Source organism: Bufo bufo, chromosome 1 (genome assembly GCF_905171765.1).
Source record: "Bufo bufo chromosome 1, aBufBuf1.1, whole genome shotgun sequence".
Taxonomy (NCBI): domain Eukaryota; kingdom Metazoa; phylum Chordata; class Amphibia; order Anura; family Bufonidae; genus Bufo; species Bufo bufo.
Genome location: NC_053389.1, coordinates 37,490,723 through 37,562,811, shown reverse-complemented (window position 1 = coordinate 37,562,811; position 72,089 = coordinate 37,490,723). Strand labels below are relative to the sequence as shown.

Genomic DNA, 72,089 nt, shown 5'->3' with positions numbered 1-72,089 from the left:
GTGATAGGGACATAAATTTCAAAAAATCTTCTTTAATTGATGCGCGCCTCCTTTCATTCAATGCTTAAACTTTAACAACTTGTCCTACATTTGCGCTTCAATAATTTGTCCCACTTTTCCGCTCGATCATATTTAATTTCAAAAAATTTACCTCCCTTGGATGTGGTCACTCTTTCTCATGCTCCCTCTCCGGCGTGGAACCCTGATTCGCTGATAACTGTGATCAACATGGTAGGCTCAGAAAAGAACTTTGAAAGCTGATAGAGAAGATATCCAAATGGATCGTGGACATCACGGTGAAATGTGATCAGGCAGAAGTTATCTAGAGTCAACAAAGCGGCAGCAGGGCCTCTCCTGTCTAACGTTTCCAAATGCTAAATACCCCAGTGGCATTCCCTATTTTTTATTAATCATTCCAATAACAGGGCATCTTAAGAGTCCTGTATTGGTATTTATCGTCACTACCTCCCCGAGTCGGGAGTGGGTAATTGCCGCGCTCCCCCTGCTTTCCTTCGATTCTTCCGTTTTAATAACTTCTCCCACATTTCCGCTCAATCACAATTAAATTTCATGCATTGATCTCCCTTGGATGTGCTATCCCTTTCTCATGCTCCCTCTCAGGCGTGGAACCCTGATTCGCCGATAACCGTGATCACCATGGTAGGCGCAGAAAAGAACATCGAAAGTTGATAGAGCAGATATCAAATTGGATCGTGAACATCATGGGGAAATGCGACATGGTGGGGCAGTATGTGCGCACACGCCTACACGAACTGACTGATGGTTCTGCCCCCTGCAACTTCTGGGTCTCCAAATTGGGCACATGGCCTGAGCTTGCCCTTTACCCCTTGGAGGTACTGTTCTGCCCTGCAGCTAGTGTATTGTCTGAACGTTTGTTTAGCACGGCTGGAGGGGGTTATCACAGGTTATATTTCCCAATGTTTTGTGGTGTACCCTAATTTAAAAAATAAAATTTAAAACCAAAAAGCAGTGTAGGCTACCTCCTCCACCGCCACTTCCACCTACACCACTACATCCACTGCCTCCTCAACCTCATACTCCATATGGACCTCGTCCTCCTAGATCAAGATTATTTTTTTTTTATTTTTACGTATTTTATGTTATTTGAAGTCATTTCCCTATCCACATTTGTTTGCAGAGCACTTGCTATGCTATTAACCACATTTTGCTGGCATTTGCAGCCCTCTAGCCCTTTCCATGACATTTTTAGAGCCATTTTAGTGCCCAAAAGTTTGGGTCCCCATTGACTTCAATGGGGTTTGGGTTCGGAGTCAAGTTCGGGTCCCGAACTTGAACTTTTTTTTTAAGTTTGGCCGAACCCGTCGAACCTGAACATCCAGGTGTCCGCTCAACTCTAGTCCTGAACCCTCAAATGAAACAAAGTGTGTCCATATGATATCTGGCTACAGGACTATGTTGGAGTTATCTGGAGTATCTCCTCCACCAACCTATCTCCAGCACAGACTTGCAATCTACAGAAAGGACTATCCTTCTGCCCAACACCAAGCTTGAACACATTTACCCTGGAACAAGAACTCCAGAGGTTTTACCGTACTTGGAGACTAAAAATACATTTTAGTGAAATGGAACCAAGAACAGTTACTACCACTGATCCCCCAAGCGCATTATCTTTAGAATCACTAGACCTCAGGAACAAGAGCTCATTCATACCTCTACATAATAAACACCCAGTATAAACATTGATCTCCTTTGCCCAAAATACTATACATGAGATTTTAAAAGATAATACACAAGGCCACTACAAACATTCCAACAACCTAACAGCAGAAGAAAAGATGGCCCTAGATTCCCTACAAGCACAAAACGACATCATCATTAAACCGTCCGATAAGGGTGGTGCCCTGGTCGTAATGGACAAAACAAAATACATGAGCGAGATCAGGAGACAATTAAGTGATGACATAACATATGAGGTCCTGCGTCAGGATCCAACAAGACAAGTCCAAGAACTGATATCCGATATCCTCACTACATATACCAGTCTAGAAGTAATTGATTCCAAAACAGCCACATTTCTGACTAAATAAAATCCCATCACACCGGTATTTTACACTCTACCCAAGATCCACAAAAATCTGCAAGAACCCCCAGGACGCCCCATTGTGGCCTACACTGATTCAGTTTTTTCCCCATTGGCCATTTACCTTGAAAAGATCCTCACTCCACTGATTTCTCAATCCACAGTATAAGACAGTTTTACTCAAAGGGGACACAAGAATGAATCAAAAACAGCAGCGTCCGGACTCACAGCAAGGAATGTAAACTACAAAAATCAGCATGGTGGAACACATTCGTAGACAAGGACTACCACCATCAACATCAAGAAAAACATACAAACAGATAACAAAAAGACATAACATGGACATACACAGGGAACAAAAGGTGTAACAAATAGTACAGGGGTGTCAAATGTTGCCTAGCCTAGCCATTCTGACCCCTCAGCAGCTGGTGATGCCGCAGAGAGGTAACGCCTTTGGTCACGCTGACTAGACCCGAAAGCCCAATTTGTTACCTGGCTAATACTACGGTTGGACACATTGCAATTGCTTGCACAAGGTCAATTCCTTGCAATGTGTCCTTTGTTCCCACACCTGAAGCACCTGACCTGGCTTCCTGTCCTTTGTGTTTTGCTCTTACCTGTTTTGCAGTGCTTCACTATATGACCTAAGCCAGCATCTGATGTTTGCCCTGCATGGCTTAGGTCCATCTACACTGTCATCGTGCTCCCATCTCCTGAATTGTTCCATCCTCAGGGACGCACTCTTCACAACAGTTCTTTTTCCCAAAGTCAGGGAAAAATCTCTGTTAGTCTGGACAGGCCTGGTCTGATGATTTGACCGGTCACAGACTACTCTCCCCCCTTTTTGCCCTGGACAGGGCAAAGTTTTGGGAGATTCCGACCCTGACTTTACGGAAAAAGAAAGGGCCGGCACCAAATTGGTGATGACCTGTTGCATGCCAGACATTAGCTGGGACCTTACAGCAACCTCAGCCTTCAATTTGGCTACCGTCGCGTCAGTAAAGGCTGTCCGCTCCTTGAAGGCCTTGACCTCTGTATAAGACTGAGTCAATTTAGCCTAAATTTTCTCCTTTTGCTTCTGCAGCTCTACTAACTGTGACTCTATCCTAGCCACCTGCGCATCTCGGTCAACAGTAGACTGTAGTCTGCCAGCTGTGCCCGAAATGCCAAAACCTGGTTCGAATTACTGGCACAGCTTTGGCAGTGAATGGTCGGAGGAATTGTCTCCGTTGACCGAGACACCAGCGCAACTTCCTTTGGGGTTAAAACGTACTATGTTTAGCTAGGTGGTGTAGTGTGGAGAAGTCCATACTTACGTTTTGATGAGAGGCCATCTTCCTTGGTGCTGTCCTTTGTTGTCCCTTGTGTGCTGCGTGGAGGAGGTCCTTTAATATCCGGAACGCCTTCTCCCGTCCAGCTGGACTTCTTCTGATCAGCTCCAACAGTGAGGGTTCTCTCTTCAGTGACGTATGTGACGACTTCTCTCCAGTGTTCAGTGGGCGTGCAAGGCAATCAGAAAATTGTTACTACACAAAAAAAAAAAAATCAAAAGATTTTAGGTTCTCTGCTGTAGAAATTGCCTTGTGTTTGGTTCCGATAAAAAAAAAAAACGCTCTACCTGTACGAAATTTCAGGCTCTGGATGCTCAGAATCCACTGACCACGTCCCTCCCGCCTGACTAGTTCACAGCGTAAGCGATTTTCTTCACCAAAACTAAACACAGATACAAATTCCTAGCAGTGGGCCTGGCTCGACAATGTTAAGGGAAATATTAATTATTGACATTTAGGGTAATCTCAATAATTAATAATTATAAATAGGCGTGAGTTGTCTAGTGATGACTCCGCCTATTTATACCAAAAATGAAACTCTCTCTCTGTGAATCCCGACCCACCTCCCAGAAGACCACCAGAAGAAGGACGCAGGCAGCGCTCAGGGTGCTCCCCCCCCCTCTTGGAAGTAGGAGAGCGCAACCAGCGCTCAGGAACGCCGACCAGAGGAAGAGCGCAGGCAGCACTCGCAGGCTGCGCTGCATTAGAGGCCGGATCCCCACCAGCCCCAGAGGAGAGGAGAGCAGGAAGGGAAGACCGAGCAGCCGAGCTGCTGCATGGAAGAAGGGAGGAGGAGGGAGGCAGAGATCAAACAGCCCCACGTGCTGAGTCCTGCAATAACCCTGGGTGGCTAAGTAGCCCTGCCCATTAACCCCTTCTGCCCATATCCTTAATCCCTGCTGCCTCAGCCCTGTACCAGCCCCAGCTTTCCACAGGATCCCGCTGAGGTTGTCTTGAATGTGGGTAGTGGATCAGGGATATTAACCTCTGCATTGCCCTGTCTCCCACTGCCCTGAACGCCTTCATTCCTCACCCTGTACCCTATTCCTGCCCTGCAGAGCATTAACCCCTGCAATCCCTGCACCCCTGATCTCCTGCATTCCCTGTGTGCAGCCCCAGGATTAACCCCTGCTGTAACCCCTGAGATCCCTGTGTTAACCCACCAACCCTGGGTTAGCCCTTTCCATCCTGTAACCCTTGTATTGATTGTTTTTACCCTTTCCTGGGTTACCCTTGCCCTGCCATTACCCCTAACCCCTGCCTCCCACCACGCATTGACCCTTACCCCTTCACTGTTCCCTGCAGCCGTAACCCCTTTGCATGGTGGTTATTGTGCTCCCTTAGGGACAGTGTGTAGATAGGTTGGGTGGGTTGTTAAGTAACGCGTATGTAAGTAAGTGTGGAATTGTATAGATAGTGTGTGGGGTGGAATTGGGAATTGAATTGTGTAGTTAGGTTTGTATTGTGTTTATTGTAGTGATATTACTGTATTGTGGTGTGTGCGTCTATATGTATATACATTTATAACCATTGATCTATAAATATACACTTACCTAAAGAATTATTAGGAACACCTGTTCTATTTCTCATTAATGCAATTATCTAGTCAACCAATCACATGGCAGTTGCTTCAATGCATTTAGGGGGGTGGTCCTGGTCAAGACAATCTCCTGAACTCCAAACTGAATGTCAGAATGGGAATGAAAGGTGATTTAAGCAATTTTGAGCGTGGCATGGTTGTTGGTGCCAGACGGGCCGGTCTGAGTATTTCACAATCTGCTCAGTTACTGGGATTTTCACGCACAACCATTTCTAGGGTTTACAAAGAATGGTGTGAAAAGGGAAAAACATCCAGTATGCGGCAGTCCTGTGGGCAAAAATGCCTTGTGGATGCTAGAGGTCAGAGGAGAATGGGCCGACTGATTCAAGCTGATAGAAGAGTAACGTTGACTGAAATAACCACTCGTTACAACCGAGGTATGCAGCAAAGCATTTGTGAAGCCACAACACGCACAACCTTGAGGCGGATGGGCTACAACAGCAGAAGACCCCACCGGGTACCACTCATCTCCACTACAAATAGGAAAAAGAGGCTACAATTTGCACGAGCTCACCAAAATTGGACTGTTGAAGACTGGAAAAATGTTGCCTGGTCTGATGAGTCTCGATTTCTGTTGAGACATTCAAATGGTAGAGTCCGAATTTGGCGAAAACAGAATGAGAACATGTATCCATCCTCTGATGGCTGCTTCCAGCAGGATAATGCACCATGTCACAAAGCTCGAATCATTTCAAATTGGTTTCTTGAACATAACAATGAGTTCACTGTACTAAAATGGCCCCAGAGTCACCAGATCTCAACCCAATAGAGCATCTTTGGGATGTGGTGGAACGGGAGCTTCGTGCCCTGGATGTGCATCCCTCAAATCTCCATCAACTGCAAGATGCTATCCTATTAATATGGGCCAACATTTCTAAAGAATGCTATCAGCACCTTGTTGAATCAATGCCACGTAGAATTAAGGCAGTTCTGAAGGCAAAAGGGGGTTCAACGCCGTATTAGTATGGTGTTCCTAATAATTCTTTAGGTGAGTGTATATATAGCGTAATAGACTGTATTTGTATTGTGTAATAAATATTTCTTTATTCATAACTTACAGTGTATAGTGTTTTTAGTGACCGCCGTAGTATAATGGTAGTAAGTCGCACGTAGTTTAGTTCAGTGTAGTGTATAGGCAAAAGAGGTAGATAGTAACATAGTAACATAGTAACATAGTACATAAGGCCGAAAAAAGACATTTGTCCATCCAGTTCGGCCTGTTATCCTGCAAGTTGGTTAGTCAATTAGCTAATTAGCTAGAGAATTAATAGAGTGTATTCTTATTTTAGGTATAAATAGGCGGAGTCATCATTAGACGGCTCACGCCTATTTATGAATATTAATTATTGAGATTACCCTAAATGTCAATAATTTATATTTCCCATAACACATACTTTAAAAAAGAAAGCGCTTTTTGCAAGGCCTTATTCAAGACTATATCACAATACCTCTCAGGACTCATGCACACAAAGGTGTCCATTTTGGGGATCCACAAAATACGAATTCGGTCTGTGTGCATTCTGCATTTTGTTGCGGACAGTTGACTTCAGCACTTTGCGGACAAGTGTAGGCCATGTCCTATCCAGTGATGGCCAGTTTACAGTGTTCGCCAGCGAACACATGCGGGCTGCCATCTTTAGTAAGGTAGACTCACCCGTCCGGAAATGCAGAGGTAAGCCCTTACCTGTGTGCGAGCCGGTCTGAAAATCAAATGCAGTCACCGGGAGCAGGCAGTTCCGAGAACAGCCCGATGAAGGCCCCTGGCGGCTGTTCTCGGAACTGCGTTTGATTTCAGACCGGCTCCCGGCACAGGTAAGGGCTTACCTGTGCATCGCCGGACGGGTGAGTCTAACCTTACTAAAGATGGCAGCCTGCATGTGTTCGCTGGCTGGATCATGTGACGGACCATGTGATGAACCTAGTGACATCATCAAAGGTCCTATTCCTCACAGAACAAGACAGAAGAGAAGCCGGGCTGCACGAACAAGTGGATTAAGGTGAGTTAAATAATAATTATTATTATTTTTAACCCCTCCAGCCCTATTGTACTATGCATTCTGTATTCAGAATGCTATTATTTTCCCTTATAACCATGTTATAAGCAACCGTGCGTGAAAATCGCACAGCATCCGCACTTACTTGCGGATGCTTGCGATTTTCACGCAACCCAATTCATTTCTATGGGGCCTGCGTTACGTGAAAAACGCACAAAGAGGAGCATGCTGCGATTTTCACGCAACGCACAAGTGATGCGTGAAAATCACCGCTCATGTGCCCAGCCCCATAGAAATGAATGGGTCCGGATTCAGTGCGGGTGCAATGCGTTCACCTCACGCATTGTACCCGCGCGGAAATCTCGCCCGTGTGAAAGGGGTCTAAGTGTTTCGTCAGTGGACTAGTGTAATTTATGTAAGTGCGCCTTTTTAAAATCTAAATTTGATTAGTTTATATGCACAAAACTCTGCAAGCTCTCGGCTGGCGCATATAGCTGCGATTAGTCGGATCTTTCGCGACTCTGTTGAAGTTAAAAAGTCACAAAATGAATAGACTTGACTTTCAGTTCAATTTGCAACTTTTCTGGGGAGAATGTGACTTTTTAAACCATTAGATCAGTGACTTTCAAAAGCCACACCAGAAATAAATAACACAGAGAAAATACAACACACCTTAAAACAGCATAAGGGCTCATGCACACGGCCGTTGTGCGGCCGTTCCGTGCATTGGGAACCACAATTTGCAACGTCCGTGCGGTGGCCGGGACGGATCGAGACCCATTCACCTTGAATGGGTCCGTGATCCATCCGCACTGTAAAAAAATAGAACATGTTCTATCGTTTTGCGGTGCGGAGGCACGGACAGAAACACTACGGAGGCACTCCGTAGTGCTTCCGTGGGCTTCCGATCCATGCTTCCGTTCCGCACCGCATCTACCGGATTGCGGACCCATTCAAGTGAGCCAGTGCAATGTGCCGGTGCCAGTGCAATGTGGACCCGCTTTATGATGGCCGCAAAACAGCCACGGCCGGGCAACGTCCGTGTGCATGAGGCCTAAAAAGAATGGCAAAAAAACTGATTTATCAAATCAAATAGAAACACATGATAAATAGGAGAAACTGAAACTTTCAACTCCCAGAAAAACAAGTGCCAAAATAGGTGTAAAATTGTACTAGCATGATATACGTGCCCCAATGTTTTTGATGGCCTATCTGAGGTGGCATGATGTAGCCAACAAAGTTGTAATTCTCGAGATTGCTTTTCTACAGGGGACAGTTAAAAATGTTTCTCCAGTCCCAATTAACTTGATATCCAAAAAGGTAATCTCCTCTATTTTAATGCTCATTCATACAAATGTAAGGACTCCGTGCCCGTAAAGCACTCCGCTCCACTGCTGCACATGCGGACCCATTGACTTGAATGGGTCCGCGATCTGCAAGATACAACAAAAGATATGAAATGTCCTATCTGTTGCGGTGCGGAAGCGCAGACCTGAAAGCCCACTGAAGAGCTTAATAGTGTTTCCGTGGGCTTCCGATCCGTGCCTCCGCTCCGCAAAAGATAGGACATGTCATATGCTTGGCCGTATTTTGCGAATATTTCACTATACTGGATTCACTTTTTATATCTTTAGGTCTTCTGCATTTATAAATTCAGCATGTTGAAGATTTTTGTGGGGGGGTTTTCTGGAAAAAAAAGTGACATCTGGTAGCAAAAAATGCGCCATTGTTAAAAAAAATGATGTAGGCCCTGATTCATCAAGACCGGCATCTGCTTCACCGGTCTTGATGGGGCCTGTGCTACTGGAGGAGCCATGTAACTTATGACAAGCCACAGGCCTGATCATAAATACGTGACTTCTTTAGCAGTCTGTGAACCAGAATGAATTGTACGGCTCCTTGGTGTCACACGTAATGGGGAGGGGAAACAACAGAATACACACAGAAGGTAAAAGACAAAGAACTAGGCCTCAAGGCAAGGTAGAGGGGACTGGACACCTCCTAAGAAACTCCTAAACCTGGCCCTGACTCCTGTCAGTATGTATAGACCCTGAAGGTGGGAAGATACATACACCGTAACCTAAAACCCTAGGAGCCCTGAAATGCCCTAAGGTAGTGACAGGGAATGAGACAACTGGTTCCTTCCTAGGTGAATGAACCAGCGTCTCCCTGAGGCCTAGTAACAACTAGCACAAGGGAAAAACCGAATACAAAGAGCAGTACAACCTATCTTATAGAAAATGGATGAGCAGGAACACAGGAAGGTCCACACACCATCTCTTCCAAATCCAAGCAGAGAATATCAACCACATGGATTGAAGTGTGAGACGAAACTAAATAGGGAATGCAGTAATGACCACCAGCTGCACCTGACAAGAGGTGTGGTCATTACCAAACAACAACACTGAGAATCAAGAGACTGTCAGTTACCCCACGTGCAGCCAGTCTACCAGATCTTCTAACCTCTGACACGGGAGGTACCGTGACACTTGGACCTTCCGTAGATGTCAGTCATTATTTACACCCATTTCTGGTGTAAATAACGATAACCACCTCATTCCACCCCAGAAAAGCCACAATGGCTTTGAAAAGTTGCAAATCTGGTGGATTTTTGTGACTTTTCTACGTTAAAAATAGAGGTAGGGAGAATATTGAATCCCCCCTCCCCCCCTCCGATGTGTGGTAGCAATCTAATCAGTTTAACCACTTAAGGACCACAGGTTTATACCTCCCTAAAGACCAGGCCCTTTTTTACAAATCGGCACTCCACAACTTTAGCGGTTTATTGCTCGGTCATGCAACTTACCACCCAAATGAATTTTACCTCCTTTTCTTCTCACTAATAGAGCTTTCATTTGGTGGTATTTCATTGCTGCTGACATTTTTACTTTTTTTGTTATTAATCGAAATTTAACGATTTTTTTGCAAAAAAATGACATTTTTCACTTTCAGTTGTAAAATTTTGCAAAAAAAAACGAGATCCATATATAAATTTTGCTCTAAATTTATTGTTCTACATGTCTTTGATAAAAAAAAAATGTTTGGGTAAAAAAAAAATGGTTTGGGTAAAAGTTATAGCGTTTACAACTATGGTACAAAAATGTGAATTTCCGCTTTTTGAAGCAGCTCTGACTTTCTGAGCACCTGTCATGTTTCCTGAGGTTCTACAATGCCCAGACAGTACAAACACCCCACAAATGACCCCATTTCGGAAAGTAGACACCCTAAGGTATTCGCTGATGGGCATAGTGAGTTCATAGAACTTTTTATTTTTTGTCACAAGTTAGCGGAAAATGATGATTTTTTTTTTGATTTTTTTTTCTTACAAAGTCTCATATTCCACTAACTTCTGACAAAAAATAAAAGCTTCCATGAACTCACTATGCCCATCAGCAAATACCTTGGGATGTCTTCTTTCCAAAATGGGGTCACTTGTGGGGTAGTTATACTGCCCTGGCATTCTAGGGGCCCAAATGTGTGGTAAGGAGTTTGAAATCAAATTCTGTAAAAAATGGCTGGTGAAATCCGAAAGGTGCACTTTGGAATGTGGGCCCCTTTGCCCACCTAGGCTGCAAAAAAGTGTCACACATGTGGTATCTCCGTATTCAGGAGAAGTTGGGGAATGTGTTTTGGGGTGTCATTTTACATATACCCATGCTGGGTGAGAGAAATATCTTGGCAAAAGACAACTTTGTATAAAAAAATGGTAAAAGTTGTCTTTTGCCAAGATATTTCTCTCACCCAGCATGGGAATATGTAAAATGACACCCCAAAACACATTCCCCAACTTCTCCTGAATACGGAGATACCACATGTGTGACACTTTTTTGCAGCCTAGTAGGGCAAAGGGGCCCATATTCCAAAGAGCACCTTTCGGATTTCAATGGTCATTTTTTACAGAATTTGATTTCAAACTCCTTACCACACATTTGGGCCCCTAGAATGCCAGGGCAGTATAACTACCCCACAAGTGACCCCATTTTGGAAAGAAGACACCCCAAGGTATTCGCTGATGGGCATAGTGAGTTCATGGAAGTTTTTATTTTTTGTCACAAGTTAGTGGAATATGAGACTTTGTAAGAAAAAAAAAATAAAAAAAAAATCATCATTTTCCACTAACTTGTGACAAAAAATAAAAACTTCCATGAACTCACTATGCCCATCAGCGAATACCTTGGGATGTCTTCTTTCCAAAATGGGGTCACTTGTGGGGTAGTTATACTGCGCTGGCATTTTCCAGGGGCCCTAATGTGTGGTAAGTAGGTAAATGACCTGTGAAATCCTAAAGGTGCTCTTTGGAATATGGGCCCCTTTGCCCACCTAGGCTGCAAAAAAGTGTCACACATGTGGTATCACCGTATTCAGGAGAAGTTGGGGAATGTGTTTTGGGGTGTCATTTTACATATACCCATGCTGGGTGAGAAAAATATCTTGGCAAAAGACAACTTTTCCCATTTTTTTATACAAAGTTGGCATTTGACCAAGATATTTCTCTCACCCAGCATGGGTATATGTAAAATGACACCCCAAAACACATTCCCCAACTTCTCCTGAGTACGGCGATACCAGATGTGTGACACTTTTTTTGCAGCCTAGATGCGCAAAGGTGCCCAAATTCCTTTTAGGAGGGCATTTTTAGACATTTGGATACCAGACTTCTTCTCACGCTTTGGGGCCCCTAGAATGCCAGGGCAGTATAAATACCCCACATGTGACCCCATTTTGGAAAGAAGACACCCCAAGGTATTCAATGAGGGGCATGGCGAGTTCATAGAATTTTTTTTTTTTTGGCACAAGTTAGCGGAAATTGATATTTTTTATTTTTTTCTCACAAAGTCTCCCTTTCCGCTAACTTGGGACAAAAATTTCAATCTTTCATGGACTCAATATGCCCCTCACGGAATACCTGGGGGTGTCTTCTTTCCGAAATGGGGTCACATGTGGGGTATTTATACTGCCCTGGCATTCTAGGGGCCCTAAAGCGTGAGAAGAAGTCTGGAATATAAATGTCTAAAAAATTTTACGCATTTGGATTCCGTGAGGGGTATGGTGAGTTCATGTGAGATTTAATTTTTTGACACAAGTTAGTGGAATATGAGACTTTGTAAGAAAAAATATATATATATTTCCGCTAACTTGGGCCAAAAAAATGTCTGAATGGAGCCTGACAGGGGGGGTGATCAATGACAGGGGGGGTGATCAATGACAGGGGGGGTGATCAATGACAGGGGGGTGATCAGGGAGTCTATATGTGGTGATCACCCCCCTGTCATTGATCACCCCCCTATAAGGCTCCATTCAGATGTCCGTATGTGTTTTGCGGATCCGATCCATCTATCAGTGGATCCGTAAAAATCATGCGGACGTCTGAATGGAGCTTTACAGGGGTGTGATCAATGACAGGGGGGTAATCAATGACAGGGGGGTGATCAGGGAGTCTATATGGGGTGATCACCACAGTCATTGATCACGCACCTGTAAGGCTCCATTCAGACGTCCGTTTGCGTTTTGCGGATCCGATCCATCTATCAGTGGATCCGTAAAAATCATGCGGACGTCTGAATGGAACTTTACAGGGGTGTGATCAATGACAGGGGGGTAATCAATGACAGGGGGGTGATCAGGGAGTCTATATGGGGTGATCACCACAGTCATTGATCATGCCCCTGTAAGGCTCCATTCAGACGTCCGTGTGCGTTTTGCGGATCCGATCCATCTATCAGTGGATCCGTAAAAATCATGCGGACGTCTGAATGGAGCTTTACAGCGGTGTGATCAATGACAGGGGGGTAATCAATGACAGGGGGGTGATCAGGGAGTCTATATGGGGTGATCACCACAGTCATTGATCACGCCCCTGTAAGGCTCCATTCAGACGTCCGTGTGCGTTTTGCGGATCCGATCCATCTATCAGTGGATCCGTAAAAATCATGCGGACGTCTGAATGGAACTTTACAGGGGTGTGATCAATGACAGGGGGGTGATCAGGGAGTCTATATGGGGTGATCACCACAGTCATTGATCACGCCCCTGTAAGGCTCCATTCAGACGTCCGTGTGCGTTTTGCGGATCCGATCCATCTATCAGTGGATCCGTAAAAATCATGCGGACGTCTGAATGGAGCTTTACAGCGGTGTGATCAATGACAGGGGGGTAATCAATGACAGGGGGGTGATCAGGGAGTCTATATGGGGTGATCAGGGGTGATCAGGGGCTAATAAGGGGTTAATAAGTGACGGGGGGGGGTGTAGTGTAGTGTAGTGGTGCTTGGTGCTACTTTGCTGAGCTACCTGTCTCCTCTGGTGGTCGATCCAAACAAAGTGGACCACCAGAGGACCAGGTAGCAGGTATATTAGACGCTGTTATCAAAACAGCGTCTGATATACCTTTCAGGGGTTAAAAAAAACACATCTCCAGCCTGCCAGCGAACGATCGCCGCTGGCAGGCTGGAGATCAACTCTCTTACCTTCCGTTCCTGTGAGCGCGCACGCCTGTGTGCGCGCGTTCACAGGAAATCTCGGCTCACGCGAGATGACGCCTATTGGCGTTAGCGTAGCCTGGGGGAGCCGCCGCAATGACGCCTTTCGGCGTTACAGTTGCGGCAAGAGGTTAATGACTTACAACATGACACATGTACTCTACAGGGAGGAGGGTACATGGAGTGGAGCACATATTCTGCATTAGAGCTGTAAACACAAAACAGGAAAACATTTTTCTAAGTTGTTTAATGTTCAATTTTTAGATGCATTAGAGCAATACATAAAATCGGAGTTGCTAGCCTGATTTTTTTTTTATGCTGTTATAGATAAATGTTTTTTGTTATATCAATTCTTATTTCCCTCCATTTGCAGGCAAAAACAATCAAGATGGCGTCAGCAGCATGGGATGAGTAAGTATATATGTTACAACTTGAGCTGTAGTTTGTTTTGAGCTTCCATAGTCAGATAGGAGGCTCAAAAAATGGTGCCTCCCATAAAATCAAGTTGTTGGGTCCCCTGTGATCTTCCAGGATCAGTGGGCTGTACATATCATTAACAGACTTTCAATCAGAGAAAAACTGAGAAGGTTCCCATGGCCAGGAAGAGACCATAGTATTTCCTGCCATGGCCCAGCAACATCTGAGATCGCCCTAAGACTCCAGTTTACTGACAGCAAACAGAAACTTCAAAAATATAGAACAATTAGAAATTTTCTGAATTATTACGGTTCATGTACTTAAAATTTAAAAAATATTCAGTTCTTCATCATCCTTTGAATGTTGCTTATTGGTGAAGATCTCGTGGTTGGAGGTCTCACAGTCCAGGCTGTGTAGAAACTGTGTATGAAACTTCTCCAAGCCTCAAGCTCTTGCTTTGTGCATTCAGAATTACAAGGTTCCTGGACTGAATATGATGGGAATATGATAAGAGGCAGAACAAGGTTTGGTGAAGATAAGTACACAGACTGTAACATGAGTACCAACTACTCTATCTTCACCAAAGCTGTGTCTTGAGAATGTGTCCTAAAAAAGGCAGCAGATTTGTATGTCTTGGCTACAGTTAATGTACCTGAAATGGTTGCAGTCATGCAGCTGCTATGTGGCCTGTGGGATGGGAAGGACTTGCCCAACCACCATCCTGCTCCTGCCTGTCTATATTGTTTTCAAATGTGTGCTGTTCCTCCTTGTCTGGCCCACTGCCATCTGTAAGTGACTCAATCAAAAACAGCCCTGCTCTTCACAGCTAGCCTGAAAATCATGACGGAGGTATTGGTTACCTTCCGCCCGACCCCTCTAATACTCAACTGCCCCTCATCTGACCCCCTCCCCACCGATACATTCCCAACCCAGTGTTCAATACTCCCTTCAACCTTAATAAAACTCGGACACAAAGCTGGAATGAATCGGCCACAGCAGCCATTTTATTAACATACAATATACATAAAAAACCATAAACTCTTTACAATGATAATTCCTTCCAGGGGGAGGTCCTTGAAGCCCCAAATAACTGAAATTACCCCACCAGGGTGAGCCATCTTGCCTCCAGCCGAGGGCCCACCAGCTCAGAAGCACCACTGACTGGCCCCTTTTAATTCCGCCACAACTGGGAGTCCAGCCCCAACCATGGAGCCCTCCTATCATCCTCACCTGTGAATATAACCAACTTTAAGGACCTCCCCCCACCACCGACGCACAGACTTGACCCCTTAAGTCTGCACGTCCCTCCATAATTTCAAAGCCGTATCGATACCTTCCTGTAACGCGAGACTCCACATATCCAAACCCACTGCATTTAAATGCACACAATCAGACCTCCAAAAAACAACAACACCCTTCTCAAGCTCCATGTGCCTCACCGCCACCGCCCCATTCCTGGCCATAAAGCGACCCATTGCCCGGTTCACCTTAACTCTCGCCCTATTCACTCCCTCCACTGATCTGGCACCCCTTCAAACCATCCTCAGGACTATATCTGACCATACTGTCACTAACTTTGGAAGCAAAGCCCATAACCTCAACAGATCAAACTTAACGTCCCGAAGTAGTTCCCGAAACGGCCGTGCTGCCAAATCGTTGCCGCCCACATGCAGTACTAACACATCAGGTGCCCTATCCTGCCTAACAAACCAGTGTACTTCTGACAACACCCCTGCCCATACCATGCCCCTGCGACCTAGCCACCTTACCACCACTGCCGAGCGTGAAAAGCCTAATTGCTGACCGTTCAGCCGAACCGCTGCCCAGACAGCCCCCCAAAAGACATATGAATGTCCAAGGATCCACACAAGGAATGGTACCACACCTGTAACGAGAAACAAAACCAAAGCAAAGAACAATACTGCTGTCAAAAACCACTACTCCTGCAAAACCCCCCCATTCCCCAACTTCTTCATATTACAATCGATTTAAGCGGACAGAAGACCTAAAACGAATAGACTCCCAACGCCCAATGTGCTTTATAACCTCATCACTCAAACCCCACCGAGCCGCCTCCATCACCGCTCTAATCCTAAACTAATGACTTGAATACCCTGCCTGACCCAGCCCTAACTGATTTAAACATTTTGATAAAACGGCAGTAAACTGAAAGCGGGATAGAAAAGACCCATCATTATGCACTAACAACGGTAAAACCCCCCTCCTCATTTCGGCCCCATATTCCCATATACATTGCACTGGACATATTGCACAGCCCGGAATGTCAAACAGTACTACACTACTGTCACTACCAGAGCTTTGGGACGTTCTCACAGCTCTGTTTCTCCACCCCTGTGATGATGTCACTACTAGAGCTGGGAGGAGTTCTCACTACTCTGTTTACTTTTGGTTTCTTTCACCACAGCTGTTCTTCATGTGTTTGATTTCCCTCTCTTTATATCACCCCTCCTCCTATGATAGGATGTGGATTATAGTTCTCACTTCAGTTGTAGCTCTTGCTTTAGTTTCTTCACTTGTAGCTATCAGTTCACTGGACCTGTGTTCTGCTGCAGCTAGCACTCCGGATATTGCCAGCCTGTCCTTGGATCCGTCTTCTCTGCGGCTGCAACACCCTCAGCTAAGTGTGCAGACATTGTTGTGTACCTGATTATTTTCTGACTGGATCTGAGGTGGCCACGGTTCCCTCCATATACTGAGTAGGGCACTGGTGGCCGTGCCCCTTCCACTATTGTAGGGGTTACAGTGGTCATTAGTCTTAGGCACGTGGGCATGCCTCGTTCCGCCATTTGGATCCGGGCATGTGCTTTAGCAGAATAGGGAGAGCGTTGAGGGTCGGACAGGGGTCACCCTTTATCCTCCCTAGTTCTGGGTCCAGTCAGTAGCTCTGTACTGTGTATTACTATTGTTGCTCACATACAGCCGTGACATTACAATCCACCAAAACCGTCCTTTTTTGACATGGATCCGCTTTCTGACCTGGTTGACCGCATGCAGGGTCTTTCTTTGGAAGTAGCGGATCTCCGTCAATCTATGACCCAGCTTCAAGCATTGGGCCCTGCTCCGGCTCATGGAGTCTGTTGCGAGCCAAAGGTCTCACTTCCGGAGACGTTCTCCGGGGGCAGTGAGAATTTTGTTCGTTTCAGAGAGGCATGCAAACTCCATTTTTGCTTGTGTTCTCACTCTTCTGGTAATCAGGAGCAGAGGGTGAGGATTGTCATTTCCCTGCTCAGGGGTAATGCTCAGACTTGGGCTTTTTCGCTGCCATCAGGGGATCCCTCCCTTCGATCCGTGGAGGGATTTTTTGTGGCCCTGGGGCAGATTTATGATGACCCGGATCGTGTTGCTCTGGCCGAATCTAACCTACGTGTTTTATGCCAGAACAAACGGTCTGCGGAGCTTTATTGTTCTGAATTTCGGAGATGGGCAGCTGATTCGGGTTGGAATGATGCTGCACTCCGGAGTCAGTTCTGTCATGGTCTCTCGGAGAGATTAAAAGATGCGTTTGCTTTCCATGAGAGACCAACGTCCTTAGAGTCTGCCATGTCATTGGCGGTACGCCTTGACAGGCGTCTAAGAGAAAGAAACGAGACCTCTCTGTCCAACCATTGTCAGTCTAGGGGCAGTGGTGCGGACTCATTCTGTGTGCAGGGGCCTCATCCTGTCTCGCTCCCCTCTGAGGAGGAGCCCATGCAGCTAGCTCGACTTGCCCCTGATAAAAGAGGATTTAGTCCTCAGAGTATGGTCTGTTTTTGTTGTGGGGGCATTGGTCATTTGGCAAATGTTTGTCCGTCTAGGAGATTCTTGAACCGTACTAAGAGCGATAATAAGAGAAAAATCTCAAAAGGTAAATCATCAGGTTCTACTTCATCTGCTACTTTGGGCAAAGTTGATGTAGGATTTGATGCTTTTCCTCTGACCTGCAGTTCCCGTTTTCTCCTCTCTGCCAGGGTGGCGCTAGAGAGCAAAATCATTTCTTGTGAGATTTTTGTCGATAGTGGAGCGGCCGTCAATCTTATTGACACTCAATTTGTAGCCATGCATGGTTTTCAGGTTTGCACATTAGATAAAGATATACCTGTTTTTGCTATTGACTCTGCTCCACTCTCACAGAGATCTCTGAAGGGCATTGTTCACAATATCCGGCTAGCTGTAGGTGACACTCATGTGGAGGATATATCTTGTTTTGTCCTTAACGGATTGCCGTCTCCTCTAGTTTTGGGGTTACCCTGGCTCACTAGACATAACCCCACTATTGATTGGCAAGGAAGGCAAATAAATGAGTGGAGTGATTTTTGTAGAGAGAATTGTCTCACAGCGACTTTTGCAGAGGTGTCTACTAAAACGGTGCCATCTTTTCTCTCTGATTTCTCGGACGTGTTTTCCGAGAGCGGTGTTCAGGAGCTACCTCCTCACCGGGAGTTTGACTGTCCCATTAACCTCATTCCCGGCGCCAAGCTGCCAAAAGCACGCCTCTACAATCTCTCACAACCGGAAAGAATCGCTATGCGAACTTACATCTCCGAGAGTCTCGAAAAGGGGCATATTCGTCCCTCAAAGTCACCTGTGGCCGCGGGTTTTTTTTTTGTTAAAAAGAAAATGGCTCTCTGAGACCTTGCCTAGATTTTAGGGAGCTGAACCGTATCACGATTCGCGATCCCTATCCCCTTCCTCTGATCCCGGACCTCTTCAATCAAATTGTTGGGGCCAAGGTGTTTTCCAAATTGGATTTGAGAGGCGCGTACAACCTGGTCAGGGTCAGAGAGGGGGATGAATGGAAAACGGCCTTTAATACCCCTGACGGGCATTTCGAGAATCTCGTTATGCCTTTCGGCCTGATGAATGCTCCGGCCGTCTTTCAGCATTTTGTTAATAGTATTTTCTATCATTTAATGGGGAAATTTGTATTGGTGTATCTTGATGATATTTTGATTTTTTCCCCTGATGTTCAGACCCATCAGGATCACCTTTTTCAGGTTCTGCAGATTCTGCGGGAAAATAAATTGTACGCCAAGCTGGAGAAATGTCTTTTTATGGTATCGGAGATTCAATTTCTGGGTTTTCTCCTCTCTGCTTCTGGTTTTCGCATGGATCCCGAGAAGGTCCGTGCTGTACTTGAGTGGGAGCTTCCTGAGAATCAGAAGGCATTGATGCGCTTTCTGGGTTTTGCGAACTATTACAGAAAGTTCATTTTGAATTATTCCTCTGTTGTCAAACCCCTCACTGACATGACAAAAAAGGGGGCGGATTTTTCCTCTTGGTCGGAGGAGGCGCTTACAGCCTTTTCTAAGATTAAAGAGAATTTTGCGTCTGCTCCCGTCTTGGTGCATCCCGATGTTTCCTTACCTTTTATTGTTGAGGTGGATGCTTCCGAGGTGGGTGTGGGTGCGGTTTTGTCCCAGGGCCCTTCCCCTGCCAAGTGGCGACCCTGTGCCTTTTTCTCGAAGAAACTCTCCCCGGCAGAGAGAAACTATGATGTGGGAGATAGGGAGTTGTTGGCCATCAAGTTGGCTTTCGAGGAATGGCGCCATTGGTTGGAGGGGGCCAGGCACCCTATCACCGTTTTTACCGACCATAAGAATCTGGCATACTTGGAGTCGGCCAGGCGTATGAATCCGAGACAGGCCAGATGGTCTCTGTTCTTCTCCAGATTCAATTTTGTTGTTACATTCCGACCTGGGATAAAAAATGTGAAGGCTGATGCTCTCTCTCGCTGTTTTCCGGGAGGAGGAAACTCCGAGGACCCGGGTCCCATTTTGGCGGAGGGGGTAGTTGTTTCTGCTCTATATTCCGATTTGGAGGCCGAGGTCCAGGCTGCCCAGACTGAGACACCTGCCCGTTGTCCTTCTGGGAAGTTGTTCGTGCCTCCTGAGCTACGTCACAAACTCTTTAAGGAGCACCATGATACGGTTCTTGCTGGTCACCCCGGGAGTAGAGCCACGATAGATCTCATTGCTCGGAGATTTTGGTGGCCGGCTCTTCGCAAGTCGGTGGAGGGTTTTGTGGCTGCTTGTGAGACGTGCGCTCGTGCTAAGGTCCCTCGTTCAGGGCCTTCAGGTTCCCTTCTCCCGTTACCCATTCCTTCCCGTCCTTGGACACACCTGTCCATGGACTTTATCACGGATCTTCCTCGTTCCTCGGGGAAGTCGGTGATCCTGGTGGTGGTGGACCGTTTTAGCAAGATGGCTCATTTCGTACCTTTCCCTGGTTTACCCAATGCTAAAACGTTGGCGCAAGCTTTTGTCGACCATATTGTTAAATTGCACGGCATTCCCTCTGATATTGTTTCCGATAGAGGCACGCAGTTTGTGTCCAGGTTCTGGAAGGCTTTCTGTTCTCGCCTGGGGGTTCGGCTGTCCTTCTCTTCTGCTTTTCATCCGCAGTCGAATGGTCAGACTGAGCGCCTCAATCAGAATCTGGAGACATATTTGCGCTGTTTTGTGGCAGAGAACCAGGAGGATTGGTGTTCATTTCTCCCTCTTGCTGAGTTTGCTCTGAACAACCGTCGTCAGGAATCTTCTGATAAGTCACCATTCTTTGGTGCATATGGGTTCCATCCGCAGTTTGGGACATTCTCGGGAGGGGCTCTTTCTGGTTTACCTGAGGAGGAGAGATTTTCCTCGTCTTTGTCTACCATTTGGCAAAAGATTCAGAGTAATCTTAAAAAGATGAGTGAGAAGTATAAGCGTGTGGCTGATAAGAGACGTGTGCCTGGTCCGGACCTGAATGTGGGTGATCTAGTGTGGTTGTCTACTAGAAACATTAAGTTGAAGGTTCCCTCCTGGAAATTGGGTCCCAAGTTTATTGGGCCTTATAAAATCTTGTCAGTCATCAATCCTGTTGCCTTCCGTCTTGATCTTCCACGGGTTTGGAAGATACATAATGTATTTCACAGATCTCTCTTAAAACCATATGTCCAGCCCACGGTACCCTCCTCTTTGCCTCCTCCTCCGATTTTGGTTGATGGCAATCTGGAGTTTGAGGTTTCCAGAATTGTGGACTCTCGCATTGTCCGCGGTTCTCTTCAGTACCTCGTTCATTGGAAGGGTTATGGTCCTGAGGAGAGGATGTGGGTTCCGGTGTCGGACATTAAAGCCACTCGCCTCATCAGGGCATTTCATAGGGCTCATCCTGAGAAGGTGGGTCCTGGGTGTCCGGAGTCCACCCGTAGAGGGGGGGGGTACTGTCACTACCAGAGCTTTGGGACGTTCTCACAGCTCTGTTTCTCCACCCCTGTGATGATGTCACTACTAGAGCTGGGAGGAGTTCTCACTACTCTGTTTACTTTTGGTTTCTTTCACCTCAGCTGTTCTTCATGTGTTTGATTTCCCTCTCTTTATATCACCCCTCCTCCTATGATAGGATGTGGATTATAGTTCTCACTTCAGTTGTAGCTCTTGCTTTAGTTTCTTCACTTGTAGCTATCAGTTCACTGGACCTGTGTTCTGCTGCAGCTAGCACTCCGTATATATTGCCAGCCTGTCCTTGGATCCGTCTTCTCTGCGGCTGCAACACCCTCAGCTAAGTGTGCAGACATTGTTGTGTTCCTGTTTGTTTCTGACTGGATCTGAGGTGGCCACGGTTCCCTCCATATACTGAGTAGGGCACTGGTGGCCGTGCCCCTTCCACTATTGTAGGGGTTACAGTGGTCATTAGTCTTAGGCACGTGGGCATGCCTCGTTCCGCCATTTGGATCCGGGCATGTGCTTTAGCAGAATAGGGAGAGCGTTGAGGGTCGGACAGGGGTCACCCTTTATCCTCCCTAGTTCTGGGTCCAGTCAGTAGCTCTGTACTGTGTATTACTATTGTTGCTCACATACAGCCGTGACAACTACGCCCTCTTTCCTCTACATCCGTCTTTGAACGGCGTATGATGCATTCCACCGTATCGTGGAACAAATCCAAGTCTTCCCTGAGCAACCCTCCTACCCGACTAACTGTCGGACAGACCAACTACCCCAAGCGTAACGCCCCAAAAAACACCAAAGAAAACGCTAGTCTAAATAAACGCTCTTCCCGGGCTGAACTACAAACCCCCTTTAACTGTTCTCCTAATCCCAAAAGCAAAGCAAAAGACACCAGCCTCCTACTATCTTCCACCACCCTTAACCAACGCCACCATTTTAATACCCGCATGACCAAAAAGGACTTTGTAAAGTCTGTCAACTTGAACCCAAAAGCCAACCCTACTATGTAACTATTCATTTTTGCCACCGACCAACCCTCCTCTCTACAATGACCCACAAACAACAACAGCAGAACTTCCAACTCTTCGTTCCCAACACCCAACCTATTACACCAGTCCTCCCAATACTGCCACGCTTTTAAATATGTCGCCCACGTAGCGGGCGCCTATAATGCCTGAATGAGCCCCGCTACGGTCCCTCCAGAAGATCCCACAGACAACTCGGGCACTCCCTCCCAAACTCTTCTGCCTCTGAGGCCAGCTGCCGGAAACGATCCCACTGTCAACGAGAGAGAGCATCAGCAACACAGTTGTCGACCCCCGGCACATGCACCGCCACCACACAAGTATTAAGCAATAGACACTCCAATACCAGCCGCTGTAGCAGCCGCACCACTAATGGCGACGAGGCCGACAACCCATTTATCACCTGAACCACTCCCAAATTATCACAGTGGAAGCTAACCTTTTTATCCCGAAAAACTTTTCCCCACAACATAACTGCCACCACTATGGGAAAAAGCTCCAACAATGCTAAATTTTTAACCCAGCCCTTTTCAACCCAACTATCTGGCCATCCCTCAGCGCACCATTGACCCCCGCAGTAAACTCCAAAACCACAACCCCCCGCCGCATCCGAAAAATAACACAAAATCAAAAGGGTTCACCACCTCACCCATAAATAGCGAGCGACCGTTATAATTCTCCAAAAAGGATCTCCAAACCTTCAAGTCCGCTCTCAATTCCTTACCCAAACAAATGTAGTGGTGTGGTGCAACTACACCCGCCGTCGCCCCCGCTAACCGTCTGCTAAAAACCCTCCCCATGGGCATAATCCGGCACGCAAAATTGAGTTTTCCCAGAAGTGACTGAAGCTCACGCAATTTTATCTTTTTTAATCGACTCGCCCTCGCTACTTCTCCCTTTAAATCCACCAACTTATCCATAGGCAGTCTACATTCCATCCTAATTGTGTCAATCACTATTCCCGAAAAACTCAATTCAGTGACCGACCCCATTGTCTTTTTCGCTGCCAATGGAACCCCAAACGACCCAAACAACGTACCCAATGTGTGCAACAACAGTACACACACCCTAGACTCCGGGGGCCCAATACAAAGAAAATCGTCCAAGTAGTGAATGATAGATTCACAACCTGACAAATCCACCACCGCCCATTCCAAAAATGAGCTAAACGCTTCAAAGTACACGAATGACAGGGAACAGCCCATTGGCAAACACTGATCTACAAAAAATCCCCCGTTCCCAAAACACCCCAACAAATGCAAACAATCCGGATGCACTGGCAATAACCTAAACGCCGCCTCGATATCGGTCTTTGCTAGCAACGCCCCTTTTCCAAACTTTTTAACCCATGCAACTGCCGCGTCAAATGACGTTTAGACCACCAAACACAAGGCCGGGTCAATATCGTCATTGACCGACGATCCCCTTGGAAAAGACAGATGATGAATAAGTCTAAACTTATCTCCTTTTTTGGAACCACCCCCAGCGGTGACACCCGCAAATTCACTAATGGCAGTTCCAAAAACAGACCCGCCATCCTACCTAGCATAGCCTCTTTTTTACATTTTTCTGCCACTACCTCCGGATGTTCCCTAGCCGACCTCAAATTCCTTTTCAACAACACCGCCTCCCCTGGAACGAACAGAATTTTAAAACCCAATAAAAACCCTTCCTATAACAAAACCACCTCCTCTTTATTCGGGTATCTATCTAGAAACGGCTCCATCCTTTCCAGACGGACCAGCGTCACCCCCTTTGCTATTGATGTCCCCCCTCTTTGTCTATTTCCCCTGAAGCATCGCGCCACCCCATGGGACCCCCCACATATTGAGCATTTGTGCTTAAATTTACACTTAGCTCCGAATTTACAGCCCTCGTCATTGAACAAGAAACACAATCCCTTCGCGGACGCTGCCGCGACATTGTATTGACCCCCACCTCCCGATTCCCCCCGAAAGGACTGACACGACCAAATAGGCGCAGTCACCTTCAACCACAAAGCTATATCTTTGTGATCCCATCTCATTTCTGGACGCACCGCCTTCCGCTGCCTGAACTGTTCATCGTAACGCAGCCACGCTATCCCCCCGTACACCCGATACGCCTCGCTGATTGTATACAAGTAGCAAAACAGCGCCAAACAGTACTCTAGCGCCTTCTTCCCTATCACGCTTGCTAATATCGCAAAAGCCTGCAACCAATTCGGGAAAGTTTGCGGTATTAAACGATATCTCCTCTTCTCCTCCTCTTTCTTACCATCTTCCCTCCGCACCCTATCCAGATTAAACTTATCCAACGGGAGCAAAGAAAAAATTTCAACGTATTCCCCCTTCCAAATTCGCTCCCTTACCTCCTGCTTTAAATGTGCCCCCAATGGGCCCTCAAAGCATACATATACCTCCCCTCTAGCTTTGTCATCTAACCGCACCGTTTCTTCATCCGCCGCGCCACCATCCTGCATTTGCACAGACGCCACACTACTCCCTATTCGTATCCTGCCTCCCCCACCATACCGGACCCTCTAGGGGCCCCCGTCACCCCCCATGCCTGCAACAGGGACATCTACCCCATGCCCCAACCTGCTAATAAGTCCGCTAACCCCCCCGATAACTGCCCTAAACCCCTAAATCTATCGGGAGCCTCCAGCCACCTCCAGTACTTGCCGCTAACTGCGCAAAAGATCCCCACGAAATCTCACTTGGCTGTCTTGGTGCTGTGACCCCATCAGCCGAAGATCCTGAGTCCAGCTGTCCAGTCCTCTGTGCTGACCTTCTTTCTTTAGACGGAGTCTCCTCCCCATACTGTCCCCTGGCTGAGCACAAGCCAGGGACGTTAACGCTGCTCCCCTCCATGGATAGATCAGAGGGGGTGGAGCTTCCTCCCTACTGCAGGCTTGGTGATGGGGGCCTGCTGCACCCTGCCTCCGGACTCGCAGCAGCCCGTGCCTCCCGAAATGCTGATCACGCTGGGGGGCACCTTCTTCTCCTGGACCTGAGACGGTGCCCGCTGTACCTGGACCTACTCCCACGCCGCTCCCTGTTGAAGACCGAGGTGACATGGCCCGGCCACCTCGTGGGCTCCGCCTACACTGCGGATTCATTCCACGCCGGGGTGTGCGGAAGAATGCTTTCCCCGCCGCCCCCCCGGCGTCGGCGTAAAGGGTCCTCTGAAGGGCTCTGAATTCAGTGCTGAGCACGGGGGTAGGACGTCTGTGGGATAAAGAGCGCCGGCGGCCTAGCCCGCCGCGGCCAGGTAGCAATAGGCTGAGGCGAAATTGATGCCTCAGCCGCCCCCCTTAGCATCTGCTGCACCTGTTCCTGGATCCATCCGGTGCCGCAAACATCCGCTGCCGCCCTCAGCTGCCTGATGGTCTCCTCAAACTGCTCCATCGCTAAAGTAAGACCTACACTAAAATGAACATGGTGAAAAAAATCCAGTTATTTTATTCAAACAGCAGCATAATCACAGCGACGTTTCAACCAAGACTGGTCTTTCTCAAGCAGTGTGAACATAGTATAATATTGTGCCTTAAATAGTGTGTGTTGTGGGAGTCCCTATCACCTCCCCCAAAGTGGGAGTATACCACCAAAAGTATCCATATTACATGAAATGGACAGTATTCTCATATATACAAATCACATAAATTCATACACTTACATTAAGTGTGCAGCATTCCTGTGAGGTCCTGCGCTGTACATGGAGAATGCAGGGAGGTCACGGGTATTTCCGTCGTCAGCTGTTGTCAGGGGGAGGAAGCAATCTCCCCGGAAATGGAGACGCTCCCCACCCGAGGCATCCAACCAAGGAGAGCTCCACCCACAGACTTCACATACTATAGAGACATAAATGAACCAGACCGCTCCCTAATTCCGGTGGCTAAATAATATTGGAATTTATATTAGAATATTTATATTAATGAATACGACTTAGGCTACTTTCACACTTGCGTTTGGGGTTCCGCTTGTGAGATCCGTTTGAGGGCTCTGACAAGCGGCCCCGAACTGATCCGTTCATCCCCAATGCATTCTGAGTGGATAAGGATCCGTTCAGAATGCATCAGTTTGGCTCTGTTCCGCCTGCATTCCGCTCTGGAGGCGGACACCAAAACGCAGCTTGCAGCGTTTTGGCCGTGCGGAGCCAAACGGATCCGTCCTGACTTACAATGCAAGTCAATGGGGACGGATTCGTTTGACGTTGACACAATATGGTGCAATTGCAAACGGATCCGTCCTTCATTGACTTTCAATGTAAAGTCAGGAGTCTCTATTAATATACCATCGGATCTGAGTTTTCTCCAATCCGATGGAATATTTGAACTTGAAGCGTCCCCATCACCATGGGAACGCCTCTATGTTAGAATATACCATCGGATTTGAGTTAGATCGTGAAAACTCAGATCCGACAGTATATTCTAACACAGAGGCGTTCCCATAGTGATGGGGATGCTTCAAGTTAGAATATACTGAGAACTGTGGACATAACGGCCCCCTGCTGCCTAGCAGCACCTGATCTCTTACAGGGGGCTGTGATCCGCACAATTAACCCCTCAGGTGCCGCACCTGAGTGGTTAATTGTGCGTATCATAGGCCCCTGTAAGAAATCCGGTGCTGCCAGGCAGCAGGGGCCAGACCCCCCTCCCTCCCTAGTTTTAAATTCATTGGTGGCCAGTGCGGCCCCCCTCCCTCCCCAGTATTAAATTCATTGGTGGCCAGTGCGGCCCCCCTCCCTTCCCAGTATTAAATTCATTGGTGGCCAGAGCGGCCCGCCTCCCTCCCTCCCCAGTATTAAATTCATTGGTGGCCAGTGCGGCCCTCCCTCCCTCCCCAGTATTAAATTCATTGGTGGCCAGTGCGGCTTCCCTCCCTCCCCAGTATTAAATTCATTGGTGGCCAGTGCAGCCCCTCCCCTCCCTCCCCAGTATTAAATTCATTGGTAGCCAGTGCGGCCCCCCCTCCCTCCCCAGTATTAAATTCATTGGTGGCCAGTGCGGCCCCCCCTCCCCAGTATTAAATTCATTGGTAGCCAGTGCGGCCAGCCCTCCCCCCCCAAATTAAAATCCCCCCCCCCATCATTGGTGGCAGCAGAGAGTTCCGATCGGAGTCCCAGTTTAATCGCTGGCGCTCCGATCGGTTACCATGGCAGCCAAGACGCTACTGCAGTCCTGGCTGCCATGGTTACTTAGCAATTTTAGAAGCATTATACTTACCTGCGCTGTCTGTGGCCGGCCGGGCGCTCCTCCTACTGGTAAGTGAAAGGTCTGTAGGCCGCACTGGCCACCAATGAATTTAATACTGGGGAGGGAGGGGAGGCCGCACTGGCCACCAATGAATTTAATACTGGGAGGGAGGGAGGGAGGGGAGGCCGCACTGGCCACCAATGAATTTAATACTGGGGAGGGAGGGGGGGTGCCGCTCTGGCCACCAATGAATTTAATACTGGGGAGGGAGGGAGTGGGGCCGCTCTGGCCACCAATGAATTTAATACTGGGGAGGGAGGAGGGAAGGGCCGCACTGGCCACCAATGAATTTAAAACTGGGGAGGGAGGGGAGTCTGGCCCCCTGCTGCCTGGCAGCACCTGATCTCTTACAAGGGCTCTCTTACAAGGGATCTCTTACAAGGGGCTATGATACGCACAATTAACCCCTCAGGTGCGGCACCTGAGGGGTTAATTGTGCGGATCACAGCTCCCTGTAAGAGATCGGGTGCTGCCAAGGAGCAGGGGGCAGTTATGTACACAGTTCTTAGTATATTCTAACTTGAAGCATCCCCATCACCATGGGAATGCCTCTGTGTTAGAGTATACTGTCGGATCTGAGTTTTAACTATGTGAAAACTCAGATCTGAAAAAGGTGTTTATGCAGACGGATCTGTTCTGAACGGATGCAAGCGTTTGCATTATAGGTGCGGATCCGTCTGTGCAGATGCCAGACGGATCCGCACCGAACGCAAGTGTGAAAGTAGCCTTACCAGACACCCCATATGGGCAACTACATCGGGGGAGTGAACATTAATTGTTTATGTATAGGTAAATGGCACAAGGTTGCTTGTATACACACAAAGGGAACACAATCGGCTAGTGTCGACGTTAAGGCGGCAACTAGTCATGTCATGAGTCCCCCCCTGCCTCGGTCTCCACAGGATCATTGTCAGTAGTGTATTAGTGTATTAGTGGAAAACAAAAAGTATTATTTGCCAATTAGCGGTGCAGTTATATGTTCTAAAGCCTTTTTTGGCATGTATTAGTGGGAAAAAAAGGGCTTATTGGCTGTTGTGTGGTGAAGAGAGAAAATTACAGCCTTTTTTGTGGTGTATTAATTTCCTTTTTATTTATTTATTTGATCTAACAGTATGTCAGAAAGAGAAGTGACAGACCCTGCACAGGGGAGGGGCAGAGGCCTAAATGTTTCTGGCACAGGCGCAGGTTGCAGCAGTGAAAGTGGGCGTGGCAGCAGGGGTCATTTCGAGAGGCCTGAGCTCCCGGTGTCATCTAGCGGTCATGTCTTAACCAGCAACCCAGCGGTTCTTGAAGGGTGGACTGTCACGGATGCGGTGTGGGTGGAAAACTCAGAGTCCAGAAACTGAAGCTATAAACCACACCCCTAGAAGGGGTAAGCAGAAATAAATAGGAAAAGTTAAATGACCAAACCAACAACACCTGCCAAAGGTGTGGTCATTACCAAAACAACACAGACACAAATGATCCACAAGGAACCATTTAGATTAACCCAAGTGTTGCCAGTCTCTCTAATCTCCTAGCCCCTGTCATGGGAGTGTTCATGACATTAACTCGGTCATCCACTCCATCCCGAAAGACATCAGACACCCCCAGCCAAGAGTCAGTGAGTTTGTCAGACACAACCCTTAGTTGGCATGTCCTCAACCTGCCTCTGTCCTTTTATGTTCCCTTAGCCAGAGAAGTATTTTATGCTGTGGGCTCAGCTTCCCCCATACAGCGAGGACGGAGCTACTTGAAGACAGTCAGCAGCTACTGTCCAGCCAAGATCTGGAAGAGACATCCGCCCCTTCTTCCGGCAGGCGGGCAAATAGTGATGAGGAAAGTGGCGTGGGAGCTGGTGTTGTGAGCGGTCAGGCTCCTGGCTCAGAGTGTGGCAGGCGCAGCACTATGAAGTGTCTTTTGCGCTGTGGCATTAAATGAATTCTGATATCTCTGACTTTTAGTCTAACCAGACTGTCTGTTACTCTGTAATTCCTCTAGCGCCGTTCTATGGAAACAGAAGTTTTAAATAGCACACCAAATGCTTGAAATAACTTCTTTATTAACTTCAACTTTTCTTCATATAACACTGCCGCCTCTGCAGCAGATAGTCCATGTACAAAACACGTATAGCATAAAGATTCATAAAATGGTGGTATGCTTAAGCTGGTGGATCATCTGTTCAATTTTGTCATTCAACATAAAATGGTGGATATATTTCTCTCTTCAGTATCTGTACTCTCACTTTAAGTTATTTAAGCACTTTATGATCTCTCTGAGAGGTATATCTGAGGTCCAACTAATAGTTCTACTTGCTGAATTTGGTCGCAATTTGCAGTATGCAGTTAGCAGTAACTATTTGCAGATTGGTTGAGTATGATCTGGTAAGTAAACTGTAAGTAAACACACATACAGGGAGTGCAGAATTATTAGGCAAGTTGTATTTTTGAGGATTAATTTTATTATTGAACAACAACCATGTTCTCAATGAACCCAAAAAACTCATTAATATCAAAGCTGAATATTTTTGGAAGTAGTTTTCAGTTTGTTTTTAGTTTTAGCTATTTTAGGGGGATATCTGTGTGTGCAGGTGACTATTACTGTGCATAATTATTAGGCAACTTAACAAAAAAACAAATATATACCCATTTCAATTATTTATTTTTACCAGTGAAACCAATATAACATCTCAACATTCACAAATATACATTTCTGACATTCAAAAACAAAACAAAAACAAATCAGTGACCAATATAGCCACCTTTCTTTGCAAGGACACTCAAAAGCCTGCCATCCATGGATTCTGTCAGTGTTTTGATCTGTTCACCATCAACATTGCGTGCAGCAGCAACCACAGCCTCCCAGACACTGTTCAGAGAGGTGTACTGTTTTACCTCCTTGTAAATCTCACATTTGATGATGGACCACAGGTTCTCAATGGGGTTCAGATCAGGTGAACAAGGAGGCCATGTCATTAGATTTTCTTCTTTTATACCCTTTCTTGCCAGCCACGCTGTGGAGTACTTGGACGCGTGTGATGGAGCATTGTCCTGCATGAAAATCATGTTTTTCTTGAAGGATGCAGACTTCTTCCTGTACCACTGCTTGAAGAAGGTGTCTTCCAGAAACTGGCAGTAGGACTGGGAGTTGAGCTTGACTCCATCCTCAACCCGAAAAGGCCCCACAAGCTCATCTTTGATTATACCAGCCCAAACCAGTACTCCACCTCCACCTTGCTGGCGTCTGAGTCGGACTGGAGCTCTCTACCCTTTACCAATCCAGCCACGGGCCCATCCATCTGGCCCATCAAGACTCACTCTCATTTCATCAGTCCATAAAACCTTAGAAAAATCAGTCTTGAGATATTTCTTGGCCCAGTCTTGACGTTTCAGCTTGTGTGTCTTGTTCAGTGGTGGTCGTCTTTCAGCCTTTCTTACCTTGGCCATGTCTCTGAGTATTGCACACCTTGTGCTTTTGGGCACTCCAGTGATGTTGCAGCTCTGAAATATGGGCAAACTGGTGGCAAGTGGCATCTTGGCAGCTGCACGCTTGACTTTTCTCAGTTCATGGGCAGTTATTTTGCGCCTTGGTTTTTCCACACGCTTCTTGCGACCCTGTTGACTATTTTGAATGAAACGCTTGATTGTTCGATGATCACGCTTCAGAAGCTTTGCAATTTTAAGAGTGCTGCATCCCTCTGCAAGATATCTCACTATTTTTTACTTTTCTGAGCCTGTTAAGTCCTTCTTTTGACCCATTTTGCCAAAGGAAAGGAAGTTGCCTAATAATTATGCACACCTAATATAGGGTGTTGATGTCATTAGACCACACCCCTTCTCATTACAGAGATGCACATCACCTAATATGCTTAATTGGTAGTAGGCTTTCGAGCCTATACAGCTTGGAGTAAGACAACATGCATAAAGAGGATTATGTGGTCAAAATACTCATTTGCCTAATAATTCTGCACGCAGTGTATAACCAGTTCAGTATACAGTTCTACATTAACAATAGGAACATTATATAACTGTTCTAAATACCTATTTGGCCTCTCTGCTTCCATAAAACACAGCTCTAAGTGTAGTGAATGTCTGTTCAGCTCCTCTCCTCTGTTGTAATGATTCTAGTAGCTCCTGCCAGGGGGATTTCCCACACAGGCTGTGTGTGAGGCTGGCTGTGATTGGTCAAAACTCCTGCCCAGCAACAACAGTTGAACTCTAGGCTTTCTGTTGTTTCTGCTGTGTCATTGAGCTTACCTTACATTATATAATAATTCTTAAAGGCATACTATCTTTTCTGCTTCTGTGAACACAATATATAACAGTTATATGACATCCAAACATGAAGTCACTGTAAGTAACTCTGTAGGAACTGAATTAAGGTTATTGGCAGGTCTAGCTGTATAAACACACAAGCTATATTAGCAACCTAGGACAGGTCTTAGCTGGCCAGCTACACAGAGACCATTGAGGAGGACATCAGTCACGTGCAGACAGTAGTCGATGATGATGTAGCCGATCGCAATTGGGAGCCGGGTGACGAAGGGGCTTCATCATCGGGAGAAGAGGGTGTCAGCTTGTGCGTGAGGCATCCGTGGAGACAGCAAGTCGGTAACGTTGCCGGGAGTCAGCAGGGTGGCAGCAGTGGGAGGTCGGGAGCCAAACATGCCCGGGGTAGACCACCCGCTTCCCAGCCTACCTGCCCGGGAGGTAGTGGTGCAGAAGTTCACAGAGGCAGCGGCGGTAGCAGTCAGTCAGTGCGGAGTGTTGGGGGTAAAATCACCTACTTGGCGGTTTGGCAGTTTTTTGTTAAGGCGCCGAAGGAGGTGAACATGGCCATTTGCCGAATCTGTGGGCAGAAGGTGAAGCGTGGCCAGGGTGCAAAATGTTGGCACCACGGCCCTGCGTCAACATATGCAGCGTCACCATAAAGTGGCCTGTGAGAACCGTGGCTCCAATGTGGTGGTCCAGCCTGCTGCAACAACCGCTACATCACCCAGTGGCACGCTCCCGATTTCAGGCAGTCAAGGCTCCACCACCTCAGCCGAAGGGAGCTGTCTGTTCTTCCCATCATCTACCGGCCCTGATGCTCCTCCTCCTCGCCCTCCTACTCTTCGTCACAATCGTTTACCAAAGCGATTGCCAAGAGACAACAGTATGCGTGCACTCATCCAACGCGCAAAAGCTGAACGTGTTCCTGTTCAAGTTGCTGGTGCTGCAGTCCCTCCCTTTCCAAGTGGTGGACTCTGCACCTTTCAGAGAACTGAGTCCCAAGCCGTCATTTTTGTGCCAAAAAGGCAGTACCAGCCCTGCACAAATATATAGAATAGAAGGTGGGCCAATCCTTGAGCCTGTCGGTGTCTGCCAAAGTGCATGGCAGCGCCGACGTGTGGAGCTGTAACAACGGTCAAGGACAATATATGTCCTTTACGGCCCACTGGGTAAATGTGGTTCCTACCTAGCCAAACCAGCAACTTGACCATTTGACACTTCTTTCGCCTCCACGTTCTCACACCGTTGGTCCTGCGTCAATGTCCGCCTCTGCCTCCTCATCCACCATGGTGTCCTCAGCCTCCACTGCAGAGACAATACACAGTATACTCCTACAGCATACCACATGTGCAGGGCACGGCAGTGTCATGCTGTCCTACACCTCGTTTGCATAGGCGAACTGAGTCACACAGGGGAGTAACTGCTCCGTGTCCTTCATCAAGAAATCAAATCCTGTCTTTCTCCGCAACAACTCAAAATTGGAACCATGGTGACCAGCAACGAGAAGAACATGGTGTCGGCGCTGCATCTAAGGAGGGCTGAGCCATGCGTCCTCCATGGCTCCCGTGTTAAATCTGGTTGTGAAGCGGATCCTGAAGTCTTCCACCCATCTGCAAGACATCCTAAAAATGGCCAGGAAACTTTTCATGCACTTCAGCCACTCGTACACCGCCAAGCACACCCTCCTTCAGCTGCCGTGGCAGATCGGCGTTCCCCAACATAGTCTGATATGCCACGTTTCCACCCGTTGGAATTCCACCCTCCATATGTTGGACCGACTATATGAACAGATAAAGGCCATAAACAATTTCTTGATGATCCAAGCGGACATCCCTAATGACTTCTGGCTCTCCACCTTGTTGAACCCTCGCTACCGGTCCAAAATGGGGGCTTTTTTTTTACACCCTTTGAGAGGGAGGACAAACTTAACTACCATAGAGAGATCCTATGTAGTCAGTTGGCCGCTGCCTTTCTGCGCCATCGTCCATTCTCTCGCAGGTCTGACCGGGGGGGCCCTCTGTGCTCTCGTTCCGCTGCTGTGGCGGGGTGGGGGGGTAGGAGCTGTACCAGCTCCATCAACAGCAGCTTGAGTCTAGAGTCGATAATGAGTAGCTTTCTTAACCCACCTAGTGAAGAAACTACTCACAAGCAACAGCAGCTAGACCTAGAGCAGAACCTGAATCAGCAGGTTGTGGCATACAGAGACAGCACCCTGCCATCCCACATTGAAGATCCGCTGGACTAATGGGCAGCCAAACTGAATTTGTGGCCACAACTGGCAGAGTTTGCCCCGGAAAAGCTGTCCTGCCCGGCCAGTAGTGTGGCATCAGAGCGGGTGTTTAGTGTGGCGGGGGCCCAAGGAGAACTCGCCTGTCCACCCAAAATGTGGAGAGACTGACCTTTGTTAAAATGAATCAGGCGTGGATCAGCCAGGATTTACACCGACCAATTGTCACAACCAGACAGCTGAGAAGCTCTGACAGGAGCCTTCCAGATCCTCCTCCTTGAGTTTCTTTGTTTTGGTTTCAGTTCCTCATCTCGTTAGTCTATCTCAGCTGTCATGCAGTTGGACTGATTTCTTCCCTTTAAGTTCCTCCCCATAATGCAGTAGTGTGCGGCTTATACAACTTCCTGGAGTGTGTGTGCATGCTGTTCCTATTTCCCAGTCCTCTGCAAGATAAGTGCTGTTCCTTTATTTGTGATTTTCTGTCTGCTGGATTTCAGGAGACCCTGACTCCCTCCGTGTCTAGTGTAGGGAGCCGGTGGTCGTGTCCCCTCACTATTGTAGGGTCTTCAGGTATTAGATAGCCGAGGTACGTGGATATGCGCCCATCCACCTTTGGGGTGTTCGCATAGGCTGAGCAGTCAGGGAGAGTGGCAGGTCTCATGCAGGGGTCTCCCTTTTGTTCCTTAGTTGTGGATCCAGTGAGTCATTGAATATATTGCATTGTCTTGTTTCCTGTACACCATCCGTGACACCAATGCCTGATGCATCAGATTAGATCATCCATGCTGCCTCACCCAAACCTTGACAGAAGAGACCGGTTTCTTCTGGCTACCTGCCTCAGCTACTATTCTGATGCTGCCACCTGCCTGATGCCACATATCTGATGCCAAGTGCTCCTTCTTACACCCACCATCGTCAGCGGGTATTGTTATTGCCACCCACCTCCCCACTCTGTCACCGGGGCACTCTGTGGTGTCCTGATGCTGCTGCCACCTCACCACTCAGGTCTCCTCATGCTGCTGCTGCCACCTCCACAATCTGTCATTGTGCCACTCTGTTGCCACTCTGCTACTGCCACCACCACCACACTGTTACCTTGCCAGTCTGTGGTCTCCTCATGCTGCTGCTACCTCAACACTATGTCATTGGGCCACTCTGTGGACTTCTCAAGCTGTTCTCCCACCCTCCCCACTGCATGACTGGGCCACTATTTTGCTTTTTTGTCCTGGTTGACATCATTTATTTGACCCTTCTTCTGATCTGTCAGAAGGAAGGAAAAATGAGACGCACAATGGATCCTGTCTGTGTAGCAGCTGTACACCTGGTCCCATCAGAATTGGCTTATGATTTGGTAGCCAAAAGGAGTGGGTACAAAACACAGAAGACTTGCAAATATTCCATTCACGTGTCATCTCTGCTTTGGATCCACTCCTGTTTTTTTTGGCTTTAGCAATACTGATAGATTACTGACCAAATGATGACCGAGTGAAGGCGAATGCTCAACAGACAGGATCTGTTTTATGGGAGTTATTGTTCTGACCGATCAGAGGAAGGGCAAAATACTTACTGCTGACACCCTCTCCACACTGTCACGGGGGCTCTACTTCTATAAGCGTTTAATAGAACAGGTTCTGTATAGAGATGGCCTTGCGTTTCGCCCGGCTGTCATTTTGCGGCGAAATTTGCTCGTTTGCGGTTCGCCGAACAGGCGAACATATGGCGATTTCCGCCGGCGCCATATTCTTTCGCATTGTGCTGAACTTTGACCCGTGACACATCCATCAGGTAGGACAGGACAGCCAATTGAGACGTTTCAGCACATGGACACCCCCCCTACCCTATAAATAAACCCGATCTGGCAGCCATTTTACATTCTGTTTTTTGCCAGTGTAAGGAGAGGTTGCTGTGTGGAGCAGGGACAGACTGTTAGGAACACCAAACGCTAGCTAATAGGGCCACAAAAGTCCTTTTAAGGACTGGTATAGGTGTGCTATCGATAGGTGTGACATACTGAGGGGTGTGATATACTTATAATATACTTCCTAACATAGAAAGTATATTATAGTGCATTTGTATTGTGCAGCAGTTGTGTGCGGTTCTGCTGAGATGCCGCATCTAAATAGAGGGACAAATGCTATTCAAATAACTAATTGCAACTGATGTGATATACCTGTTTCCCCCCCAAAAAAACTGATTGAGGGGTGTGATATACCTATAATATACCTTCTAACATAGAAAGTATATTATAGTGCATTTGTATTGTGCAGGAGTTGTGTGCGGTTTTGCATAGATACCGCAGCTATACAGAGGGACAAACGCTATTGGAATAACTAATTGCAACTGGTGTGATATACCGGTTGCCCCAAAAAAACTGATTAAGGGGTGCGATATACCTGCTTCCACAAAATACTGATTGAGGGGTGTGATACACTGGCTTCCACAAAATATTGATTGAGGCCTGCGATACACCAGCTTCCACCAAATATTGAATAAGGGGTTTGATTTACCAGCTTCCAGCAAATACTCAATAAGGGGTTCTATATAAATGTTTCCACAAAACACTGATAAAGGGGATTGATATACCGGCTTCCACCAAATATTGATTGAGGCCTGCGATACACCAGCTTCCACCAAATATTGATTAAGGGGTTTGATATACCTGCTTCCAGCAAATACTCATTAAGGGGCTCTATATACCTGTTTCCACAAAATACTGATAGAGGGGATTGAATACCGGCTTCCACCAAATATTGATTGAGGCCTGCGATACACTGGCTTCCACCAAATATTGATTAAGGGGTTTGATTTACCGGCTTCCAGCAAATACTCATTAAGGGGTTCTATATACCTGTTTCCACAATATACTGATAGAGGGGATTGAATACCGGCTTCCACCAAATATTGATTGAGGCCTGCAATACACCATCTTCCACCAAAGATTGATTAAGGGGTTTGATATACCAGGTTAAAGCAAATACTCATTAAGGGGTTCTATATACCGTATTTTCCGGCGTATAAGACGACTGGGCATATAAGGCGACCCCCAGATGACCCCCAACTTTTCCATTCCATTTAAAATATAGGGTTTGGGCTATACTCGCCGTATAAGACTATCCCTACCTGCTGCCGGATAGCCCTCTTGCCCAATGGCTGACCGCTGGCTTGTCGGAACTGCTAGCCCGCCAACTACTGCCAAATAACCTGGTGGACTCGGAGGCCTTTAGAAAATTTGTGGCCATTGGCACACCGCAATGGATGGTCCCTGGAAGGAAATATTTCTCCCAGAAGGGCATCGCAGAGCTATATGCCACATTCAGCGGCAAGTGAATGTATCTCTGGCACACAGTGTCGGTGCCAAGATACATCTGACCATAGACACGTGGTCTAGCAAACACGGGCAGGGAAGGTACATAGCTTTTACTGCCCACTGGGTGAACCTTCTGACGGCTGTCAAGCATGTAACCCGTGGCACCTGTGTGGATTTGGTGTTACCGCCACGGATTGCATGCAGGCCTGCCTCTTCTTCTCCTACTCCTACTCCAGCCTTCGTCTCCTCCTCGGCTGACTCCTCCTTTTTCACTGCTACCGCCTCTTCCGCTGCACCCCTCAAGCTCCCCAGAACCTATTAGACGTGCCAGATGAGATGTTGCCATGCTGTGCTGCGGCTTTTGTGCCTGGAAGCCAAGAGCCACACCGGTCCTGCACTGCTTTCAGCTCTGCGGTCACAGGCCGATCAGTGGCTAACCCCGCTCAATTTGACAATTGGTAAAGTGGTGTGCGACAACGGTGCCAATCTGCTGAGCATTCTGAAACAGGGCAAAATGACACACGACGTGCCATGCATGGAATATGTCCTGAACTTAGTCGTGCAGCGAATTTGTTGCCAAATACCCCGGGGACCGGGACGTCTTGCGGCAGGCCAGGAAATTCTCTGGCCATTTTAGAAGATCTTACACGGTCATGGCTCGCCTTGCTGACGTTCAGCGGCGACACCATCTGCCCGTCAGACGTCTGATTTGCGACAGCCCGACACGCTGGAACTCCACCTTGTATATGCTTAATAGGCTGCTCCAGCAGCAACACGCCGTTAACGACTACCTGTACGATCTCTGCAGCAGGATAGGTTCTGGGAGCTTGTTTTTTTCACTGCGCCAGTAGCTGCTCATATGCGATGCATGCAGACTTCTGCGGCCATTTGATGAGATCATTAACCTGGTCAGTCGCAGCCAGGGTGCCATCACTGACATCGTACCTTACGCCTTCTTTCTGGAGCGTGCATTGCGTTGTGTCATTGGTCAAGCCATCGAGGAGCAGGAGCTGGAAGATGAGGAAGTCGCAATGCTGAATGAATTCCAAGGGGGGGGTTACTCCATCTGAGACAAGTCAGCAGGAGTCTGAAAGGGAGTCAGAGGAGGATGGTGCCTTGGGGAGGAGGAGGAGCAAGAAGAGCAGGCTTTAAACTTTTTGAGGATCCCTGTTGTTGTCCGTGGATGGGGGAGGAGACGAAATTCTCCTGGGCGATGAGCAGGAGCCACGGCGCTCCACCGCTTCCAATTTAGTACAAATGGGGGCCTTCATGCTCCAGTGAGCGACCCCCATATAAAAAGTATAAAGGGCAAGGACCATTACTAGGTGGCAACGTACTTAGACCCCCCCGGTATAAACACAAAATGGCAGACATGTTACCAGCATCATAGAGGGCTGTCAGAATGCATTTCCATGCCTTGCTGCGAGAGATGCTGCATTCTGCTGTTGCTGGCGCTGGCATAGAAATTTCCACCCACACAGAAACAGTTGCAGGTACCAATCCTACCGCGCATGCAAGAACAGGGCAGTTTGAAGATGTGTTGGTCACTTCCGGATATGAGATCATTTCTGCAGCCAACCCATCGACAGCCTCCCTCCGGATCCAGCCTGAGGGAACTCCTAGACTGACAGGTGTCCAACTACATCGGGTTAATGGCTGATGTGGACGCTCTGAGAAGCAAGGAACCACTGGGCTACTGGGTGAGCAGGCTTGACCTGTGGCCAAAGCTGGCACAATTTGCCATGGAACTCTTGGCTTGCCCCTCGTCGAGTGTCCTGTCCGAAAGGGCGTTCAGCGAAGCAGGGTGAATCGTGACCGATAAGCGCACTCGCCTAGCTCACGACAAAATGAATGAGGCATGGATCTCGGAGGAATTCAAGACCTGTGACGACCACATGTAATTTAATTTCCTTATGCCAGCCCACACATATCCGCCAGCATCCAAGAACAAAGAATGGTCCCTCTCTTATGTAAATACAGCGGCATAAAAGGCCTTTTCTGTCCGGTGAATGCCTAATGTTTGGGGCCTGTACTCCACTGGCCTGCAGTAAAATTGGTATCCAATGACCGTTTAATATACCTCCAGCCACATAATCACTTGATCTTTTCTGTACGGTAAATGCCTAATTGTTGGGGCCTCGGAGGAATTCAACACCTGTGACGACCATGTGTTATCGAATTTCACCTATTATCATTTGGGGTTTATTCAAGAGGGGGGATTTTGTTAGCCATGTTTTTAATCCAATTTTATATTGGAAACATGTCATCAACTTTATGCTAACCTCACTGAGCGCAGTATAAATTAGTAACAGAAATGCTTATTTCAGCGGTGTGTCACTCATGAGCTAAAAGTATTTGGTTGCCGAGAACTGGCATCATAATCATTGCAGCCCAGGCCTTGCCTTGAAAAGAGTCAAATCTACCTGAAAAGAGTCATGGTTATTCCTAATCTCCTGCTCTCCCGCCCATCTGCTGATGATTGGCAGTTCCTTCCTAGAGAGAAAGGGAGAAAACTAGGTAGAAGACTGTCAGTCATCAGCAGGTGGGCAGGAGAGCAGGAATTCATGAATAACCATGACTCTTCTCAGGGTGCCTCTTTTCCAGGCCCAGTCTGCAATTATTGTGATGTTGGTTCTCGGCAACCACTTACTTTTAACTTTTAAATGACAGACCGCTGAAATCAACTCGCCTGTCTCTACTTTATTCTGCCGTTAGTATAGTCAGCATAAAGTTGACAGGTTCCCTTTAAACATATGCATTTGACATGTATTTGTACTGGACTACAGTAAAATTGTTATCCAATGACCGTCTAATATACCCCCAGCCACATAATCACTTGACTGGATCTTTTCTGTACAATGAATGCATAATTTTTGGGGCCTGTAATCTAACTGGCCAACAGTAAAATTGTTATACGGTGACCGCCTAATGTACCTCCAGCTACATTATCAATTGTTCTTTTCTGTACGGTGAATGTCTAATGTTTGGGGCCTGTACTCCACTAGCCTGCAGTAAAATTGTTATCCAATGACCGTCTAATATACCTCCAGCCTCATAATCACTTGATCTTTTCTGTACGCTGAATGAATAATTGTTGGGGCCTCGGAGGAATTCAACACCTGTGATGACCACGTGTTATCGAATTTCACCTATTATCATTTGGGGTTTATTCAAGAGGGGGGATTTCGTTAGCCATGTTTTTAATCCAATTTTATATTTTTAATTTTTTTGAACATATGTATTTGACATATATTTGTACTGGCCTGCAGTAAAATTGATATCCAATGACCGTCTAATATACCTCCAGCCACATAATCACTTGATCTTTTCTGTCCGGTGAAGGCCTAATGTTTGGGGCCTGTACTCCAGTGGGCTACAGTAAAATTGTTATTCATTGACCGCATAATGTACCTCCAGCCACATAATCACAATTTCTTTTATGTCAGGTGAATGCCTAATTTTTAGGGCCCGTACTGAATTTCCCTTTAAGATGCATAAAAATACATGATTAAAATACATATTTTTGCGGGAATTTTTGCCATTGATCCCCCTCTGGTATGTCACTGTCCATGTTGTGGGACTATTTGTGCACTTCTAGTAAGTATTTGGTGGCTGCAAATATGACCTGAAGGTTTTTCAGGTTCGCCTGCCATTAAAGTGAATTGGGCCCGCCGCGAACTTGCAGTTTGCGAACATTTGATCGTGTTTGCGAATCGTCCCGGCTGATGTTCGTCCATCACTTGTTCTGTAGACATCTATTTGGAATCAGCTGACGACGGTGTAAAAGGAGTGCGCTCTTTCACGCTACAGTAGGATGTATTTATACCTGGTGCTAACATAGACTTGTAAGGCTGAGTTCACACTTGAGTTATTTGGTCAGTTTTGGCTATCAGTCACTGCCGGACCCCTGCAGCTGATCGGGCGGGTGCAGCTCCTGCACCCGACCGATCAGCACGCCGTAGTACTACGGAGCGGGTATTTAAGCCAGAGCAGCCAGCGCCGTACTAAACTTTGATAAAATGCATAAGGTATATATACAAAAAGATAACATACAGAGTAAAGTACAGACTGCTGGTATCCAGGGTAACAGGGGGAGGGGATACCACCTTTAACTCACCCTTGGCCCCTTTACCTAACCTTGACCCATAACAAAAGACACCGACAACTGTATCACTTTATTGCTGGATGGTGATCGGCCACAGCTTCTTTATTAAAGCGGCAAACCTTAATAAACCATAATATCGGAACGGTATGCCAAAGGCTGGACTCCCAGCGGGCAAGTTAAACCGTAATCATCAGAGCTGTCTGCCAACCGCTGGACTCCCAGCGGGCAGTTACTCCATCTGCTACCACCATATCTCCGCTGTACTCAAATGCCGCCACGGAGGAGGCCCGTTCTCCCAACGGGGCTCCGACCACCACCCAGCATAACCGAGTCTGTTTTAGCTCACGTACAGGCCAGAAAAGGAATTGTCCAAATTAACACCCAAAAGGAAGACACCATCAGGTCCCATTAAAAACCAAGGCCAATAAGGCCCGTGATGAGAGCATAGTCCAACCACTTTTCAAATCACTAGTCAGACCACACATGGAGTACTGTGTACAGCTCTGGGCTCAGAGGAGGGCAACTAAAGTAATGACTGGAATGGGGCAACTACAGTACCCTGGAAGATTGACAAAATAAGGTTTATTCACTGTAGAAAAAAGACGACTAAGGCGAGATCTAATAACTGTGTATAAATATATCAGGGGTCAGTACAGAGATCACTCCCATCATCTATTTATCCCCAGGACTGTGACAAGGGGAACATTCTCTGTGTGTGGAGGTAAGAATGTATTTTCACAACATAGAAGAGGATTATTTACGGTAAGAGCAGTGAGACTATGGGACACTCTGCCTGAGGAGGTGGATGAGAAAGGGATAATCATATGTCAGGACACATGAGGTCCAGAGCTCTGGAATAGACAAAGGTGCATTACCACAGCGCGGGTCACCAGCATCACCGCGCCTCCGGCGGAACTCTATACCAACCACCTCTGGATGGAGTTATGACCACCAGAATTCCAGGATCCCTGTCCAAAAGACTTCCACCTCTCGAAAAACCAAAGAGCGCCCACCAGCCTCTGTTCCTCTCTCCGCACCGCACAGAAGGTATACGAAAGCCAGCCATCGAACCGCTAAACGCCCCAAATCTGAAAGAAAAAACAATTAGCCCGAGCCACAACACGCAAAAGAGGATCGCACAACTAGACACAGAATAGTTATATTTCATCCAAAATATTTTCTTTTTTGTTATTATTATTATTATTATTTTTTTTTTAAAGACCAAGGTAAATTGTCAAACCATAGTGCACTTGGAAAGAGTAAACGGATGGCTCACTGTGAGTGATCACGCTAGGTGCTCTGGACGAAGAGAGCCACCCCTTGCTCTGGAGAAGGTAAGATACATGCATAAAATTAAAAAGCAACTAACAAAACAATATCCTTAATTGATGAATACTCGATTTTCCTGGAGACCTAGATGTTTCTCACAATTAAAGTCCCAGTGTAATAAGCCCATATCATATGGGTGAGTCCCAGTGGAGATGATAAAAGCTGTGTCCCAGTAGGAGTAATCAGAATTGTATCCTCAAAGCTCTATATAGAGAACATGGTTGTGCCTATCCAGACTGGCATAGATAATAAATGCAACCAGATTTATTTTATTTTACCGTACCCGAACAAACCAGTCCGGGTACACACCCCCCCGGGCGCCCCGAGCGCCGGCCCAAATCACCCACAAATTGTCAAACCGCCTGGGGAAAACCTAACCTAAAGGGAAAAACAATTGGAGCCCCACCATGCGTGAAGTCATTACAGAATACCAAACGAACCGACCAGCCGGATCGAAACCAGGCGGAGGGGAGGTACCCACCCCTTTATATTAACTGGATCGACATGTATAGACGGACCCCAATCCCGAGTACTATTACCCCATACAAAAATTCTGGAATAACAACCCCCCGCGCAGTGCGGCCTTGAATGAAGAGACAAACACCTTGGAGAAAATATCAATCAGCCAGAACAGAAGGCTGAAGGAGACGGGACGTGACTATCCAAACTAAATACTCCCTAACTATACCGGTATCGCCTACCATACAATGAAACGATACATGCAAATAATGCTTGGAGGGTCACCATGCCGACCTGTGAAGTCCTGTCAAGAGGACCTGTCAGTGGGTCTGACCCGCATCACAACCTAGATCCGAACGGGGAATGAAAGGCTGCAGTTTAACAGTGTAACTCCATGAATGGTGTTATATCAAGGCTCCCCCTGAGCGATGTCTACGAACGGACCTGGTTATCCGCTACTGGCTTACCATCTAGTTATACCTGCGACTACTGATTCCGCCATATCCACTCAACAAGGGGCAGCCCTGCTTCGTACAAACCATGTGGCACCAGTATACTAATACCGCCCTCGCGGCAACCAACCCAGCTGGACTAGAAGAAAGTCTCATGAACTGCTAACATCGTGTACATCTCCCCTGGATTCGACCCAACTGGATCCCACCGCACTGTAACTCCTGTAGCACTGGACATGAGGAAAGTGCATCACCACCAAGCTGCCCGCCTGCACAGACATGTTAGAAGCTCAGCAGAAGTGCCCAGGTATCAACCATACCAACGTAACCTTGGGCCGGCGGACCAGTACCGTAGACTGCAGAAAGAGAAAACCGTAATTGCGGCTGTGATGATATGAACTCACAACCATTTACATTAAAGGAAGGTCCATAGCCACGAGCTATAGAGCTGAATGCTAGAGGGATTACTACTTCTGCGTCTCGCCTCCGTATATACAGTCATGTGAAAAAATTAGGACACCCTTTGAAAGCATGTGGTTTTTTGTAACATTTTTAATAAATGGTTATTTCATCTCCGTTTCAACAATACAGAGAGATTAAAGTAATCCAACTAAACAAAGAAAACTGAAGAAAAGTCTTTTCAAGATCTTCTGTAAATGTCATTCTACAAAAATGCCTATTCTAACTGAGGAAAAAGATAGGACACCCTTGCCCCTAATAGCGAGTGTTACCTCCTTTGGCTGAAATAACTGCAGTGAGACGGTTCTTGTAGCCATCTACCAGTCTTCGACATCGGTCTGAGGAAATTTTACCCCACTCCTCAATGCAGAACTTTTTCAGCTGTGAGATGTTTGAGGGGTTTCTTGCACGTACAGCCCTTTTCAAGTCACCCCACAGCATCTCAATGGGATTCAAATCTGGACTTTGACTTGGCCATTCCAGGACTCTCCATTTCTTCTTTTTCAGCCAATCTTTGGTTGATTTACTAGTATGTTTTGGGTCATTGTCATGTTGCATGGTCCAGTTCCGCTTCAGCTTTAATTTTCTAACTGATGGTCTCACATGTTCTTCAAGCACCTTCTGATACACAGTAGAATTCATCGTGGATTCTATGATGGTGAGCTGACCAGGTCCTGCTGCAGCAAAGCAGCCCCAAACCATGACACTTCCACCTCCATGCTTCACAGTTGGTATGAGGTTCTTTTCTTGGAATGCTGTGTTTGGTTTACGCCAAACATGTCCTCTGCTGTTGTGTCCAAATAATTCAATTTTGGACTCATCTGTCCAAAGAACATTATTCCAGAAGTCCTGGTCTTTGTCAACTTTATCTCTGGCAAATGTCAGTCTGGCCTCGATGTTTCTCTTGGAAAGCAAAGGTTTCCTCCTTGCACACCTCCCATGCAAGTTAAACTTGTACAGTCTCTTTCTGATTGTAGAGGCATGTACTTCTACATCAACAGTAGCCAGAGCCTGCTGTAGTTCTCGAGATGACACTTTAGGGTTTTTGGAGACCTCTTTTAGCATCTTGCGGTCTGCTCTTGGGGTGAACTTGCTGGGGCGACCAGTCCTGGGCATGTTGGCAGTTGTTTTGAAAGCCCTCCACTTGTAGACTATCTTCCGGACAGTGGAATGGCTGATTTCAAAATCTTTTGAGATCTTTTTAAATCCCTTCCCAGACTCATAGGCTGCTACAATCTTTTTTCTGAAGTCCTCTGACAGCTCTTTTGCTCTCACCATGGTGCTCACTCTCACTTCAACAGTCAGGAGCACACCAAACTAAATGTCTGAGGTTTAAATAGGGCAAGCCTCATTCAACATGCAGAGTAACGATCTACTAATTATGTGCACCTGGTGTGAGATCTGAGCCAATTTAAGAGGGAATACATGTGAGGGTGTCCTATCTTTTTCCTCAGTTAGAATAGGCATTTTTGTAGAATGACATTTACAGAAGATCTTGAAAAGACTTTTCTTCAGTTTTCTTTGTTTAGTTGGATTACTTTAATCTCTCTGTATTGTTGAAACGGAGATGAAATAACCATTTATTAAAAATGTTACAAAAAACCACATGCTTTCAAAGGGTGTCCTAATTTTTTCACATGACTGTATGTACTAACCATGTCCTGTATGTCATTGTTGAAAGGCCAAATAAAACGCTTATATATATATATATATATATTATTTTTTTATTTTTTTTATATACACACACGGCCTAGTGCCCGCAGATAGGAGCATAACAGGCAGTACTACTTTTTATTTTATTTTATTTTTTAAATACTACACTCCATGCTGAAAGGGAAATTGGGAGAACACCCGGCAGGACTGATCTATCCTGAAAAACATCCGCAAAAAAGGCCAGCCAATAAACAAGGCACAAGGTAGAAGCAAGGCTTCTCATGCAGGAGAATATAAACATACATAATAAATATATACATAGATCAAACCTGTTTATTTATTTATATATTTATTCTTTTTTTTTTATATACATTTATCGTAATATATATATTCCATTTTTTTTTATCCATAAAATTACATTGTTAAATCATTTATTATTAGTATAATTTCATTCTTTTTAATCACGTTTTATTTTAATTTTTTTTAATTTTTTTTTTTATAAAACCTAGATATATATATACTCAGTTCCATTATTTTTTTATTTTTTTTATTTTTTATAATACCCTTTGTTATTCATTTGTATATTTTAATGCCTATAATATATTAATTCGGTTAGTAATTTTTATTAATTTTTTTTTAAACGTATAGACAGAAAAAACCTCCATATATGCTAATGATATCCCGTTGCTCAGGGCTGCACCTGAGTTGCCCAATTTCCAGGAAAATATGTGCGGGTAACCTACAGGCTCTGTAAATCCACCCTGAAGCCATTAAGCGACCATCGAGATTGTTTGTTTGTTTTTTTTATTTTAAATTTTTTATTTATTAAGGCAGGGACACCGCCTCTACCAGTGATTCTAACTCTGCACAAGAACCATCCTCCCCGCAGTACTCACCAGTCACAGAGAGGGACGGAACCTCCAAAGGAGCGGGTACGGGCTGCAGCGACCAGGCCGAGCCCTGGAGTGACGGTCAGGCAACAGCCTCGATACGGTGATTGTATAACCAGACTCCTCCGATGCGCCTGACATCCGTCCTAAAGACGATGATAAGCGCCACCTGAGGATCTGGATCGCCCATTTCTCCCTGAAACCCAGGAACGGCGACAGGACTGGCACATGTGGAATCCATTACGGCCATGCCTCCAGGCAACCTAAAAACCGCACCTGTGCCTGCGTGAAGGGGAGGAAGGAGGGGGGGGGGGGTGTCGCCATAATGGCTGCAAATAAGACCCAGAGAGTCTCATTGTACGGAAGGGGCTCTGATCGCAAAGCTGGGACAGTAGGAATACCCCTTAGAAGCCATAGGCACAGGTGCACCGAAATCAGACATGGCAAGCACGAGGGGTTAATCTATAATACTGTAATACTGGACAGGAGACTGGGGGGAAGCTAAAACAAGCACCACATATGAAAACTCGCCTGCCCAGCGGTGCCCAGTACGGGACCCGGTAAACGCTGCAGGGGAAGGGGGGCGGGGGTTAGGCGAAGCGACCTAGCTTGCGCCATGGGAGCTAAAGGAGGCCGTCCAAAGCAGCAGGGGGAGGGGTGAGGACCCCATATTGCCCTACATTACCGGGGAGACCAACAATCCCGCCCGGCTTGCTTAGCCCTAACGCCATGGAACAGAAGCTGGGAAGGGGGGGGGGCGTTGACACAGCGCAGCACCACAGACATCACAGGATGGGTCGAAAGAAACGGCGCACACACGCGGGAAGCTGGGGGATAATAAAAGTCGGGGGGGGTTAGGAGGAACGGCGAGCAGACCGCCGGACCTTCGCTGAAGCGCTGGAGCTGCATGTATACCGCAGCAGCAGCTGCACAAAGCCCCAGAAGCAGGCACAGGGGAGGAGGATGGCAGGGTAGAGCTCAAGCTGCTCTAACAGAGCACAGCTAACCCTCCCCTCCTCATGTAACTCACCAGGGAGCAGCCCAAAGGGCAGAACCACCTGTGGACTCCTGGTGTGGACAGAGCAAAGGGGTATGTACATACCAATCTGCTTCCACTTGCAAGAGGAAGTGACCAGGACAGAGAGGAGGTATATGTGACCTTCAGGATTTCCTGCACCGCCCCCATCCTGTCTAAGGAGGTTCCCCAGGGATTAACCCTCAATGACCCTAATCTGCAACCTACTTAACCATTACTGAGACGGGGCCAGATTCCTAAATGCCCCTAAGGGGAAAAGGGGGGAAGGGGGAGGACCATCAGTCCCTAAGCACCCTCCCTATACAGTCAGGCGCTTTCCAGTCACCTAGGCCATGAACAAATGAGCGAACTTCCCATTTACCAGTTCCCAACATGGCATCTAGCCTACTCCCATATGATGCAAAGAGAGATGGTAGTGGCAAGACACAACTTACCCTTATGATGTTCTCAGTGAAGCCAAACTTTTTCTTACATACCTAGATGTTTTCTAGCCTTCTGACCCCTCTTAAATGTCTTCAGTGTGCAGTATGCATGTACAGTTACTTCAGACTTTAGGAATGCGGCCTGGAACCAGGTGCCAGTCCTGATAACTGTAGAACAACATGGGCCTAGTCCTGTATATGGTTGCTAACTCACAATGTTACAAGGGATATCACTACATTAAAAGGGTAGGAAATAATTAAAGGGACAGAACCACTAAAAATAAACCTTGCCACAAGATAACCAAAATTATAATCTACTGTACAATTATCTTCACCTCTTGTCTGCAGGTCTATCAAAGTGAGTGTCCAGGAAACCGATGGATTTATTGATAGAGGAAGAACCAGGAAAGATAGGAATGAAGAGAGGAACGAGGTAGGAGAGAAATCACCTGATCCCTCTCATAAGCGGGCCTCTTATGGAATGGGAAGAGCCCAATCAAACAACCAGCCTTTATCTGAGATGTGGAAAAAGGCAACTGAGAATTTACAGCAGATGTGCCTGAAAAGAGAGGACCTTCTCCATCGTATGTACGAATGTTGCTTTGAAGATCCAAATGTCTGCGAGTTGCTGATAATGCTTGTGCATCACTGCCTCCGCTGTATGAAATGGTCATGCAAACTTATTATTGTTGCAATAGGACGTGCCATTCTCAGATTTGGTGAGTATTTTAAGAGTTGTGTCATCGTTATGGTCATCTATGTCTTCATCTGTACTAAGTATCGAAGTCAAGACCTGACCCCATGTTGTAGATCAGTCCATCTGTAAGAGGAGCTCCCCTTCAACATGATCACTGATGTCACAGTTACAGCAAACAAAATACGGGAACATTATTTTCATTCACAACAGGGTCAACCCTGAAAGCCACAGCAAGGTTTATGCAAATTACACTTAGTCTAAACAGTCTAAACAGATTAAATGGCAGGAAAATCTTAGGAGTGTCCTTGACTGTAGTCAGGGTATATGACAGTCTCCATCAGGTCTTCCAGAACTGGGTCAGCCAAAAGTGACTGTCATCTTTCACCTGTCCAACTGTACCGCAGTGGGTCACTAAGAGGCTAATCCCTGCCACCAAGGACATTGTGCTTTTGAAACCGAGGCTCCTAAAATGTGTGATGCTGGTATAGAAACCAACGTGCAGGTGGTAACCCCCATCCAGCAGTGGGTTCACCAAATTACAAACAATTTTCCCACTAACTTCCAGGACAGGGGGCATTGTGGGGGCTCAACACAGGGCCATGAACAAATAATAGGCTAACACTTATTTCATCAGCAAACTGCACAGACCTGGAACTTTTGACTGTGACTCAGCATTAGGGTGGAAGTTCAGTGGTTGATGCTCTTCACTTGACCATTGGATCTCAGATTGTAGACCAAATAAAAATCCAGTTTAACATCCAACAACTGGTAAAAGGCTCTCCAAAATTTGGAAGTGAACTGCACCCCACAATCAGACATGATGTTCAAGTCAACCTAAGTAAACGAAAAATGTATTCTCTAAACAACTTGGCAAATTGACTGGCAGACAGGCTAGGCTAAGGAATGAAGTGAGCCATGTTTGAGAACTGGTAGGCCTTTACTGTGGCAAATCTATGGCAGTTTGTTGCTACAGAACATCAGGCACATGCAAGGGGTGTAGAAGAGGTTTTTGTTTTGAAGACTTGCTCTGGGCACAGGTAGGGCAAGCGGGAACAGTCTCAAAAGGCTTTGGACACTGTGGGCCACCACTAAAATCGAACCTGTTTTCTTTTGGACATGGGAATAAACTTTTTGCCAGGAGGAATGTCCTTCAGCTGAAATGGAACAATGGAAATGATGTGAGCTGGATCTATGGTGTGCTGGGGCTCCTCTGTTTGATCAGCAGGATCAAAAGAATGGGAGAAGGCATGGGAACAGGTGAATCCCCTGGTGGGCCCCTGAGCAATGGTGGTCCCCCAGTTCCCCACCCATGCACAAGTGAACTCTACTACATACACACAGGTAGCAAACAACATCTCAGCCAGAACTAAGAACTGGATAGATTATTTAACAAACCACCCAGTTTATTAATATAGATGCATCATGTGGCTGAGTTGACTTCTAGGCACAGAGGCAGGTCAGATAGTATCCTTTCCCCAGGGATAGAGTTGAGCGAACACCTGGATGTTCGGGTTCGACGAGTTCGGCCGAACTTTCGAAAAATGTTCGGGTTCGGGATCCGAACTCGACCCGAACTTCATCCCGAACCCGAACCCCATAGAAGTCAATGGGGACCCGAACTTTTGGGCACTAAAAAGGCTGTAAAACACACCCGGAAAGGGCTAGAGGGCTGCAAAAGGCAGCAAAATGTAGTTAAATCCCCTGCAAACAAATGTAGATAGGGAAATGATGAGTTAACATAAAATAAATAAAAATTAAACAATATTAATTGGAGTGAGGTCCCATAGCACAGAATCAGGCTTCAAGTCACCCACCAATGGAGAAGGTCACTTACTATTATTTTGACCACAGCACCCAGACAAAGGAGAGAGGTCCCACAGCAGAGAACCAGGCATCATATCACCCACCACAGGAGTAGGCCACCATTTAGTTACTTTGACCCCTACACCCAGACGGAGGAGAGAGGTTACACAGCAGAGAATCAGGCATTTAGATCACCCACCACAGGAGTAGGCCACCATTGAATCAGACCCCGGCAACCATGTCAGATGGCACAAGCATAAGCTTTATATCAATCAGCACAGGAGAAGGCGACTTTGACAGACTTTGACCCCTACACCCGGACGGAGGAGAGAGGTTTCAAAGCAGAGAATCAGGCATTTAGATCACCCACCACAGGAGTAGGCCCCAATTTAATGGGACCCCGGCAACCATGTCAGATGGCACAACCATCAGCTTCATATCAATCAGCACAGGAGAAGGCGACTTTGAAAGACTTTGACCCCTACACCCAGACGGAGGAGAGAGGTTTCACAGCAGAGAATCAGGCATTTAGATCACCCACCACAGGAGTAGGCCCCCATTGAATCAGACCCTGGCAACCATGTCAGATGGCACAACCATCAGCTTTATATCAATCAGCACAGGAGAAGGCGACTTTGAAAGACTTTGACCCCTACACCCAGATGGAGGAGAGAGGTTTCACAGCAGAGAATCAGGCATCATATCAACCACCACAGGAGAAGCCACCATTTAGTTACTTTGACCCCTGCACCCAGGAAGAGGAGAGAGGCACCACAGCACATATTCTGGCATCATATCAGCCACCACAGGAGAAGCCACCATTGAGTTACTTTGACCCCCGCACCCAGGAAGAGGAGAGAGGCACCACAGCACATATTCTGGCATCATATCAGCCACCACAGGAGAAGCCACCATTGAGTTACTTTGACCCCCGCACCCAGGAAGAGGAGAGAGGCACCACAGCACATATTCTGGCATCATATCAGCCACCACAGGAGAAGCCACCATTTAGTTACTTTGACCCCTTCACCCAAACAGAGGAGAGAGGTTCCACATCAGAGAATCAGGCATCATATCAACCACCACAGGAGTAGGCCACAATTTAGTTTATTTGACCCCTGCACCCAGGAAGAGGAGAGAGGCCCCACAGCACATATTCTGGCATCATATCACACACCACAGGAGAAGGCCTCTTTCAGTGATTTAGGCCTTTGGACCCAGACAGAGGAGAGAGGTCAGAGATTAGCTTCATATCCCCCAGCACAGCAGAAGACCGCTTTATTTGACTTAGGCCTCAGCACCCAGACAGAAGACAGAGGTAGCATGGCAGAGGTTATGGCTTCATGTCACCCGTTAGTTTAACCGGCCACTTTCATCTGGTTAGGCCCCGGCGCCCAGACAGAGAAGAGTTTCATTCAACTGTGGGTTTCATAAAATTTGTATCAAATAAAGAAGTGGCCCGTAGCACAACAAGACATGTTTTAGGCAGTTAATAAGGACTACTCTGCACAAGGGAGGGACAGGTCCTGTGGGATCCATGCCTGGTTCATCTTTATGAAGGTCAGCTTGTCCACGTTGGCTGTGGACAGGCGGCTGCGCTTGTCAGTAATGACGCCCCCTGCCGTGCTGAATACGCGTTCAGATAAAACGCTGGCCGCCGGGCAGGAAAGCACCTCCAAGGCATAACATGCTAACTCTGGCCACGTGGACAATTTCGAAACCCAGTAGTTGAATGGGGCCGAACCATCCGTCAGGATGTGGAGGGGTGTGCAGACATACTGTTCAACCATGTTAGTGAAATGCTGCCTCCTACTAACACGTTCCGTATCAGGTGTCGGTGCAGATAGCTGTGGCGTGGAGACAAAACTTTTCCAAATTTCTGCCATGCTAACCCTGCCCTCAGATGAGCTGGCCGTGACACAGCTGCGTTGGCGACCTCTTGCCACTCCTCTGCCTTCACCTTCCACCTGTTCCCCTGTGACATGTGGGAATGCTCTCAAGAGCGCCTCTATCAGCGTGCGCTTGTACTCGCGCATCTTACGGTCGCGCTCCAGTTCAGGAATTAAAGTGGGCACATTGTCTTTATACCGGGGATCCAGCAGGGTGGCCACCCAGTAGTCTGCACACGTTAAAACGTGGGCAACTCTGCTGTCGTTGCGCAGGCATTGGAGCATATATTCGCTCATGTGGGCCAGGCTACCCATGGGTAAGGACAAGCTGTCCTCTGTGGGAGGCGTATCGTCATCGTCCACCGTATCCCCCCAGCCACGCACCAGTGATGGGCCTGGGCTGCCACCCCGCTGTGAACTTGCGTCATCCTCGTCCCCCTCCACCTCCTCCTCCTCATCCTCCTCGTCCTCCAGTACAGTGCCTTGGCTGGCGACTTGTGAACCTGTCCTCTGCTGCTTAAACAAACCTCCCTCTGAGCCACTTCGAACAGACTGGCCCGAAAGTGTTAGAAACGAGCCCTCATCCTCCTCCTCCTCCTCCACCTGGGCCACCTCCTCTAACATCATTGCCCTAAGTGTTTTCTCAAGGAGACATAGAAGTGGTATTGTAACGCTGATAACAGTGTCATCGCCACTGGCCATGTTGGTGGAGTACTCGAAACAGCGCAGCAGGGCACACAGGTCTCGCATGGAGGCCCAATCATTGGTGGTGAAGTGGTGCTGTTCGGCAGTACGACTGACGCGAGCGTGCTGCAGCTGAAACTCCACTATGGCCTGCTGCTGCTCGCACAGTCTCTCCAGCATGTGCAAGGTGGAGTTCCACCGGGTGGGCACGTCGCATATGAGGCGGTGAGCGGGAAGGCCGAAGTTCCGCTGTAGCGCAGACAGGCGAGCAGCGGCAGGATGTGAACGGCGGAAGCGCGCACAGACGGCCCGCACTTTATGCAGCAGCTCTGACATGTTGGGGTAGTGGTGAATGAACCTCTGCACCACCAAGTTCAGCACATGCGCCAGGCAAGGGATGTGCGTCAAACCGGCTAGTCCCAGAGCTGCCACGAGATTTCGCCCATTATCGCATACCACCAGGCCTGGCTTGAGGCCCACCGGCAGAAACCACTCGTCGGTCTGTTGTTCAATACCCCGCCACAACTCCTGTGCGGTGTGGGGCCTGTCCCCCAAACATATGAGTTTCAGAATGGCCTGCTGACGTTTACCCCGGGCTGTGCTGAAGTTGGTGGTGAAGGTGTGTGGCTGACCGGATGAGCTGGTGGAAGCAGTGGAGGAGGAAGCCGAGTAGGAGGAGGAGGCTACAGGAGGCAGAGAATGATGCCCTGCGATCCTAGGGGGCGGAAGGACGTGCGCCAAGGAACTGTCCGCCGGGGGCCCAGCCGCCACTACATTCATCCAGTGTGCAGTTAGTGAGATATAGCGTCCCTGGCCGTGCTTACTGGTCCACGTATCTGTGGTTAGGTGGACCTTGCCACAAATGGCGTTGCGCAGTGCACACTTGATTTTATCGGACACTTGCATGTGCAGGGAAGGCACGGCTGTCTTGGAGAAGTAGTGGCGGCTGGGAACCACATACTGCGGGACAGCCATGGCCATCAGCTGTTTGAAGCTGTCTGTGTCCACCAGCCGGAATGACAGCATTTCAAAGGCCAGCAGTTTAGAAATGCTGGCGTTCAGGCCAAGGGCTCGAGGGTGACTCGGGGGGAATTTGCGCTTCCTCTCTAAGGTTTGAGATATTGAGAGCTGAACGCTGCTGTGTGATATAGTGGAGACGCTAGTTGACGGTGGCGGTGGTGGTGGTGTCGGTGGCACATCCTCTGTTTGCTGCTCGGCAGGTGGCAACATTCCTCTCGAGGCGGAAGCCGAGGCAGCAGCGGTAGAGGGAGCAGGGGGAGCCTCAGCGAGTGCCTGGTTTTTAAGGTGTGTACCCCACTGCAGTTCATGCTTTGCATGTAGATGCCTGGTCATGCAGGTTGTGCTGAGGTTCAGAACGTTAATGCCTCGCCTCAGGCTCTGATGGCAGAGCGTGCAAGTCACTCGGGTCTTGTCGGTAGGACATTGTTTAAAGAAGTGCCATGCCAGGGAACTCTTTGAAGCTGCCTTTGTGGGGCTGGGTCCCTGTTGGCGATGTCCAGTAGCAGGCGAACTCTGGGGGCGGCGGCTCGTCTGCTTTGGCCCCCTGCTCCCTCTTTGGCTTCGCTGTTGTCTCGGTCTCACCACTACCTCTTCCTCTGAACTGTGAAAGTCATCGCCACGACCTTCAGTCCATGTGGGGTCTAAGACCTCATCGTCCTCTGCATCGTCTTCCACCCAGTCTCCCTCCCTGACCTCCTCCTGTTCAGTCTGCACACTGCAAAAAGACGCGGCAGTGGGCACCTGTGTTTCGTCATCATCAGAGAGTCGGTGACTCTGCTGTGGTGGTATTCCCATGTCCTCTTCATCTGGAGACATAAGTGGTTGTGCGTCAGTGCATGGTATGTCTTCCTCCACTGGGGAAGGGCTAGGTGGACGCCCCTGGGAAACCCTGGAAGCAGAGTCTTCAAACAGAAGAAGAGACTGCTGCATAACTTGTGGCTCAGACCGTTTCCCTGATATGCTTGGGGGTGATGTGACAGACTGATGGGCTTGGTTTTCAGGTGCCACCTGTGCGCTTTCCGCAGAAGACTGGGTGGAAGACCATGTGGTGAACGTGCTGGAAGCACTGTCGGCCACCCAATCGATTAATGCCTGTACCTGCTCAGGCCTTACCATCCTAAGAGCGTCATTGGGCCCCACGAGATATTGCGGTACATTCTGCCGGCTAGTTGAGGGAGTTCGTTCCCTACTGTGTGCGCCTGGGGCCGAACGGCCACGTCCTCTACCAGCAACAGAGGCTCCACGGACACCACCACGACCGCGTCCTCGTCCCTTAATAGTATTTTTCTTCATTGTTGCGATTCAACTCGCACCACAATGAAATATATTATTTTTTATAAGCAAAATCCCCTCACTGGAATACTTTCAGTCTTTTGACTGTATGGATTACAGATGGAATGACTGTTATATGTGAGTACCGCTTTCTTTGACAGATTCTAGTATGGGTACATATATGTTTTCCCAACCCCAGCACATTAGTTTGCTAATTCCAGATGTATGAAACGCAGGCCTAACTGTATCTAGTATATTGAACGCCAGATAAACTAACTTGGCCTTTTTTAAATAAAAAAAATTCCCTCACTGAAATACTTTCAGTCTTTTGACTGTATGGATTACAGATGGAATGACTGTTATATGTGAGTACCGCTTTCTTTGACAGATTCTAGTATGGGTACATATATGTTTTCCCAACCCCAGCACATTAGTTTGCTAATTCCAGATGTATGAAACGCAGGCCTAACTGTATCTAGTATATTGAACGCCAGATAAACTAACTTGGCCTTTTTTAAATAAAAAAAATTCCCTCACTGGAATACTTTCAGTCTTTTGACTGTATGGATTACAGATGGAATGACTGTTATATGTGAGTACCGCTTTCTTTGACAGATTCTAGTATGGGTACATATATGTTTTCCCAACCCCAGCACATTAGTTTGCTAATTCCAGATGTATGAAACGCAGGCCTAACTGTATCTAGTATATTGAACGCCAGATAAACTAACTTGGCCTTTTTTAAATAAAAAAAAAATCCCCTCACTGGAATACTTTCAGTCTTTTGACTGTATGGATTACAGATGGAATGACTGTTATATGTGAGTACCGCTTTCTTTGACAGATTCTAGTATGGGTACATATATGTTTTCCCAACCCCAGCACATTAGTTTGCTAATTCCAGATGAATGAAACGCAGGCCTAACTGTATCTAGTATATTGAACGCCAGATAAACTAACTTGGCCTTTTTTAAATAAAAAAAATTCCCTCACTGGAATACTTTCAGTCTTTTGACTGTATGGATTACAGATGGAATGACTGTTATATGTGAGTACCGCTTTCTTTGACAGATTCTAGTATGGGTACATATATGTTTTCCCAACCCCAGCACATTAGTTTGCTAATTCCAGATGTATGAAACGCAGGCCTAACTGTATCTAGTATATTGAACGCCAGATAAACTAACTTGGCCTTTTTTAAATAAAAAAATTCCCTCACTGGAATACTTTCAGTCTTTTGACTGTATGGATTACAGATGGAATGACTGTTATATGTGAGTACCGCTTTCTTTGACAGATTCTAGTATGGGTACATATATGTTTTCCCAACCCCAGCACATTAGTTTGCTAATTCCAGATGTATGAAACGCAGGCCTAACTGTATCTAGTATATTGAACGCCAGATAAACTAACTTGGCCTTTTTTAAATAAAAAAAATTCCCTCACTGGAATACTTTCAGTCTTTTGACTGTATGGATTACAGATGGAATGACTGTTATATGTGAGTACCGCTTTCTTTGACAGATTCTAGTATGGGTACATATATGTTTTCCCAACCCCAGCACATTAGTTTGCTAATTCCAGATGTATGAAACGCAGGCCTAACTGTATCTAGTATATTGAACGCCAGATAAACTAACTTGGCCTTTTTTAAATAAAAAAAATTCCCTCACTGGAATACTTTCAGTCTTTTGACTGTATGGATTACAGATGGAATGACTGTTATATGTGAGTACCGCTTTCTTTGACAGATTCTAGTATGGGTACATATATGTTTTCCCAACCCCAGCACATTAGTTTGCTAATTCCAGATGTATGAAACGCAGGCCTAACTGTATCTAGTATATTGAACGCCAGATAAACTAACTTGGCCTTTTTTAAATAAAAAAAAAATTCCCTCACTGGAATACTTTATGGCTTTTCACTGTATGGATTACAGGTGGACTGGTATTAGTAGGGGTGACACAAGCACACCCAAGTCCCTGATGTAGGATTTCTATGGCACAGACCACTATTACAAGTGATTAATGGACGTTGGGAGAGATTGTGCTGCAGCACTAGTCCCAAGATGGCCGCCGCCTATCAGCCCAGTAACATGTGCCACAAAATGGTCTGCACAACCTTTAAAAAAAATAGCCTTGGACTGTGCTGCTAAATCGCTATTGGTCTGAATCCCAGGTGTAGATGTCTGACTTGTTTGGAGCTTTGGAATGCACACTGTGGCAGCTTCTGCTGCAGCACTACAAGTCGCAAAATGGCGGCCGGCGGTCAGCCCAGGTACATGTGGATGGAAAAATCACTCTGGCCACTCTAAAAATAGCCAATCCCTATCAAAAAAGCAGCTCAGCTGCAGTTGTTCAGATGAATCACAGGTGGAGGAGAGAAATTTGCTTCCAGTTATTCAATTATCCCTGCCTATTCTCGCCCTAGCATCAGCTGCGTCTATCCCTGTTCTATTCACATCGGGAGTGAGCACGTCCCGACGTGCGCACAAGCTTATAAAGAGGCTGAGTCACATGCTGCACTTGGCCAATCACAGCCTTGCCAATAGTAGGCATGGCTGCGATGGCATCTTAGGGCAAGTAGTATGATGCATGTTGATTGGCTGCTTTGCAGCCTTTCAAAATGCGCCAAAATACATGCCGAACGACGAACCCGAACCCGAACTTTTACGAAAAAGTTCGGGTTCGGGTCCGTGTCACGAACACCCCAAAATTCGGTACGGACCCGAACTATGCTCGAACTGTTCGCTCAACACTACCCAGGGACCCACGTTCCCAAAGTTGCTAAGGGTACCCCTATTGTCACGAGTTGGAGGTCCCAGGAGAGACCACCGCGTCGTCAAGCAATAAACGGAAATCAGGTACAGACACATAAGAGTTTATTGCACAAACAGAAACATGGAAAGCAGCACAGGTAAAACATGAGCTCTATGTACCGTCAGCACAGTGGGAGAAAACCCCCACTGCGCCACTGTCTAGTAATACTCCAGAGGGGCGTAACTAAGCAACTCCTGGTTTTCACTAGAGCCCTAGATGGTAGGGTTAGACTTAGCCGCAGGAAGTTGCCAGGGTCCACTCTGGAGCGTGACCTAGACAGTGACAGCAGGAGCGAATGGACAACAGGTACCAGAAGGTACCGACGGCACATAGGCAAACATAACAGACAGGTAAATACAAAACAGGGCAAATAATAACACAAGCAGGAGTTCATGCAAGGGAGCAGGAGTGGCAATGAGCAGAGAAGGACTTGCTCCACCAGTAGTCAACTGCATGGCCTTGCCATGCCACTCTGCTGCAAAGGCTTGCTGAACACAGACATATGAATACAAAACAGGGCAACTAATAATACAAACAGGAGTTCACGCAAGGGAGCAGGAGTGGCAATGAGCAGAGAAGGACTTGCTCCACCAGTAGTAAACTGCATGGCCTTGTCATGCCACTCTGCTGCAAAGGCTTGCTGAACGCAGACATCAGAATAAACACAAAGTAACTAAAACATAACTGGCAGAACAGAAAGACAGGAAAAAGGACGCAAATGAACAAGTAGGGAAACTCACAGAGCACAGACAGACAGACACAGATCCCATGGGTCAGCAGCATGGGAGAGAGTACAAACCAGGAGCAAAGCAGGACAAGACAACACACACCAGGAGAGCTGACACAGAACTGAGGAAAGCTCAGCCTTATATACAGGTTCCATGGGTGCAGCAGAGAGACCACACCCATGGAGCAGACAGAGAATTAACTCCTAATAGGAATACAGGGGAGTTAACCCATACAGAACCACAAATAACACACAGGAACAGAACTTCAGCGAGGAGCGCCGAATGAGCAAGAACGGAAGGTCACAGTCAAAGGTAACGACTGTGACACCTATAATCAGGTATCTTGTAGCACCTTGCAGCTGCGTGTTGCAGTATGAGCATATGTTTAAGGCAATGGCCACATTTCAAAGGAAGAGCCAGTCAACAGGATGCTGACAAGGACTATAGGACAGAACAGCATGAAGCTAGGCAGCAAGCTAGTAGTGAAAAAAATGTTTGTTGCAATTTTAAGGATTTGCCAATGAGGATCAGGTAATATTTGCATATATCTGTACAGTGGGCACCCAAAATGTATTTTACTGGTGGGCCTAGCCACCAAAGTCTGACACTGCATCTGCCTTGGTATTCTTGTGAGCTGGACGGAAAAGCAGTATGAAATTGAAGCATGCAAAGAACAGTGACCACCAAGCTTGGCAAGGCTTGTGACCTTCTCTGAAACAAAGAATAACTCGGATAGACAGGGTAATCAGGTCATCCAGGGGTAGATGGGACATCACAACCAGACAATTTATCTTTTGGACAGACCTGACAGACCCTCCCAAAAAGCTGCCAACAGAGCCTCGTTGTTCCATGATAGCTCAGAAGCCAGGGTGCGGAATTGTATGACACAGTGCCCAACTGCGAAGTTGCTTTGGCAGATGCGCAGAAGAGATTGTAATGGACAGAGTTTCACAGGGGAAGCGTAAGGTGGAGAGGATGGGAGTGGTAGTTGCATCAATGATGGTGGTACTAAGGCATTATCCTGGCAGCAAGGTCCAGGTCCATGTATAGGGATTAAAAACTGAATACCAGGGACTGCCAGGATAACAGCCTTAGGATTAGCTCTAAGCCAAATCTGTAAAAATTGGGTAAAACATTGGTTCCACATTCACTTTCGTAACAAGTTCCATTATCTTTCATTACTGTGTAAAAAAAACTTTCTATGGGGTGCACCTTCTTTAGTGCGCACATTATCCATAGAGTCACTGGTTATCCTACACTTTTAAGACCATTCTCATAAATCCTAAAAGAAACAGATTAGGCCACAAAACACATGGAAAATTGGAACTTTTACAGTGAACCAAAAAGTTCATTAAGGCAAATCTAACAACATTTTTTAAATTTGTTAATTTTTTTCCTTTAGTTAATCATGTTCGATCATCATCTTTCCTGTCCCGTTTTTCACGAAAAAATGTCTGCAAAAAGACCAGGAAATTCCACGGGTAAGTTCTTTCAGCACAACAATGTTGCATTAGCCTACACACTTTTTCACCACTTGGCAGCTCTCTACAACTCCAAGCATTCAGCATACTGGTCTAGTTTTGTAACCACTATAGAGCCATAGGATAAGAAAAACTTCCCTACACATCAGTAAAATTATAAAATTGCAATTTATCTCAATTTGTCACTTACAGAACTGATCCAAATGAGACTTGGATACTGATAGACGAGGATGAACATGAGTTTGAAGAGATGTAAGTAAGAGGCCTGTCATGGTAACAGATGGAAAATTTAAAGGGGCATTGAAATATATTCTTGTGAAATTTTTTACATTTTTTTTTTATAGAAATATAGTCTTGACCTATGCTGACATATATTGGTCAAATAGGAGGCGACAGTGCAGAGTAACTAAAGGGATTTTCTGAGAGTCTGACACTGATGGCCTCTCTTTAAAACAAGTCATCAGTGTTGCAGCCTCTTTCTAGGCCAGAAATCTCTTGTTACATAGTTACATATTTTATATGGTTGAAAAAAGAAATTTCAGTCAAGTTCAACCAAGGGATAGGTGGGCAATGAGTTTTAGAAAATGCGAGTGTGACTCAGATTTCTACACATTTTCATAAGCATTAATGTCATTTAATTTTAAGAATTCATCTAAGCCTTTTTTAAAACCATCCACTGTTCCTGCTGTGACCACGTCCTTGGGTAGACTGTTCCACAGATTCACAGTTCTCACAGAAAAGAAGTCTTGACGCTTCTGGAGACTTAACTTTTTCTTCTCCAGATGGAGTCAGTGCCCCCGTTTTTTGAGGGGGACTTTACATGGAACAACTTTTCACCATATTATTACGTACAGCCCATTTATATAATCATGTCCTTTCTTAGATGCCTCTTCTCAAGACAAAATAAGTTTAATGCTTATAATCTTTCTTCATAACCTCCATGCTCTTTATCAGTTTAGTTGCCCTCCTTTGTCCTCTATTGTAATATCATTGGTGGCCAGTGTGCGGCCTCCGTCGGCCCCCCTCTATTGTAATTTCATTGGTGGCCAGTGTGCGGCCTCCCCTCTCCCCCCCCTGATCGATCATTGGTGGCAACGGAGAGTTCCGATCGGAGTCCCAGTTTAATCGTTGGGGCTATTGTAATATTGCTAAGTAACCATGGCAACCAGGCCTGCAGTAGCGTCCTGGTTGCCATGGTTACTTAGCAATATTACAATATTAGAAGCATCATACTTACCTGCTGCGCTGTCTGTGACCGGCCGGGAGCTCCTCCTACTGGTAAGTGACAGGTCTGTGCGGCGCATTGCTTAATGATCTGTCACTTACCAGTAGGAGGAGCTCCCGGCCGGTCACAGACATCGCAGCAGGTAAGTATGATGCTTCTAATATTGTAATATTGCTAAGTAATATTACAATACGAGCCCCAGAGAGATTAAACTGGGACTCCGATCGGAACTCTCCGCTGCCACCATTGATGGGGGGGGGGCGAGAGGGGAGGCCGCATACTGGCCACCAATGATATTAATACAATAGAGGGGGGGCCGCGGGGCCGCACACTGGACACCAATGATATTACAATAGAGGGAGGGGGGGGGATTATATGATATGCACAATTAACCCCTCAGGTGCAGCACCTGAGGGGTTAATTGTGCAGATCACAGCCCCCTGTAAGAGATCGGGTGCTGCCAGGCAGCAGGGGGCAGTCATGTACACAGTTCGTAGTATATTCTAACTAGAAGCGTCCCCATCACTATGGGAACGCCTCTATGTTAGAATATACTGTCGGATATGAGTTTTCACGAAGTGAAAACTCATCTCTGAAAAAGCTTTTATGCAGACGGATCTTCGGATCCGTCTGTATGAAAGTAACCTACGGCCACGGATCACGGACGCGGATGCCCATCTTGTGTGCATCCGTGTTCTTTCACGGACCCATTGACTTGAATGGGTCCGTGAACCGTTGTCCGTCAAAAAAATAGGACAGGTCATATTTTTTTGACGGACAGGAAACACGGATCACGGATGCGGCTGCAAAACGGTGCATTTTCCGATTTTTCCACGGACCCATTGAAAGTCAATGGGTCCGCGAAAAAAAACGGAAAACGGCACAACGGCCACGGATGCACACAACGGTCGTGTGCATGAGGCCTTAGGCTAAGGCTGGGTCTTTCACACTTTAAGGATTTTAGATTCATTTTTTGAAGCTCAGGCCAGGAACAGATCATAAAATGACGACAAATATAAAGGAATCAGTTCCTGGCTTTGACTTCAAAAACTCAATTTAAAAACCTGAATGTGGAAACCCAGGCTAGACTTTTTGTAGTGTTACAAGACTGATTTTAACTTCCATCAAACTTTTTTTTTATTGAAATAATAAAAACCTAAAGGTGAATTGTGTATGTATTTTTTATAGAGGGATGGATTTCTGGATAAACTTTTTTGAAATCCCTCGATGTATCCTACTTGCTCTTCTGGCTCTTCAACTTTCCTTTTTATTTGAACTTATAGCAAGGCAGAGTCTCAGAGACTCGGTCAGGGCATCAAAGCAGGTGGAGAGGGAAGGGCGTAATACTGCTTAAGCCCTTAAGCACTCGGCCCTCTTTCACCTTAAGGACTTGGCCATTTTTTGTGACCAGTGTCACTTTAAGTGCTGATAACTTTAAAACACTTTGACTTATCCAGGCCATTCTGAGATTGTTTTTTCGTCACATATTGTACTTCATGACACTGGTAAAATGAAGTAAAAAAAATTCATTTTTATTTATAAAAAAATACCAAATTTACCAAAAATTTGTAAAAAAAAATTGCAAATTTCCAAGTTTCAATTTCTCTACTTCTATAATACATAGTAATACCTCCAAAAATAGTTATTACTTTACATTCCCCATATGTCTACTTCATGTTTGGATCATTTTGGGAATGATATTTAATTTTTTGGGGATGTTACAAGGCTTAGAAGTTTAGAAGCAAATCTTGAAATTTTTCAGAAATTTTCAAAAACCCAATTTTTAGGGACCAGTTCAGGTCTGAAGTATCTTTGCGAGGCTTACATAATAGAATCCACTCAGAAATGACCCCATTATATAAATTCACCCCTCAAGGTATTCAAAACTGATTTTACAAACTTTTTTAACCTTTTAGGTGTTCTACAAGAATTAATGGAAAATAGAGATACAATTTCAAGATTTCACTTTTTTGGCAGATTTTCCATTTTAATAATTTTTTTCCAGTTACAAAGCAAGGGTTAACAGCCAAACCAAACTCAATATTTATGGCCCTGATTCTGTAGTTTACAGAAACACCCCATATGTGGTCGTAAACTACTGTACGGGCACACGGCAGGACGCAGAAGGAAAGGAATGCCATACGGTTTTTGGAAGTTAGGTTTTGCTGGACTGTTTTTTTTTTACACCATTTCCCATTTGAAGCCCTCCTGATGCAACCCTAGAGTAGAAACTCCATAAAAGTGACCCCATCTAAGAAACTACACCCCTCAAAGTATTCAAAACAGATTTTACAAACGTCGTTAACCCTTTAGGTGTTCCACAAGAGTTATTGGCAAATGGAGATTAAATTTCAGAATTTAAATTCTTTGGCAAATTTTCCATTTTAATCCATTTTTCCCAGTAACAAAGCAAGAGTTAACAGCCAAAAAAAAAATCTATATTTATGGCAATGATTCTGTCGTTTACAGAAACACCCCATATGTGGTCGTAAACAGCTGTACGGGCACATGGCAGGGCGCAGTAGGAAAGGAATGCCATACGGTTTTGGAAGGCAGATTTTGCTGGACTGGTTTTTTTGACACCATGTCCCATTTGAAGCCCCCCTGATTAGAGTTGAGCGAACACCTGGATGTTCGGGTTCAAGAAGTTCGTCCGAACTTCACAGAAATGTTCGGGTTCGGGATCCGAACCCGAACCGAACTTCGTCCCGAACCCGAACCCCATTGAAGTCAATGGGGACCCGAACTTTTGGGCACTAAAAAGGCTGTAAAACAGCCCAGGAAAGAGCTAGAGGGCTGCAAAAGGCAGCAACATGTAGGTAAATCCCCTGCAAACAAATGTGGATAGGGAAATGAATTAAAATTAAAATAAAAAAAATAAAAATGACCCAATATCAATTGGACAGAGGTCCCATAGCAGAGAATCTGGCTTCACGTCAGCAGAGAATCAGTCTCTTCATGCCATAGCAAAGAATCTGGCCTCATGTCAGCACAGAATCAGTCTCTTCATGCCATAGCAGAGAATCTGGCTTCATGTCAGCACAGAATCAGTCTTCATGTCATAGCAGAGAATCAGGCTTCACGTCACCCACCACTGGAACAGGCCACTGTCACACATTTAGGCCCCGGCACCCAGACAGAGGAGAGCGGTCCCGTAACAGAGAATCTGGCCTTATGTCAGCGCAGAATCTGTCTTCATGTCATAGCAGAGAATCAGGCTTTACGTCATCCACCACTGGAACAGGCCACTGTCACACATTTAGGCCCAGGCACCCAGGCAGAGGAGAGAGGTCGCGTAACAGAGAATCTGGCTTCATGTCAGCACAGAATAAGTCTTCATGTCATAGCAGAGAATCAGGCATCACGTCACCCACCACTGGAACAGGCCCCTGTCACACATTTAGGCTCAGGCACCCAGGCAGAGGAGAGAGGTCCCGTAACAGAGAATCTGGCCTTATGTCAGCACAGAATCTGTCTTCATGTCATAGCAGAGAATCAGGCATCACGTCACCCACCACTGGAACAGGCCACTGTCACACATTTAGGCCCAGGCACCCAGGCAGAGGAGAGAGGTCCCGTAACAGAGAATCTGGCCTTATGTCAGCGCAGAATCAGTCTTCATGTCATAGCAGAGAATCAGGCTTCACATCACCCACCACTGGAACAGGCCACTGTCACACATTTAGGCCCCGGCACCCAGACAGAGGAGAGAGGTCCCATAGCAGAGAATCAGGCTTCACGTCACCCACCACTGGAACAGGCCACTGTCACATATTTAGGCCCAGGCACCCAGGCAGAGGAGAGAGGTCCCGTAACAGAGAATCTGGCCTTATGTCAGCGCAGAATCAGTCTTCATGTCATAGCAGAGAATCAGGCTTCACGTCACCCACCACTGGAACAGGCCACTGTCACACATTTAGGCTCAGGCACCCAGGCAGAGGAGAGAGGTCCCGTAACAGAGAATCTGGCCTTATGTCAGCACAGAATCTGTCTTCATGTCATAGCAGAGAATCAGGCATCACGTCACCCACCACTGGAACAGGCCACTGTCACACATTTAGGCCCAGGCACCCAGGCAGAGGAGAGAGGTCCCGTAACAGAGAATCTGGCCTTATGTCAGCACAGAATCAGTCTTCATGTCATAGCAGAGAATCAGGCTTCACGTCACCCACCACTGGAACAGGCCACTGTCACACATTTAAGCCCCGGCACCCAGACAGAGGAGAGAGGTCCCATAGCAGAGAATCAGGCTTCACGTCACCCACCACTGGAACAGGCCACTGTCACATATTTAGGCCCAGGCACCCAGGCAGAGGAGAGAGGTCCCGTAACAGAGAATCTGGCCTTATGTCAGCGCAGAATCAGTCTTCATGTCATAGCAGAGAATCAGGCTTCACGTCACCCACCACTGGAACAGGCCACTGTCACACATTTAGGCTCAGGCACCCAGGCAGAGGAGAGAGGTCCCGTAACAGAGAATCTGGCCTTATGTCAGCACAGAATCTGTCTTCATGTCATAGCAGAGAATCAGGCATCACGTCACCCACCACTGGAACAGGCCACTGTCACACATTTAGGCTCAGGCACCCAGGCAGAGGAGAGAGGTCCCGTAACAGAGAATCTGGCCTTATGTAAGCACAGAATCTGTCTTCATGTCATAGCAGAGAATCAGGCATCACGTCACCCACCACTGGAACAGGCCACTGTCACACATTTAGGCCCAGGCACCCAGGCAGAGGAGAGAGGTCCCGTAACAGAGAATCTGGCCTTATGTCAGCGCAGAATCAGTCTTCATGTCATAGCAGAGAATCAGGCTTCACGTCACCCACCACTGGAACAGGCCACTGTCACACATTTAGGCCCCGGCACCCAGACAGAGGAGAGAGGTCCCATAGCAGAGAATCAGGCTTCACGTCACCCACCACTGGAACAGGCCACTGTCACATATTTAGGCCCAGGCACCCAGGCAGAGGAGAGAGGTCCCGTAACAGAGAATCTGGCCTTATGTCAGCGCAGAATAAGTCTTCATGTCATAGCAGAGAATCAGGCTTCACGTCACCCACCACTGGAACAGGCCACTGTCACACATTTAGGCTCAGGCACCCAGGCAGAGGAGAGAGGTCCCGTAACAGAGAATCTGGCCTTATGTCAGCACAGAATCTGTCTTCATGTCATAGCAGAGAATCAGGCATCACGTCACCCACCACTGGAACAGGCCACTGTCACACATTTAGGCTCAGGCACCCAGGCAGAGGAGAGAGGTCCCGTAACAGAGAATCTGGCCTTATGTCAGCACAGAATCTGTCTTCATGTCATAGCAGAGAATCAGGCATCACGTCACCCACCACTGGAACAGGCCACTGTCACACATTTAGGCCCAGGCACCCAGGCAGAGGAGAGAGGTCCCATAACAGAGAATCTGGCCTTATGTCAGCGCAGAATCAGTCTTCATGTCATAGCAGAGAATCAGGCTTCACGTCACCCACCACTGGAACAGGCCACTGTCACACATTTAAGCCCCGGCACCCAGACAGAGGAGATAGGTCCCATAGCAGAGAATCAGGCTTCACGTCACCCACCACTGGAACAGGCCACTGTCACATATTTAGGCCCAGGCACCCAGGCAGAGGAGAGAGGTCCCGTAACAGAGAATCTGGCCTTATGTCAGCGCAGAATCAGTCTTCATGTCATAGCAGAGAATCAGGCTTCACGTCACCCACCACTGGAACAGGCCACTGTCACACATTTAGGCTCAGGCACCCAGGCAGAGGAGAGAGGTCCCGTAACAGAGAATCTGGCCTTATGTCAGCACAGAATCTGTCTTCATGTCATAGCAGAGAATCAGGCATCACGTCACCCACCACTGGAACAGGCCACTGTCACACATTTAGGCTCAGGCACCCAGGCAGACGAGAGAGGTCCCGTAACAGAGAATCTGGCCTTATGTCAGCACAGAATCTGTCTTCATGTCATAGCAGAGAATCAGGCATCACGTCACCCACCACTGGAACAGGCCACTGTCACACATTTAGGCTCAGGCACCCAGGCAGAGGAGAGAGGTCCCGTAACAGAGAATCTGGCCTTATGTCAGCACAGAATCTGTCTTCATGTCATAGCAGAGAATCAGGCATCACGTCACCCACCACTGGAACAGGCCACTGTCACACATTTAGGCCCAGGCACCCAGGCAGAGGAGAGAGGTCCCATAACAGAGAATCTGGCCTTATGTCAGCGCAGAATCAGTCTTCATGTCATAGCAGAGAATCAGGCTTCACGTCACCCACCACTGGAACAGGCCACTGTCACACATTTAAGCCCCGGCACCCAGACAGAGGAGATAGGTCCCATAGCAGAGAATCAGGCTTCACGTCACCCACCACTGGAACAGGCCACTGTCACATATTTAGGCCCAGGCACCCAGGCAGAGGAGAGAGGTCCCGTAACAGAGAATCTGGCCTTATGTCAGCGCAGAATCAGTCTTCATGTCATAGCAGAGAATCAGGCTTCACGTCACCCACCACTGGAACAGGCCACTGTCACACATTTAGGCTCAGGCACCCAGGCAGAGGAGAGAGGTCCCGTAACAGAGAATCTGGCCTTATGTCAGCACAGAATCTGTCTTCATGTCATAGCAGAGAATCAGGCATCACGTCACCCACCACTGGAACAGGCCACTGTCACACATTTAGGCTCAGGCACCCAGGCAGACGAGAGAGGTCCCGTAACAGAGAATCTGGCCTTATGTCAGCACAGAATCTGTCTTCATGTCATAGCAGAGAATCAGGCATCACGTCACCCACCACTGGAACAGGCCACTGTCACACATTTAGGCCCAGGCACCCAGGCAGAGGAGAGAGGTCCCGTAACAGAGAATCTGGCCTTATGTCAGCGCAGAATCAGTCTTCATGTCATAGCAGAGAATCAGGCTTCACGTCACCCACCACTGGAACAGGCCACTGTCACACATTTAGGCCCCGGCACCCAGACAGAGGAGAGAGGTCCCATAGCAGAGAATCAGGCTTCACGTCACCCACCACTGGAACAGGCCACTGTCACATATTTAGGCCCAGGCACCCAGGCAGAGGAGAGAGGTCCCGTAACAGAGAATCTGGCCTTATGTCAGCGCAGAATCAGTCTTCATGTCATAGCAGAGAATCAGGCTTCACGTCACCCACCACTGGAACAGGCCACTGTCACACATTTAGGCTCAGGCACCCAGGCAGAGGAGAGAGGTCCCGTAACAGAGAATCTGGCCTTATGTCAGCACAGAATCTGTCTTCATGTCATAGCAGAGAATCAGGCATCACGTCACCCACCACTGGAACAGGCCACTGTCACACATTTAGGCCCAGGCACCCAGACAGAGGAGAGAGGTCCTGTAACAGAGAATCTGGCCTTATGTCAGCACAGAATCTGTCTTCATGTCATAGCAGAGAATCAGGCATCACGTCACCCACCACTGGAACAGGCCACTGTCACACATTTAGGCCCCGGCACCCAGACAGAGGAGAGAGGTCCTGTAACAGAGAATCTGGCCTTATGTCAGCACAGAATCTGTCTTCATGTCATAGCAGAGAATCAGGCATCACGTCACCCACCACTGGAACAGGCCACTGTCACACATTTAGGCCCAGGCACCCAGGCAGAGGAGAGAGGTCCCGTAACAGAGAATCTGGCCTTATGTCAGCGCAGAATCAGTCTTCATGTCGTAGCAGAGAATCAGGCTTCACGTCACCCACCACTGGAACAGGCCACTGTCACATATTTAGGCCCAGGCACCCAGGCAGAGGAGAGAGGTCGCGTAACAGAGAATCTGGCTTCATGTCAGCACAGAATAAGTCTTCATGTCATAGCAGAGAATCAGGCATCACGTCACCCACCACTGGAACAGGCCACTGTCACACATTTAGGCCCAGGCAGAGGAGAGAGGTCCCGTAACAGAGAATCTGGCCTTATGTCAGCGCAGAATCAATCTTCATGTCATAGCAGAGAATCAGGCTTCACGTCACCCACCACTGGAACAGGCCACTGTCACACATTTAGGCCCAGGCACCCAGGCAGAGGAGCGAGGTCCCGTAACAGAGAATCTGGCCTTATGTCAGCACAGAATAAGTCTTCATGTCATAGCAGAGAATCAGGCTTCACGTCACCCACCACTGGAACAGGCCACTGTCACACATTTAGGCCCCGGCACCCAGACAGAGGAGAGGTTCATTCAACTTTGGGTTGCCCCGCAATATAATGGTAAAATGAAATTAAAAATAGTATTGAATGAGGAAGTGCCCTGGAGTAGAATAATATATTGTTAAGGGGAGGTAGTTAATATCTAATCTGCACAAGGGATGGACAGGTCCTGTGGGATCCATGCCTGGTTCATTTTTATGAACGTCAGCTTGTCCACATTGGCTGTAGACAGGCGGCTGCGTTTGTCTGTAATGACGCGCCCTGCCGTGCTGAATACACGTTCAGACAAAACGCTGGCAGCCGGGCAGGCCAGCACCTCCAAGGCATAAAAGGCAAGCTCTGGCCATGTGGACAATTTGGAGACCCAGAAGTTGAATGGGGCCGAACCATCAGTCAGTACGTGGAGGGGTGTGCACAGGTACTGTTCCACCATGTTAGTGAAATGTTGCCTCCTGCTAACACGTTCCGTATCAGGTGGTGGTGCACTTAGCTGTGGCGTGTTGACAAAACTTTTCCACATCTCTGCCATGCTAACCCTGCCCTCAGAGGAGCTGGGCGTGACACAGCTGCATTGGCGACCTCTTGCTCCTCCTCTGCCTTCGCCTTGGGCTTCCACTGGTTTCCCTGTGACATTTGGGAATGCTCTCAGTAGCGCGTCTACCAACGTGCGCTTGTACTCGCGCATCTTCCTATCACGCTCCAGTGTAGGAAGTAAGGTGGGCACATTGTCTTTGTACCGGGGATCCAGCAGGGTGGCAACCCAGTAGTCCGCACACGTTAAAATGTGGGCAACTCTGCTGTCGTTGTGCAGGCACTGCAGCATGTAGTCGCTCATGTGTGCCAGGCTGCCCAGAGGTAAGGACAAGCTGTCCTCTGTGGGAGGCGTATCGTCATCGTCCTGTGTTTCCCCCCAGCCACGCACCAGTGATGGGCCCGAGCTGCTTTGGGTGCCACCCCGCTGTGAACATGCTTCAACCTCATCCTCCTCCACCTCCTCCTCATCCTCGTCCTCCTCGTCCTCCAGTAGTGGGCCCTGTCTGGCCACATTTGTACCTGGCCTCTGGTGTTGCAAAAAACCTCCCTCTGAGTCACTTCGAAGAGACTGGCCTGAAAGTGCTAAAAATGACCCCTCTTACTCCTCTTCCTCCTGGGCCACCTCCTCTTCCATCATCGCCCTAAGTGTTTTCTCAAGGAGACATAGAAGTGGTATTGTAACGCTGATAACGGCGTCATCGCCACTGGCCATGTTGGTGGAGTACTCGAAACAGCGCAACAGGGCACACAGGTCTCGCATGGAGGCCCAGTCATTGGTGGTGAAGTGTGTCTGATCCACAGTGCGACTGACCCGTGCGTGCTGCAGCTGAAACTCCACTATGGCCTGCTGCTGCTCGCACAGTCTGTCCAGCATATGCAAGGTGGAGTTCCACCTGGTGGGTACATCGCATATGAGGCGGTGAGCGGGAAGGCCGAAGTTACGCTGTAGAGCAGACAGGCGAGCAGCGGCAGGATGTGAACGCCGGAAGCGCGAACAGACGGCCCGCACTTTATGCAGCAGCTCTGACATGTCGGGGTAGTTGCTAATGAACTTCTGCACCACCAAATTCAGCACATGCGCCAGGCAAGGGATGTGCGTCAAACCGGCTAGTCCCAGAGCTGCAACGAGATTTCGCCCATTATCGCACACCACCAGGCCGGGCTTGAGGCTCACCGGCAGCAACCACTCGTCGGTCTGTTGTTCTATACCCCGCCACAACTCCTGTGTGGTGTGGGGCCTGTCCCCCAAACATATGAGTTTCAGAATGGCCTGCTGACGTTTACCCCGTGCTGTGCTGAAGTTGGTGGTGAAGGTGTGTGGCTGACTGGATGAGCAGGTGGAAGAAGAGGAGGAGGAAGCTGAGTAGGAGGAGGAGGAGACAGGAGGCAAAGAATGTTGCCCTGCGATCCTTGGCGGCGGAAGGACGTGCGCCAAACAGCTCTCCGCCTGGGGCCCAGCCGCCACTACATTTACCCAGTGTGCAGTTAGGGAGATATAGCGTCCCTGGCCGTGCTTACTGGTCCACGTATCTGTGGTTAGGTGGACCTTGCCACAGATGGCGTTGCGCAGTGCACACTTGATTTTATCAGATACTTGGTTGTGCAGGGAAGGCACGGCTCTCTTGGAGAAGTAGTGGCGGCTGGGAACAACATACTGTGGGACAGCAAGTGACATGAGCTGTTTGAAGCTGTGTGTGTCCACCAGCCTAAATGACAGCATTTCATAGGCCAGTAGTTTAGAAATGCTGGCATTGAGGGCCAGGGATCGAGGGTGGCTAGGTGGGAATTTACGCTTTCTCTCAAATGTTTGTGAGAT

The 72,089-nt window shown here is 47.3% G+C and overlaps 1 long non-coding RNA gene across 1 annotated transcript; it reads right to left on the bottom strand.

Annotated features, from left to right (window-relative positions):
* Nucleotides 1–42,175: 42,175 nt before the first annotated feature.
* Nucleotides 42,176–47,656, bottom strand: LOC120993605. Its single transcript, XR_005777306.1, has 4 exons — nucleotides 47,510–47,656; nucleotides 46,486–46,742; nucleotides 44,555–44,557; nucleotides 42,176–42,310 (listed from the first exon to the last, which is right to left on the bottom strand). It is a non-coding gene; the product is annotated as an uncharacterized LOC120993605 (long non-coding RNA).
* Nucleotides 47,657–72,089: the final 24,433 nt, after the last annotated feature.